General features: G+C 37.3%; 2 protein-coding genes across 2 annotated transcripts; both read left to right on the top strand.

Annotated features, from left to right (window-relative positions):
* The first annotated feature begins 25,711 nt into the window (after positions 1-25,711).
* On the top strand, positions 25,712-26,535 carry LOC141402576 (uncharacterized). Its single transcript, XM_073984132.1, has one exon. It carries the CDS (start codon positions 25,712-25,714, stop codon positions 26,462-26,464), a length of 753 nt encoding a protein of 250 aa, XP_073840233.1. The 3' UTR covers positions 26,465-26,535.
* A 17,727-nt stretch (positions 26,536-44,262) lies between these two features.
* LOC141401998 (waprin-like protein) lies at positions 44,263-49,252 on the top strand. The gene is made up of 4 exons (XM_073982601.1): positions 44,263-44,466; positions 44,553-44,633; positions 44,710-44,883; positions 48,922-49,252. The coding sequence occupies exons 1-4, from the start codon at positions 44,463-44,465 to the stop codon at positions 49,023-49,025; spliced, it is 363 nt and encodes a 120-aa protein (XP_073838702.1). The 5' UTR covers positions 44,263-44,462; the 3' UTR covers positions 49,026-49,252.
* The last annotated feature ends 22,837 nt before the right edge of the window (positions 49,253-72,089 follow it).

Below are 72,089 nucleotides of genomic sequence, written 5' to 3'. Positions count from 1 at the left end.
ATAAAATTAAAATCCAAGATGGCGGCCTCTACAAAAAGGCGGATAACTTAGGTTTTATCAATCCCATCAACATGGGTATCAAATGAAAGGTCTCTACAAGTAGAATACAATTTACTATGCAAAATTGAAATCTAAGATGGCGGCCGCTACAAAATGGCGGATAACGTAGGTTTTATCAATCCCATCAACATGGGTATCAAATGAAAGGTCTCTACAAGTAGAATACAATTTACTATGCAAAATTGAAATCTAAGATGGCGGCCGCTACAAAATGGCGGATAACGTAGGTTTTATCAATCCCACCAATATGTGTATCAAATGAAAGGGCTCAACAAGCAGAATACAATAACTATAAAAAATTGAAATCCAAGATGGCGGCCGCTACAAAATGGCGGATAACGTAGGTTTTATCAATACTATCAATATGGATATCAAATGAAAGTGCTTAACCAGTAGAATACAATGTACTATATAAAATTAAAATCCAAGATGGCGGCCTCTACAAAAAGGCGGATAACTTAGGTTTTATCAATCCCATCAACATGGGTATCAAATGAAAGGTCTCTACAAGTAGAATACAATTTACTATGCAAAATTGAAATCTAAGATGGCGGCCGCTACAAAATGGCGGATAACGTAGGTTTTATCAATCCCACCAATATGTGTATCAAATGAAAGGGCTCAACAAGCAGAATACAATATACTATAAAAAATTGAAATCCAAGATGGCGGCCGCTACAAAATGGCGGATAACGTAGGTTTTATCAATCCCATCAATATGGGTATCAAATGAAAGGGCTCAACAAGCAGAATACAATAACTATAAAAAATTGAAATCCAAGATGGCGGCCGCTACAAAATGGCGGATAACGTAGGTTTTATCAATACTATCAATATGGATATCAAATGAAAGTGCTTAACCAGTAGAATACAATGTACTATATAAAATTAAAATCCAAGATGGCGGCCTCTACAAAAAGGCGGATAACTTAGGTTTTATCAATCCCATCAACATGGGTATCAAATGAAAGGTCTCTACAAGTAGAATACAATTTACTATGCAAAATTGAAATCTAAGATGGCGGCCGCTACAAAATGGCGGATAACGTAGGTTTTATCAATCCCACCAATATGTGTATCAAATGAAAGGGCTCAACAAGCAGAATACAATAACTATAAAAAATTGAAATCCAAGATGGCGGCCGCTACAAAATGGCGGATAACGTAGGTTTTATCAATACTATCAATATGGATATCAAATGAAAGTGCTTAACCAGTAGAATACAATGTACTATATAAAATTAAAATCCAAGATGGCGGCCTCTACAAAAAGGCGGATAACTTAGGTTTTATCAATCCCATCAACATGGGTATCAAATGAAAGGTCTCTACAAGTAGAATACAATTTACTATGCAAAATTGAAATCTAAGATGGCGGCCGCTACAAAATGGCGGATAACGTAGGTTTTATCAATCCCACCAATATGGGTATCAAATAAAAGGGCTTGACAAGAAGAATACAGTGCACTATACAACCTCAGTATTTAAGATGGGCGCAGCCACTAAATGGCGTATAATTAAAATTTAAATTTAGAAATTGAATCTGTAATTTCGGTATCTGTTTAATCCAGCCTGAATCCACCACCCAAGTCAAGATTTTTTATCGTGTTGAGGACTGTGTGGCTGGGTTCTACAATACATAAAATGCAGGCCAGCACTGTGGATCACGCAGTTGTATTTTAGGTGCGAAACTGTTTGAAGAAGGTCAAGCCTACGTGACTCTTAGTAGAGTAAGATCTTTGCAGGGACTACGTATAGAGGAGTTGGACTGCAATAAACTAACGGGCAAGAAACCTTGCAATAATGAAGCACTAAATGAATTAAACAGAATGCGAAATAAAAACTAAAAACAAGAAAATAAAAATAGGTAAAAAAACTTTTTAAGTTAAACGGTTTTATGTTAAACATACATTGCAATGTTTAAGATAAGTGTACTAAAAACCAAAAAATAATAAAATAGATACAGTCGTGGGAATTATGAACATATGCATAGACTAGACTAAAATAAAACCGTGGGGCACGTCAATTGTCTACAATCGTTGATTAAAATGTTTGTTTTGTAATGTTACACTATAATTAGGCAGTTGTTCAACCGACAACGATGGACGTGTGATAAGTAGGGCTAGAATGTGGAAACAAGCTAGCAAGCTCGATTATAAGCGAGTTTTAGGGTTTCATAGTGGTGAGCGAGTAGTACTTTGTCGATTAAAGACAAACTACGAGCAGTGAAACGATTCCTCGCCAGCCAGCAGTGTGAATGTCCAACGATAAACTAGTTGAAACATCTCTTTTATTTACATGAAGTGTATAACTATTCGAATTTCCATGAGCAAGAAAATAGTAAGTAATTTTCTCATCGTCTACGGGCCAACTGCCTAACGACGAATTAAACGATTCTTCTATCGCACATTAAGTCGATAATTTGTAGACAATTGAAGTGCCCTATGGTTTTATTTTAGTCTAGTCTATGAATATGTTTCTAATTTCCACGACTGTATCTATTTTATTATTTTTTGGTTTTTAGTACATTTATCTTAAACATTGCAATGTATGTTTAACATAAAACCGTTTAACTTAAAAAGTTTTTTTACCTATTTTTTTAATTATATTGCTTGAAAAACAAAGACAAATAAAATTGTTGGAACAAAAATAGATATTGTTGTTCCAACAAAAAAGAAAAAATATTTTTTCTCTGCATGTGGACCAATCAATCCCTGTAAAAGTTATCTTGTGGATTTGTCTTTTTAGTTGCTGCAGTCAGGGCTTCTTGGAGCTTTAAGGCCATTATTGAAGGAAGTATTGACTTGCCCCCGAAACAAATTGTAACGTCGTAAAAGAGACCACAAGTACAACCTGCTGAAAAAACTCAAAAAGATCCGTGAGAAGGTATTATACTTAAATTTTTCCGATTTTTGTGTGGGAGGTACCCGAATGAGTGGGCCGATAATTATCGAGAGTTATACAATTTTAGAGAAAATTTTTAAACTTTTGTGGGGGAGATAACGTTTCCTTCCAATTTTAGATATTCTGAGAATGTTGACTACAGTTTTTACCGTTCGCAGTGCTAATAAAACTTTTGCATCAAAAATTGTCAACATAAGTCATAGTTAGGTATAGCCCCCATATTTTGGGCTACATTACCTGTTATTCGATTTTTGAAGTTCCCCGTGGTCACAAATTTTTCCACGAAAAATTGTCCACATAGGATATTTCGGTATTGCCCCCCTCCATTTAACCTCCCGAATTTAGGTATTTTGAGAATTTAACCTACATTTTTAAACCTGTAATTTACATAGACATACTTTTTTTGGTGGACATGTAGGGTTTGCTATTAAAATGTCATAAAATTCCCTAGAAGTTAATCGGGGTCGATGGTAAAGATCGTCTGCAGGTCATCGAAAAATGGTCAACGACAAAATATTGGAACACGTACTGCAAGGATTAAAATAGTCAGCATAAGAAGTACATCCTAAAGTCAATTCAAGGGATATGACTGCAAGCCCGAGACGGTGACGACGGTAAGGTTAAGTGTTATGCTTGCAATTCTCAAGGTCTTTGGTAGACAAAACGAGACTTTGGAACAAAAAATGTGGGCAGTCCTTTCAATTAGAAAGGGAATGACACTCTCCCTGTGGTGGAAGTTGACGATCTCTCATTAGAGGATCTTATCACCCGAAAGCAAAGCTATAGGTTCAAAATGGGGTTTTAATCCTAGGTTGATACACTTGATTATGCAGAAGCGCAATTACAACAATTCTAGCATACGCAGCTGTTGTATGGTGGACAGCTATGGACAAAAAATGCTGTGTGCAAATATTGCAAAGAATCCAACGAATGTGTTGCTTAAGCATTAGCGGGGCAATGAGGACAACACCAACTAGGGCTTTAAAGACAATTTTTGTTTGTCCCCACGATAGAAGTTCATTTAAGGTATGAAGCAACCATCGAATCTATAAAACTAAAGCCGATGAGTGAGTGGATCGAAAGAGACAAGACAAGTGAAGTCGCTTTATGTGAAGTCTTACCCCCTGTTTTTGTAAAAATTTTTATTGCTTTCACACGAATTGTCAAAATTTGTAGATCGATTTACTCGCTTTAGCGGAAATGTGGAGCACTGATTTTTAAATGAAGAATTTTTATCCATATATGGAACGCGTCTACGAAAAATTAGGTCTGCATGTCATCTGCGGGCTGAGCTATGGATGCCTAAATTATTACGAATATAGACGAACGAATAAAAATAAGTTACAAAAACAGGGGGTAAATATAGAACAGAGTGAGACATGTGGATCGGTGGAACCTAGCAGAGATGTCAACTGGAAAGTTCGATTTTACCGGAAATAAAAATCTCCATCCGACTGTCGGATCATAAAACGATCTTTCAACCTAAACTAACCCTAGCGATGTAATTATGACAAATTCATTGCACTCGAGACTTTCTTTGATATAGGGTATTAAAAAGTCGCAACTTAAAACAATCCAATTTTTTTGTTGACTTTCTTAGTTATGTACAATTTATTATTGCTTAAAAAAGGAGTAAAAAACCTACAGAAAAAAGTCCAAACATCCAAAAGGTATCCCAAAACACAGACACACACCACAACTGGACCATAAACTCTGAAGGTGTTGATGATGGTGACACATGCAAATGAAGATAAATTTAATACAACAATTGTCGTCCAGTTGTCCTATTACGTAGCAGTTTATGCCTTGACATCAGTAGAGGCGCTGGCTGCTTAGATGGCGGCTTTTGTTACTCCTTTGTGTTGCGTTTTTGTTTTTGTAGCCAAACTAATGGTGTAATTCCAGTGGCCACTGGTGCTAGCGACTGTTGTGGCGGCGGCTCCCATGATATTCACCCAAAAAAACACTTTTACTCATTGGGTGGCAAAATTTATGGCATAATTGTTATTGTTGTCAACTAATAGTGTGTCCGGCGTTATGATCCTCTGGCCGTTGAAGTGGCTATGTTGTGGTTGGATTAGGGTGAATAATTGCATGGTTAAAGTGATTTAAACGAATTGCATACTAATTTGTTGGGAGCTTGCATGCATTGCATGTGAATGGCTGGCTATGCCTATCTATGGTCTTGGGTACATAACCAATGACGGTATTCCAAGTCACAGCCATTCTTCGTGGCCATTCACTTGCCATAATTTCTCCCATTGTTCAAAAGAGCATTGACTAGCACGTGACATAGATCAAGTGTCAATATTGATGTCAATTAGAGATTTTGTTTAATTTATTGACATGACTTCATTTTTGGAGGGGGGAATTTTAGTTGAAATCTTTGATTTTTCTTTCAAACTTTTTTTAACGACGCGATCTGGGACTAAGCATTTAATAGTAATTTAATTAAAACAGATAAAAAACTATTTAATTAGGTGGTCTGATACGAAAAATTCGTCCCAAAAACCGAACTAGGAATAGATTTAAAACCCCTGCAGTTTTTACTTTGTGCGAATATAATGCAGTTGTGTGTAAAGTCGTGTCCTTTATATTAACTGTGGGATATTCAAAATGTTAAATATTGTCGCAAATCTCGTACTTACTTAGTTGTCCCGGTACAGGACATTTGTTCCATGAGTCGAATTAAGAAAAATCTTTCATTCCTCTCTATTTGTTGCTTTTTCCTCCAAGTGGAATACCGACTTTTCCATTTTCACCATTTTTGTTTGTTTGCAGGCCAAATTCGATAATGGGCTACATCGGTCCACGTTTTGGTATAGCCGATACCGTCCGACTTCAGGTATTTTGGCGTTTTAGTCACAGACCGAATTAGCTAAAATTTAACTCGTAGTGACATATAACGGTACCTCCCGATTTTGGGGATTTTAGCTACATATTTGTTACCAAACTACCTGTAATTTGACAGTTGAGTTTCCTAGTGATCACAAAATATATCCAGCAAAAACTGTCAACATAGGTCCATGTTTTGGTATAGCCCCCATATAACGGTACCTCCCGATTTTCTGTATTTTGAGGATTTCAGCTACATTTTTTTACAGAATTACCTGTAATTTAATATTTGATGTTCCCAATGGTCACAAAACCTCTTCACCGACAATTGTTAATATAGGTCCAAATTTTGTTATAGCCCCCATATAACGGTACCTACCGATTTTTGGTATTTTGAGGATTTTGGCTACATTTGTTATTTAACATTTGATGTTCCCAGTGGTCGCAAAACATCTCCACCAAAAATGGTTAACGTACGCACAAATTTTGGTATAGCCCCCATATAACGGTACCTCCCGATTTTCGGTATTTTGAGGATTTTAGCTAAATTTTTTGACCGAATTACCTGTAATTTAACATTTGATATTCCCAATGACCACAAAACATATCCACCAAAACTTTCCAACATATTTACAGGTTCACGTACATATATCGCCCATATAACGGTACCTTCCGATTTTCGATATATTGAATATTTTAGCTACATTTTGTAAACGAATGACCTGTAATTTAACATTTGATATTCCCAGTGGTCAAAAAACATCTGCAACAAAAAATATCAACATAGGTCCAAATTTTGCAATAGCCCCCATCTCCATCAAAACCCGTAAACGTAGGTCCATGTTTTAGTATAGCTCCCATATAACGGTACCACCCGATTTTGGAGGATTTTAGCTACAATTTTTGACCGAACTACCTGTAATTTGACAGTTGAGTTATCTAGTGACCACAAAATATATCCACATAGGTCCATGTTTTGGTATAGCCCCATATAACGGTAATTTGACATTTGACCAAAAATTGTCAACACAGATCCATTCGTTTGTATAGCTCTGTATAACGGCACCTTCCGATTTTAGGTATTTTGACTATTTGAACTATATGTTTTCACCGAACTATCTGTAATTTGACGTTGAAGTTTCCCAATGGTCACAGAACTTCTCCACCAAAAATTATCAGAATTGGTCCATGTTTTGATATAGACCCATATAAAGTTACTACCCGATTTTAGGGGTTTTGAGGAGTATAGCTACATACATTTGTTAACCGAACTATCTGTGATTCGACATTTGAGGTTTTCGGTGGCCACAAAACTTTTCCATCAAAAATGTTCGACATCTACACTTTGATAAGGTGCCGCCCGATTGAAAACATTTTTAGATGCATTTTTTACCTTAGATAGGTATCCGCGGTCACAAAATATTTCCGCCTAATATTGTGGGCAGGAAAGAATATTCCATATTTAGTATCAGAATATTTTACGGTGGAGAGTATAAAAAGTTCTGCCCGGCCGAACATTATGAGTTCTTACTTTTCTGCTTAATCTGGCTCTGGATCTATATACAGTTCTAGGAATGCGACTGTTTCGATGCGATGTAACCACATATCTATTGGAATTAATTGAGTAGACTTGGCAGGGCGGTTGAAAAGGTGCAGTGTGTGTTGCGGTTCTGAGATTAGATATAAGGAAACTTCGTCTTTTTCGCTATTATTATATACCAACATTTTGGAAAAAACTTTCTTTCTGTATTTGTAACCAGATTACTTTGTTTGTCTCTACAGGAGAATATACCTGTACCGAAGCCATCAGTGTGACGTTTCAATCTTTGGTAGAATTTTCGAACTTCATTGTGGCTCCTGTACATCTCATTTTCTTGCACTTCCGCTTTTCCATTTTTCACTTTTTCATGCGGAAAAAATGTTTCTTTTCTCCTCTTTTTCCGAAACCTCTCTCATGTGCTACGCGTTGTTATAGAGTAGCTTATGTAGATTATAGAGTAACCCTGTATGCCCTATATCTTCGAAAGCTGCAATACATTTCTGGAAGTCTCGGGTATCGATTATATGGATTTAGCGGCTTTTTACATGGAGTGGGCAATAGGCCGGGGCAATCGCGTTTCTGATTCCTGGGATTGTTCTAAGGGAAAAAGTCTACTATTCTGAATTGAAGTTTTTTATCCACGTTCCTTGGATATTTTGTCATATACGAGGGCTGAACGATAACTATCTGGCCTAACAGTGAAAACGCGAATATTTACCATCAAAAATAGTTTTAATGTTTCTTAAGTAGTCTCCAGCATGATTTATACGCTTTTTCATGCGCTCAAAACAATTGCTGAATCACTTTTTCCAGCCCGATTGAGACACTCCAAAACATGGTTGTTGAACGCTTTTACAGCAACTTCTGGCTATGAAAATCGTTGACCACGACTTTTTCTTGATATTATGGAATCAAATGAAGTCATTGGATCTCCAGTCAGCCTGTACGGCGGATGACCCATCAATTCCATGTTTTGTCCGGTCAAACAGGCGCTGGTTTGAATCGATGTGTGAGAGCCCACATTGTCATGATGCAGAATGATTTGTCTTCTTTTGTTCGTTTTTCGAATTTCTCAGGAGACTTCAGGCAAACAAATTATAGTGTACCACTCAGAATTAACCGTCCTATATTTCTCAAACATTATAGTCGCCACACGGTCAGTTTTTCTGAAGAAACAGACAACCTTTTGCTTCTTACATGAACAACTTTCGTTTGATTTGGCTTGCTTTCGAAGACCCAAACTGCCGATTCCTGCTTTGTTTCAGCCTCCAAAGCATAGATTCTAGATTCGTCGTCTGTGACGATCTTATAGACGTCTTTTGAAGCACCGCGATCGAGCACAATTTTTTTGAACCAATTCACAGGAGCTTTTTTTGAGCGATTGTCTTATTTTGCTAGATCTAACGAGAAAAAATCCATTTTTACGGCCATGTGTTTATGCAATATCAAATGTAAGTTGTTGGAAGAAATGCCCAAGGATGCCTCTATTTCTCGGTATTTAACATGGCGATCTCGCATTATCCGTTCATGCACGGCATTTGCTTTTTCTGGCACAACGATCGATTTTGAGCGGCCCTCATGACCTTTGTTTTGTTTTTGGCGAGTGCAGACCACGGTTGAATTCATTAAACCAGTTTTTCATAGTCCTATAGGATGATCCTTTATCGACACACAAAGATTTAATTTGATCGATACACTCTTGCGGTGATTATCTAAGTCAAAAGTTGTGAAAAAATTATGGACGAAAATTTTCACAAGTAAATTTAATTTTTTTTTGCAAGTCGATTTTTTCAAGTCACTGTCAACAACACATAACATGGTCGTACAATAAACTGTACTGAGTGAGTATAGGTTAAAAACTATCAAACTTTCCAAAAAAAAAAATGAAATGGCGCCTGGCAATTCGCGGTGTTGCCTAGGGCAGGTGGTTTTCGTGCAGCCCTCGTAACAGGCAAACCATTGAGATTTTCGATCCAACACTCAGACAAAAATTGTAGCCAAGGCAATGATTTAGAACTCTCTAGTTCATCGCAAAAGCATTGGAAGGCTTCTTCATGCAGCTTCGGCCTTTAGAAAGTGCAAGTTTTTCGGAAAATGTCGATAAATGACACTGTGCTACAAAAGTTGATCAGAAAAAATATTTAAGCGTTCTGATGCAAAAATTCTATATTGTTGGGTTTAATGGACATCGAAAATACCTTTCTTTTCTTTGGGTCACTTCGTTTTTTTTTTATTTTGTAACGGTAAATGTGGTGAAAAAATTTTCAAGTTTAAACGGACATAACTTCATTTTTCACAACGGATTTCTATTTTTTCTTTAAAATATGTCAATAACATCATTCGAACAAGCTATTATTTTATTTTTAAATCGGTTAAAAAATTAACTGGATTTCTCATAATTTTCAAAATAAATATTGAACTGAACAAAAAACATTATATTTTTGGATATACGTACATATTTGTGATATTTTGACATTTTTAGATACGTTTTCATACCGAATTAGCGAATTAGCTCCATGATCAAGAAAAGCCTCCACAAAAAATTATTGTCATAAGCCCACGTTTTGTTCTTCGAACTTTACAAGCCCTCGCACAAAATTTCAGCGTCCTATCTCAATTTTTGTTGATGTTAGAGTGATTACCACAGACGGACGGAGAGGCGGAGTTGCAGATAAGCCCAAAAAATAAAATCATAACAAATTGTATAACTCATCTAGTCTAGATCAATAAAAATTCGTTGTGAAAAAAAGAATTTAAACTTGAAAAACGTAGACACCCCGTTTTTCACCACATTTACCGTAAACAAAATAAAAAAACGAAGTGACCCAAAGGAACGAACAATATTTTCGTTGTCCCTGAACCTCAATTCTATAGAATTTTTGCATAAAAACGCTTGAATATTTTTTTGGTCAACTTTTGTAGCACAGTGTCATTTATCGATATTTTCCGAAAAATGTACACTGTCTCAAGGCCAAAACTGCCTGAAGTGGCGTTTCCAATGCTTTTGCGGTGTACTAGAGAGTTCTTAAATATTGTCTTGTCTACAATTTGTGTTTTTATCCACATTTTTAGACCAAATTAGATATAATTGGGCATTTTGGGTTCCTAGTGGTCACAAAACTTCTCCACTAAAAATTGTGGACATAGGTCCGTCTTTTGGAATAGCCCTCATATAACGGTACCCGATTTCGGGTATTTCGACGTTTATTGCTAAATTTCCATCTCGTATTTATGGTTCCTGGTGATCAAAAAACTTATCTCCCAAAAACAGTAAATATAGGCCCATATTTTGGAATAGCTTCGATATAACAGTACCACCCGAGTTGAGGTATTTCAACGTTTTTATGTATTTGGAAATTATTGTCTGCATTTGCGGCCTAAATTGGCTGTAATTCGGCATTTACTATTTCGAGTGGTGAATAAACTTTTTCGCCAAAAGTTGTGAACATAAACCCACGTCATGACGTATAGTTCCATGAATAATAAATAACGGTACCTTCCGATTTCAGGTACTTTTATTTTTTAGCTGATCACATTAGCGAATATTATGTATTTGGGGTTCCCAGTGGTAAAAACTTCTCCATCTAAAATTGTCGGCATTTTACTTTCGTAAAGAAAACTCATTATTAAATTTTTTACAGAACATTTCATGGTGGAGGGTATAAAAAGTGTTGTCCAGCTTTTTACTTGTTTTTTTCATAGTACGATGTTTTTGGAGGGGTGGTTTCTAGCTCTCCATGTGAAATCAGGTCAGTATACACTTGAGATGAAAGAGGGACCTGCCTCCTATTATAGGAGTCCTATATATCTACACGCAAAAAAATATATGTTAGAAATATGTTTGGATCCAAACAGATTTTTGTTTGGGACTGATTGCAAACAAATATATGTTTGTACCCAAACATAATTTGTTTGTGTCCAAACAAATATATGTTTGCAACATTTTGTAACATATCTCAATTTAATATGTTTGGATACCAACATATTTTTTATGTTATAACATATTTTTTTATGGGCGGAGAGGATTTTTGTCAAAGAGAGTAATAACAGGGCTCTCGCAGCTGCGGAATGCTGGTTTATAATAAAGAGCTGTGTGCATGGTGTAATGCGTAAAACCGTGCGTTTCGTGCTTTGTTGTTAACCAATGTAGCAAGCGAAGAGGAAATAAAAAATGACAATAATTATGTTGGTCTTATTCATCAGTGTTCTATAGGAAATCGCTGAATAAAGACGGTAAAAAATGTCCAATACATTTTATAATTGAATCAAAAAGGTGAATGGAAATATTTTATTGGACAAGGAAGAAGTCGCATTTAATATTGGTAATTACATCAATACATTTTTCATATACATACATACATATGTATATTTGAAATATGGATGTACCTATTTATTACATTATATAACCATTCGATTCCAGATGCCGATATCCCGCTGATGATTTCAACTTTGAGGAAAATGTGTTCTATTTCACACGTTCAACGAAGTTCCTATATATATTTTTTCTTTTTAAAAGTGCGACTTTTTATAAATTATTTATTTCAGTTTTTCTTTCATTATATGCTGTTTATATTATAGGCTTTTGCAGGGTTTACCTTCTTTATGAGGATTTATTTGACGTATAGGCAATGGAAGTGACATTCGAAACCCAGTGGGTTTGTTAAATCCGGTCATATATAAACGTACTATTAAAGACTGTTATATATTTCTTTGGAATTTTTATGTACCTATGTCTTTGTTGTTGTTTTTGCTTTCTTTCTATGCCTTTCAATAAACCACCACCATTTATAAATGTGTGTATATGTTTGAGTTAGCCAGTGAGCGCTTACTGAGAGCAAACCTGCAAACATTTTTCAAAAATATTAATCGCTTAATAATCATCTGAGATTCGCAGGGATGATCAATTCAATCGCGGAAGAGCGCACATAACAATCTTCTGCGAATCCCCAGCATAAAGTAACTGTGTCTGGGAAGCGAATCCCCAGGAAGAATCGCAGATTAATCATATGGAAGATATTCAGAAGATCAACAGATAAAGAAAAATTAAACAAAGAATATAACAATTGCTTTTTGTTTCTTTCATTTGTTGTTTAGTTTTCTCCTTTTGTTTTCTTTTCTGCTTTGTTATGGTTTTTAATTATTCCTTTATGTTGTGGTTATTTGTTATAGGCACTGTACTCAGTACAGTTTCCTCAGTCACTATGTTGTCTTTTGGTTAAACTTGGCAAAACCTAGACATGTGGGGTTTGTCAGTACTCATAATATTATACGTGTCATTTATATCAAAGTTCTGTAGAAAGTGTATATGAGAATTATATGCAACAAAATCAATAATGTTAGTAATAATCATCTGTTGCTCTTCCAGAAGAGTCTTCTGTGATTCTCTAGGGCGATCATTTGAAAAATCTAAGAAAAAATGTAAACAATCGTCCAATGATCGCCGTTGGGTATCATAGAAGATTAATCTGAGCGAACAATCTTCCACAATTTTGAGAAATGTTTGCACCCAAACATATAAATTGTTTGCACCCAAACATATATTTGTTTGCACTCAAATATATAACTTGTTTGCACCCAAACATATAATTTGTTTGCACCCAAACATATATTTGTTTGCAGGACCCAAACATATATTTGTTTGCAGGACCCAAACATATGTTATGTTTGGGATTGCTTGCAAACAAATATATGTTTGCTGCAAACTATGTTTGGGAAATATGTTAGAGAGGCCATTTTTTTCTTTGTGTATACATTATGACGTTAAAACCTCGGTATAATGTATATGTGATTTACTAAATCCATAGCAATAAGAAAATATATCGATAAATTCGTTAAATAAATATAATCTACCACAATTTTATTATTACATAATTAAATACATGTAAGTATGTACATACAAATGCATACACATTGATTCACGTCATCAAACCGGCACACAAAATGCTGTGCTACAGGTGTGTACGATTAAGTAATCTGGAACACCACAAAATTATTAACAACGAAATTAAAAACAATCAAAGTAAACATCACTTGTTGTTCGTTCTATTGTTTAAATACAACAAAAGCAATCTATTCCCCTTCCTTGCATCTGATCGAATGGTAAACTTTATCAATAGCGGCGGCTTCACTTGAAATCAATTCCCCCAATCCGACAATTCAATCGAATTGTCCGCAGCCTCAACTTTCTGATTGATACCTATATGGGGCAATAAGTCAATGAAAACGTAAAACAAGAAGAACATACAGCAACAACAACAAATCGGCCATAATAATAAGCAATTATAACATGACATGAACAAAAAAAAAAAACGTTGGACTACAATTCCATTCAATATTGAATGATAGATAAAAATTAACGCGTTCCGCATTTGCAGGCGGAACAAAAAATGACAAGTCATGGGGGCACACGCACGCATGCGGTGTAAGTATAAACATTACGCACAGTGTTCCGTAAGCAAAAAATGACAAGTGAGAAATGAATTATGTTCGGACGGGCCGAACTTTTTATACCCTCCGAGTTGATTTAAAGTAAAATGAAACAATCATTTGTTTTTCCTTAATGAAAGTCTTAAGATCTCCGCAAGGTCAAGGTTTTTTCCTAGAAGAAGTGGAATATTCTAACTGAAGAATATCACATTCTTGTAAATCAGTTTTAATACCATTGTGACATCGATGGTTTCTATCCATTCAGAATCCGAAATACCACGTTACAGTCATTCCATTTGGAAGATGCTTGAAATACATTTCCAATATACGTAAAATCTGGATATTGGGAATGTACCAAAATATGAACCTACATATATTGATAATTTTCTTCGTGGATTTTTCTACCCATTGAGAATCCGAAATACCGAGTTATAATCAATTTGAGAACCCGCAATACCGCTTCTATGGGGGACTATATTAAAATGTTCCTCTATACACACAGTTCTCTGATTTTTGGAACCCATAGTGAAGACTAAATACCAAATTTTAGTAATTTCGGTAGAATAATATGACTAAAACCTTAAAAATACATAAAATCGGGAGGTAACTTTCTATTAGAGTTTCTGGTCGGGAATTCCCGGCCCGAGATTTCCCGGGAATTCCCGAAATTTTTTGAACGGGATTTCCCGGGAAAATTTTTTGAAATTCCCGGGAATACGGGTATTTGTATTTTCATGTATAAGTCATATATTATTTGCCTTATAGTTATTTAATGTTGGAAATATTTCGTGCCCCGATGATTCGTAATTGCGGGCCCATTGGAAAAATCGCCATAATTCGTATAAAATATGTATGTATTGGCCCACTCGATAATTGGTGTTTTTTCTGGATTTCGAAGTCTGTATAACCTCACATAATTCTTAATTTTAGTTTATCCCGGTTGTTCTTGTCTAAATTTTTATTGGTGGCATTCTTGAAGAATATTAATTTGCTAAGATATGTATCACGAATTGTTGTTTTCTCCAAAATTATTGTTTGCAATATGAAACACTGTATATTGTGTAAGTGGCAAATATAGCATATTAGGGTTAGAAACCAGTAATAACAATGGTATGTAATGTTCATATAAGTACGACTCTATATCATTGATGCCACCGTGTTGCCATTGTGAAGCCGTGTACTCAAAAGGTCACCCGTGTAAAAATTCGTTATAAACGGATTTGTTATATGATCAACACACATTTCGAACCATAAGAAGAACATACGATATCGTTGACTTTTGATATCAAGGAAGCTTTGCTAGGATGGTAGTTGGAAAAAGATATTTTATATAACCTCCGCTAATTAGTCAGGAATAATTGGATTTTGACGGCATACATATAGATATTCTTGAATAGCTGCCATATGTCGTATATGATTTATTGGTTCTTTCAAGATTTTGGCACAACGTCGTTTAAGATGTTTGCTATTGCTTTTTGACCCTATTGCTATTTTACCCTTAATATTGTTCCAAAGAGATAACTAATGACACAACTACACATAAAGGGAGTAGGTATTTCATGTTTGCTTACTCTCTGTCACGTCTATGCCCCACGAATTCGATTTACCATAGTCCCGGGAATTCCCGGGTTCCCGGGAATGAGAAATTTTCATTCCCGATTTCCCGGGAATGAAAAAAAGTCGGTAATTCCCAAACTCTACTTTCTATTGTGCCTATACCAATACTAGGACCTGCAATTCTCTGCGGGAATGTTCTATATCCGTAACGAATACTATATCCCGAATTTCACCCATTTCTATAAGATAATGTGCCTAAAACTTTAAAAAATGGGGAATAGAACGTTACGTTCTGTGTGGTGCTATATCAAAACGTGGTCCTACGCCGACAATTTTATTCTGTATACCGAATTTCACCCATTTCTGTAAGAAAATGTGGCAAAAACCTTCAAAATAACGAATATCGGGCGGTATCGTGATTATGGGAGCTATATAAAATATACAGAGAATTTTTGGGGGAAAGTTTTGTAGCACCAAAGAAAACAAATTACCAAATTGCAGCCATTTTGGTAAGATAGTGTGAGATCATCACTTCAACAATTATGTGTTTGTGTTCGTGCATTTTTTCACCATGAGAGCAGCAATATATCACCGAATACCTTTTGCGAGCTCTTGGCCATGGATCTGTTCCGTTTGCCAAATGTGCATTCACCACATATCAACATCCGTGAGATGTAATAGATGTAGGGAAAGTATGCTTTTCCAAGGCTGCTCTGGTCTTAGTCGCCTCCAGGACTACTGCGACAGGAGTTATGTTGCTGCACCAGAACATCTCCCAGCGTATCTCCAACTTCTTCGTCGGAATACGAAACATCCCCCGAGCCCTACTGGACATCACAGTCGAAGGCAGTACAATACCAACGATCCAGAACCCGAAAATACTCGGCGTCATCTTTGACAACCCCTTACCTTACCTTCTCGAAACACGCAGTCGCTGTAAAAACTAAATTTAAAAAAATAGCATTTTAAGTTTTGGAAGTCTAGGGGAAGTTTGTGGGGTAGTTATCATAAACAATCCCGGTCGGCTCTATGCACGGGATGGACTTGGGATGCATTTTCGACCAAAGACTTGAACAATTATGTGTTTGTGTTCGTGCATTTTTTCACTATGGGAGCGGCAATGTATCCCCGAATGCCTTTTGCGAGCTCTTGGCCATGGATCTGTTCCGTTTGCCAGATCCGCATTCACCACATATCAAAATTCGTGAGATGTAATATATGCTCTGCTCTGCTGCTCTGGTCTCAGTCGCCTCCACGACTACTGACATAGGAGTTATGTTGCTGTGCGAAAATATCTCCCAGCGTGTCTCCAACTTCGTCGTCGGATTACGAAACATACCCCAAGACTTACTGGACATCAAAGTCGAAGATAGGATAATACCAATAGCCCAGAACCCGAAAATACTCGGCGTCATCTTCGACAACCTCTTTACCATTTCGAAACATACAATTGCGGTAAAAACTAAAATCCTGAAATAAATAATGTACTCAAAACCATCTCGGGTACCACTTGGAGTAAGGACAAGGAGGTTTTGCTAACTACATACAAATCAGTTAGCCGGTCCTGAACTACGCAGCACCCGTTTGGACTTAATTTTAAGCTACACCCAGTGGAAGGCTTTGCAAACCAACCAAAACAACGCCCCACAAATCGCTACCAGATGTGTCCAGCTGTCGAGTGTGAACCATCTGCATCTGGAGACAAGGATGCTATCAGTGCAGTAACATAATGTCTTGCTCACTCGACAGTTCCTGCTGACATGTTATGATATCTTGGATGTTGGGGCTGTACCGCTGGAAGTCCTTCCGGATGTGCCTAGGGTATAGATCCTGTCCCACTATGTGGTGGTTGGGATCCGACGGCTGATAACATGTCAGCAGGAACTATCGGGTGAGCAAGACATTATGTTACTGCACTGATAGCATCCTTGCCTCCTGATGCAGATGGTCCACACACCATAGGACATTGACCTTGTGTAACTGGCTGCACTGTCTGCTTATGTCACGCTTCACCCTCGCGCAGTCCAGCAAGTTGTCAACTCGTGTGAAGTAAATCGACTCCGGCAACAACATTCTCCAGTGGTTTCAGACGTCGAATGGTTTCTTTGGAATCCACGGAAATCACGGACGAATCAGTCGAACTGTTACAACAACAACGACAAACGCAGAATCTTACACCATATGTTGTTGTCCAGCGCCTAGGAAATTAATCGTTCATACAATTCAGTTGCAACGGTCTCCGCAATAAAATCAACGAAGTTGTAGATGTATTAAAATTGAACAAACATCATCCGGAAAAAACTTACCGTCACCTGTAGAATTCAACTGCGCTGGTTACGATGCTTTGTGGAAAGATTGCACAAAAATAAGAGCAGGGGGACTTGCCTTCCGTATACACCAGCCTTTCCAGTAGCAGACCTACATATATCGCTTGAGCTAGACTCTAGTGACCCATTCATGGAATATATGAGGGCAACAGTACAGTGTGCAACTGCCGAGGTAAGTTGGTGAATATCTTCATGCCGCCGATGAATAGCTGTGCCTTGCGTTATATGCCCGACATTTGTTCGCATTTGAAGGGCAATAACGGTCTGGTACTAGAGGACTTCAATGCTCACCATCAGATTGGTATTCCGTCCTAGGCAATGACCAGAGGGGTACAGCGCTGATCGAATAAATAGATAACTCCACATTTTGCATGGTGAATGAAGACGTCTTTCGAGGATAAGAGGAGATTGCTACAGCTCGCCAGACATAACCATTGTGGCACCGGTCCGATAAATCGTCCTTTCACTCAGATCATCTTCCGATCATTGTCTCCGTAAGCAGACCACCAGACTTTATAACCTTTGACCGCCGTATTTATTCTGAACCATGGGAAAGCTGATTGGCATGGGCTCAAAGAACTCCCCATATCTACGCTTCAGAAAGCTACCCAATCCCTCAGATCCCCAGGTAGCTGACAGAATTTTCGGGCATATCATCACTGCTGCAGCCTTTCACTACATACATGCTGGTCGAATACCCGCAATAGGACCAAGTGTCCCAGCAGAGGCGACAAGACAACCAAATAAGCGTGATGAGCTTCGTCGTACGAATCCTGAAAACCCAAGAGTTAAAGCCTCGATATTCTTGCTTACGTCATTTCTGATAAAATAATAAAGAAAAAATTGGGCCCACACGGAATTTCATAGCTAATGAATAATCAATTGGATGAACCCAGAGTTAAGTATTTGACAGGGGTCCTCAATTTATCGTCAGCTGTCCATATTGTAACAGAAGCATGGAAAGTTGGTAGAGTGGTGTCGCTACTGAATTCAGATAAGAATGACAGCAGAGGCAAAGATCCAGCAACCGTCGATTTCTGCCTTCTGTACCGAAGATTCTAGAGGTACTACTCCTCCTCATGATGGAAAGCTGTGTCCCATTTGCCAAAATGCTCATCATGACACCATCACTACACGCCATATCCACACATATCAGCCGAGGACTAAACCAGAACAGGCGACCGAACCTATCGAAGACTTTCGATACCGTCAACCATGCCAATCTGCTCGAGGATATAGAGAAGACTTCCCTCTAGGCGTTTTTGATACGTTGGATAATCAACTATATGTGTGAGAGCCAGTAGTAGCTTGAAAAAGGGAGGTTCTCAAGGCGGGGTAATATCTTCGGAACTGTTTCACTTTCGACTTTCTGAAATTACACACCCTCAGATCGTTATGAGTGCGGATTATTGTATAATCTTGGAGCCGGTTCATATCGTCGAAGACATATGTGATAGATTAAATGTCTACATAGCTTACTTAGTGCAGTTCTTCCATCTGAGTAATACGAAAATATCCGTCGCTAAAACTACTACCACAATGGGCGCCACCTGGACGGCTGCAATGAGGTTGCCGCTGAACATATTGGTCTATGATGCTCTAATTCTGACCGCCAACTATCCTAAAATGTGTAACCTTCGGCAGCATATTTAAATTGTTCGTTCAAGCCAAAGCTACTTGCGACAAAATCAGAAGTAGAAACAAGGTTCTCAAGTCGCTGACTAAAAAAACCTCTCTGACCCCTTATAAAGTAATGGCCTGTCTGTGGTAAGCTATGCGGCACTAGTGTGGTATGCAAATGTTAACGCTACCAAGTGAAAGAGTATTCAAACCTCTCAGAATGCCGGCCTGAGGACTGGAACCGGATTCCTCCTCATGGCATCAGTGGATATCTTCATGAGCAGATCAGGATTTTATCGGTATATCAACACAACAAGAAGTTGTCGATGCTGTACATGCTGGGGAGTGTCCGCCGCGAGCATCCCTGTCACGATCTGGTGGACAGGCTTCTCTTACCTAGGCACGTCAGGGGAGATCTTCATGACCTAGAGAGAGAGGTCCAAAGGTATAAACGAGAACCACTAGATCAACGATCCTATCGGGCAGGCTTGAATAGCATTCATACTGATGCAGTTGTGCAGGCAGAACAAAGACGCCGTGATAATGCCATACTCGGAGACCAACCCCCATCCATCGCAGCAGAAGAACGACAGCTGCTAGACAAACACGAGTGGTTTTAATCCAGCTAACGACACGCTGCATTTGTTTAGCTGTCTAGCTAACCCTACTTACTGTCTCTTGTGTCTTCTTTGTACACGTAGCCAGACCAGATTCTAGAATTTTGGAATCTGAATACAAACCAAATACGGATGGATATTTGATATTCTTTGCAGTCATGAAAATTCTTCACCAAATATTGTCAACATAAGTCCATATTTAGGTATAGCCCCCATATCACGGTATATCCCGATTTTTCGATATTTTGAGAATTTTAGCTACATTTTTGAACGAACTATCTGTTATTTGACATTTTAAGTTCCCAGTGGTCACGAAACTTCTCCACTAAAAATGTTCTACATAGGTCCATGTTTTGGTATAGCCCTCACATAACGATAAATCCCGATTTGCGGTGTTTTAAGGGGTTTATCTACATTTTTGATTGAACTACCCGTAATATGACATTTGAGATTCCCTGCAGTCAACAAACTTCTTCGCCAAAAATTGTCAATGTTTAGGAATAGTCGCCATATAACGGTACCTCCCGATTTTCAGTATTTTGTGGCTTTTGTCAACTTAAGTGCATGTTTAGGAATAGCCACCATATAACGGTACCTCCCGATTTTCTGTACTTTGAGGGTTTTAGCTACATTTATGGACTAAACTACCTGTATTTTGACATTTGAGGTTGCCTGCAGTACCAAAACTTCTCTATGAAAAAATGTCAACATGTTTTGGTTTTAGACCCCAAGTATGTTTGGACGAAATCCGTTTCAGACATTTTGGAGTAGATTTAGCAACGTCTATCTGGCTGCAGCGCATTATATAGTCTATACTTTGTACATCGTGAAATTTCTACCAGACTTAGATGACCTGCTTTCGAATTGCTTTGCACTTAGTATTCGCTGGCCCCATTACGACGGTACAAGTTTTTCAGGGACAAAACCATACTTCTTGAGAAAAAAGCCCGAAAGGTGTAAATACCCCGTATGGCACCATATGTACCCAGCAAAATTTGAAGGAAGGGGTTCCATGCGATGACGTGATTTCATGGCACCTTTTGCATTGGTTCAAACGAAGTCGTGAAAGATCCGATCTTTTCATCAGCATTTGAACCCATTCCATCGATCCAATGAGATGAATTTTGTGTTTTTATTTATAAAATTTTTTCTAAGAGAGATCTGCTGGTCGAAATGAGACCAAAGGAGGACATAAACTCAGTCACGTTTTGCGACGTTATCCGACTGATCCGAAGAGGTGCTCAAGTTATTTTAGTCGACAGTTTGTAGAGCAGGGCAAATTGAAGATTACTACGTAGTATTAGATCTCGTCGAGGAGGAACCACCACAATTTACAATAGATGATGTTGCGAATGTCATTAAGAATCGTAAATCATACAAAGCGCTGGGTGGACCCAGATGAAATCTCCATGCTAATGCCGAAACAGCTGTATGAGTATCTAACAAAAGTTCTAAACTTGTCGCTAACCGCCCGAAGTTTTGAAAATGGACATTATGGTCCCGCTACTGAATCCAGACACGGATGATTGGAAAGTTGAATCGTACACACCTATTTCGAGGCTTTACGTCTGCCCAGTAACAGAAAGAAATAGCAATATTGTTGCCTATCATCTGCTCGGAATTGTGCAGCCGTCTAAATTACTATAGGACAATGATTGATGACTTCGCGCAAAACATCTGCCCAGCATGCGACACAGGCCCGCGCTTTGCACCTTTTTAACTGCCCTGCCAAACATACTCAATAACTTCGTAGCAGCCTGCAACTGAAGATAGACCCAGATTAAGCAGAAAAATGAACATACAATCATATCTTTTACAGCAACAACATAGCTAGATCGGATCAGTTCCTTAAGATTAATCATATACAATAGGCTTGATGTTGTCGGAGACTCGAAATCACAACCAACGTTGTTAAAACTCTCGTCGTAATGATAATGTAATTGCAAAGGGTTGGTGAAAATGACATGCCAAAGCATTGGTGGAAATGACATGCCAAAGCATTGGTGAAAATGACATGTCAAAGCATTGGTATAAATTACATGCTTATATAAAATTCATCGATGAAGATGCTAAAAAGATGACATGCCAGCTCACTTCCACCCATGATTGAATGGCATCTTTGGCATCGAACATGTTGCTGGGTAGTGGCTGGAACACACGATAACTCTCGAACGGTTCGTCCGATTCGGTCAAAATTTGCCTTGGTTCAAGTTCAAGTTCGAAGATGAGGCAGTAACCAATTTCGTCCATCCTTTCCACATCATAATATTTCTACGAGACATATATCAGGTTCGAATATAGACTATATATGTCAACTTCTTCTGGTATTTCCCCCACAAAATTTCCGAAACGTGCAGTTTAAGAACTGCACTCGATTCCGCTGCCCCCATTTTTGAGCCGCCGTTCAAGATTTTTCAGCGTCAATTCCATACTTCCTTAGAAAACAGCCCGAAAGTTGTAAAAAACCCTATGACAGTAGTGGCTGGAGCGCACGATAAAAAATTAAAAAAAAAAAACAGTAAGGAAAGGATCAAAGTCGGGCGGGATCGACTATATGATACCCTACACCATATTTATATAGGAGCTACATCCAAATCTTATTTGGCACATTTAGTTCTAGATCAAATTCGGTCACACATTCTTCCTAGAAATCGGACAGATAAAATGTGTTTAATGCAGCAAATACCTGAAATCAGCCGAAAATATGTATAGGAGCTATATCCAAATCTGAACCGATTTTCACCAAAAGCAATAGCGTTCTTGCTATGGCTCAAAAATTATATTCCCAATTTTTCAGCTGAATCTGACAATAAATGCGACCTGTACGTTGCGAACGGACGGACATGCATAAATCGACTCAGAAAGTGATTCTATGTATATCCCCAAAAGGAAATATTGGTCTATCTAGTTTCCTTATGCATTTTACATACAAAAGCACAAAGGCATAATACCCCTTGACACAGTGTGGTGTAGGGTATAGAAATCACTAAAATGGTGTGCGCTATATCTGTTGAACGAAACAACCGATATGATCCGAACTTATGATCTCCTATTATTTTGTCCAAATGTAGTTTAACTTCAAAAATGGTTCATATCGGTCATCTCCTTAGGGCACCTTCCTCACAAACGGTCAACATTTTTTTTAATTAATTAATTGGATTAATCGAGCTAACATGGCCTAAGGAGTTTTGTATTGAAAAAATGAATTCTAGCGAAATACCACACACTCAACCATTACGCTACGATGTTCAACATTTTTGTTTAAGTGCAGTTGTTCGGAAAATTTGTGGGCACGATAACTCTTGAAGGGAGTAGCCGATTTGGTCCATACTTTGCACATCGTGAATTTTCTACCAGGCTTAGATGAGGTTCCAATATGGAGTCAATCGGCCCACTTCTTCTGGTACCTCCCACACAAAATTTCGGATAAGTTCAGATTAGGACCTGATCTCGCATCGCTTTGGTTTTTGTTGCAATAACTTGTATTCACTGTCCCCCATACTAGCCTGAACGATGCAAAAAGCCCCTATGACACCGTATGTAGTGGTTGGAGCACAAGATAACTCTCGAACTGTTGAACCGATTTGGTCCAACATTTGGTCTTCGTCATATTATATCCAAACTTAGTTTCATGGGCAATACCGGTCAACAACTTTCGGTACTTCTCCCCAATATTTAAAAATGTCACTAAAATGCTTGGACGATATCAACTGAATGGGGCAACCAATTTGGTCCAAACTTTGGATCTCCTAATATTTTATCAAAATTTAGTTTAACTTCTAAAATGGCCCATATCGGTCCTACCTAAGGGTGCCTGCCCTACAAAAGTTCAACATTTGTGTCTTAGTGCAGTTAATTCCTAATCCACATTTTTGTCGGCAAATTCAAATGTCCAAAAAGTGCCACAAAATTCTGAAGAGACCTTAAATACATTCGATCTGTCGGGTATATATCTGTCGGCAAAGCCGACTGGCACTTTTTTACTTGTTTTTGAACATTTTGCTTTCAAGACGTTATATATTGGTCTAGTGGCATTCTCTGTCCGAAATGAATTTCTGTGCACGTTGGTGATGGCGAATATTTTTGGTCCCTCTTTCCATACAAGTGCGACCACAGTGCAATGCAGAGATATTCATCATTACATGATCTACAATGGCCTAAAAATTTCCCCTCATAGTGGTGCAGGGTACTGAAATTTCATGCTTTAAAAAATCAAACTAGAAATGCAAGTGATTTGATTTTATATTCAGTAAGCAACAACATTGGCCCAAATACCACACAACAGAATAACTCGTTTGACAAACTTGACAAATAAAGTGATATAACCTATTTTAGAATCGAAAATCTCAAAAGGAATATGGTAACATGGGGCGCCTTCGCCACTGGGGCGGCTACGCCAGCGCCGATTTTCTCGCAAAATACAAGTGCTATAAAAAATCCGTTAAAAGCAAAATTGTGAGTTTAATAAAGATCTATCATCTCCCAAAAGTTGGCAATTGTGTCATAGGTATGATAGCGGACGAACGCGGTTTTGTGTTTTCAGGGTATTGGGAAAAATAATTATGGTAGGTATTTTTTGTGATATCCTCTTTACCTTTTGTGATATTAAAAACACATTTTATACCGTTAGAAGACAACTACTAAAGAATATAAATCCCAATAATTCGCATGAAAAAAGCAGTTGCAAATATCAATATATTCATATTATGAAATATGTAAGGGGTGGGGCGCCTACGCCATGATCGGGGCGTGGTGGGTTAATGTTAGAAATTTGTCATGTTTAACTTAAATTCTTTATACCGTAGATATACCACACTATAATATGAAGTTAAAATCAAATATTGTCCTAAACGTATCTTGTTTTAGTTATATTATAATTTTTGTACCTAAATTCAAGACACCTACTTCAATTAACCGCTAGAATCGGTTACTTTTTGTGAATTTTAAAATAGTTTTTGATTATTCAATAGAAAACATGTTCCTTTTTTGCATAATGTTGATATTTAAGGAAGAAGTATGATAAATTACAGTTTTAGAGTCCGTTGGAGAATGTTCAATATCGATGGCGAAGCTGCCCCATGGGTGGGGAGGCTTCGCCACTTTTTATACATTTTGTAAATTCTCAAAAATAATATTTTAAAAACAAAATTATAACCATTTATATATCAAAACTTATAGTCAAGATACGCTAATATTTGTACCAAAAATAATATTTGAAAAAACTTTAACGGTGTCGGCATGAGAACATTTTGAACAAAAACGTGGCGAAGGCGCCCCATGTTACCATAACTCGTAAGCTCCTTTACGAAAGGTAAAATGTTTAATGTTTCAGTCATATGTTTGTTTTTAATAAATGATTCCGAATACTGTGCCAAGTTGTCAATAGCAATCATAATAATAACAAAAATTATGTTTGGTAGTAAAAGACCGCTAAGTACACAACGCATTGTTAAGCAAAGAAATTGTGTGTTCAATTAGAGACGGACGGACGCTCGGGGTACCGGAACAAACACTCTTAGAAGAGCGACAAATCCAATGACTTGAATTGTGGTCAAGCAATTATTATTAATATTTTGCCGGGTAGGTGGAATGAAAAAACAAAAATATTGATCAGAAACCGTGATATTTGTAACATTGAAATGGATTTATTGTGGATTTAATGGAAGTCTCAATTATTATTATTTTGTTTTAGATACGCCAAGCCAATATTTTTTGGGAATTTGTATAAAAGTCAGCAATTGTAACCCTTCCAGCATCAGTTTCATAACAGCAATTCAAACAATAACAACATCAAAACATTTTCATTAAAATACAAAATATAAAGAATGGCTTTTAAATTTGTCCTAATTTCCGCTCTTTTGGCAGTTGCCAGTGCTGGTTTCATTGCTTCCAATCCCACCCACTATACAGTCACCAAAGTAAGCAATCCTTCGGAACATGCTGTTGCTCAAACTCATGAAAGTGTAGTTCGCTCGTATGACGGTACTGTGTCGCAACATTCCAAATCGGTGCACACTCCCTATTCCAGTGTTCACAAAGAGGATACACGCATCCATAATAATGTCTATACACCCAAGGTTGTGGCCTACACCGCTCCAGCAGTGGCCAAGACTATTACCTATGCAGCTCCCACGGTAACCAAGACAGTTTATCACGCTCCTGAAATTCATGAACACCATAACGAACATGTTTATGCTGCTCCTGCACCCACAGCTGCTGTTTACACCCATAGTGCACCCACTGCAGCCGTGTACACTCATGCCACACCAGCTGTTACCACTTATACCCATGAGGCTCCCTCTACCCAAACTGTTTATACTCACAGTGAACCTGCTCCAACTGCTGCTGTTTATCAACATCATGAAGTTCCATCGACCAGCACCACAACCACCACTTACAATCATGCTCCTGCTGCTGTTACCACTACCAGCTACAATCATGGACCTGCTGCCACAACTTATAGCCACAATGGTAATGGCGTCTCAGCTTATGGATCTAGCCAAACCGTCCATTACTCACCCGCCAATATGGTATCCCACATGAGTTTCGATGGCTTCGGTACCCATTGGGGTTATTAAGGAGCATCGAGTGTATTCAGAGAAAATCATTTTGTTGTTACTTCAATCGATATTGTTGCGTAGAAACTGCATCCGACCCATTTCTATTTCCATTTGTCTAATTATAATTGTTATATATGCTAAGTATTAGTTACAAATAAATTAAATCAGTATTGAGCAAAATTAAAAATTGTTTATTGTTCAGTTTTGAGGCTTGAGGAATTAAATTTGTTATTCTGTTTTTAACATATCAAAATATTCATCGGAGATCCCATAATCGTGATCAGGGTAAAATTCTAAGACTATATAACAATGTCAGTCTGTCTGTTCTTCTGTCCGTCCGTCTGTTGAAATCAAGATACAGCTTGCAATTTTTAAGGTACAGAAGATTCCATTACTCCTAGGAGGTTTGATATTGCACATGGGCTATATCGGTCCACGTTTTGATATAGTCCCCATAGAACGGAAACACCAAAATTTCGGTATTTTGAAGGTTGTGGTCTTAATATTCCTCAGAAATGGCTGAAATTTGGTATTTAGTCTTCGTTGGCGGTATGAAACTTCCCCTTACCTTAGTATAGAACTGTACCTACCTATTTCCGGTATTTTGAAGGATGTGGCCTCAATATTCCACCGATTTGGCTGAAATTTGGTATTTGGTCTTCATTTTGGGTATTTAACGTTCCATATGAAATTTGTCGGTATAAGTCCAGGCCTTATTATAGACCCCATAGAACGGTACCTCCCTATTTCCGGTATTTTGAATGTTGTGGCCTTAGCATTTCACCGAAAAAACCGATATTTGGTATTTGCTGTTCATTTGGGGTACTAAATGTTCTATATGAAATTTGTCGGTAGAGGTCCACGCCTTCATATAGCCACCATAGAACGATACCAACTGATTTTCGGTATTTTGAGGGTTTTAGCGTCATTATCACTGCGAATTGGCTGAAATTTTGTACTTAGTCTTCGTTGGGGGTATAAAGATTTTTCCCAGAAATTTGTTGCTATAGGTCCATGCCTTCATATAACCCCCCTGGAACGGTATCTCCCGATTTTCGGTATTTTTAAGGTTGTGGCCACAGCAACCCACCGCAATGACGGAAAGCCTTTCTGACTAAAATTCGTATTCGGTATAGGTCCACGTTTCGATATAGCCCCCTCCCGATTTTCGCAATTCTGAGGGTTGTGACGTCAATATCCCACCGAAAGACTGAAATTTCTTATTTAGTCTTCCATGGGGTTATAAAATACTCCAGAAGATAATTATCAGTATAGGGCCGCGGGTTCCTATATCCCCCATAGAAGCGTACCTCTTGATTTTCGGTATTTTGAAGGTTTTGCCGAAATATCGAAAATTTGATATTTAGTCTTCTTTGAGTCTAAAAAGTTCCGCAGGAATTTGTAGGTAAAGATCGACGTTTTGATAGCCCTCCCCCCCCCTGGAATCATACCTCCTGAATTTCGGTATTTTGAAGGTTAGTCAGATTGTTTTACCGAACTTCCTGAAATTTGGTATTTAGTCTTCTTCATAAACGAAAGGAAACTAATTGTTTCATTTTACTTCAATACAACTCGTGGTGCAGGCCTGGCCGAACTTTACGCCGTTCTTACTTGCTTTTTTTTAATATGGCATAGGTGAGATATTCCGCCCCCTTCGAAGTTCAACAAAATATGATTCCTATTGTCAACAGAGCCATCCCTGTACATTACCTGAAAATTTCAGGAAAATCGGTTCAGTAGTTTTGTAGATGTACGATATTTTTAACAGTGTGCGTGGTCAAGTCTATGGGTCCCAAATAAGTAGGTAAAGTCTGAGACATAAAAAAAATTGTCTCGCAAATTAATTTCCAAACGGATGCATCCGTAATTTTTGTTAATATAGAATTTTTAAAAAAAGTACCCCGCTCTCCCGCAATTCGACAAAATTTGTAGCCTATTTTCACCGGGCGTCATACCTGATAATTTCAGTTATGACGAAAATTTCAAAAATAGAATTATCCAAATCGGTCCAGCCGTTCTCAACTGAACGACATTTGATTTTTATTTATAAAGATATGAGAATTTCTGTGTGAAATCGGGCACTTTTTCACTGCACTGCTGCTTCTCAGCAAAAGATTTCAGTGTATTTTCAGATTTTTTTTTGACTAAGTCAAAAAAGTCGAATTCTGTAAAAACTATATGCCGTGCTCTGCAGCCACTGCACATGGTGCCATATGGGTTTTTACAGCTTTCGGGCTATTTCCTCAGGAAGTATGGACTTGCCCCGGAATATCTCACCTGTGCCGTCGTAATGGAGGCAGCAAATACAATTTGTTACAACAAATATCAAAGCGATTCGAGAGCAGGCGTTAAGCTGAACTTTTCCGAAATTTTGTGTGGAAGATACCCGAAGGAGTTGACATATATAGTCCATATTCGAACCTGATCTATGTCTCGTAGAAATATTACGATGTGCAAAGTGTGGATGAAATTGGTTACTGACTTCGATAGTTAATTTGTGAAGGAGATACCGTAAGGAGTAGACAGATATCTCATCTTCGATCGTAAACTATGTTTGTACAAGATATTACGAAAGCCAAATAGCAGGTCTTAAGTTGAAATTTTCCGAAAATTTGTGTGGGAGGTATCCGAAGGGGTGGACCATATTGGAATCTCAGCTATGCCTCGTTAAAATAATACAATGTGCAAAATATGAACGACATCGGTTATTCCCTTCAAGAGTTATCGTGCACAAAATTTTTCCGAAAAATGTTGATCTCTTGTGGGCGAGGTATCTGAAGAAGTGGGCCGATATGGCTAATCTTCGAACTTAAACTAAGTTTAAACAAAATATTACGAAGGCCAAATTTTGAAACAAATCGGTTCATCCGTTCGAGAGTGTGAAGAAATCGATATGTACAGGAGCTAGAATGAAGTCCGAAAATTCTACCAAAGAGTTAAACATCAAATTGATGGCTTTGGAGCTTGAAGAGACCAGCAGAGTAATAGTGTGCTCAGGATTTGGAAAGAACATTTTTCCAAACTGTTGGTATCCAATACTAGCAAAGGCGAAGAAGATACCACAGATCCATCCTATAAGATAGTTTTGAATGTATACTGTACTGACAAGAGGAGGTAAATACAGCAATAAACTGGCTAAAGAAAACTAAGGCAGCAGTAGCCGATGGCTTATCAGCCGAGCAATTGAAAATCGGAGGCGATACGCTGATAAAGTGTATGCATCAGCAAGTTAACATCATCTGGCAGGAAAAACGCATAACCGAAGATATTATTTTCTCTCTTATTGTTAAAAGTAAAAAAGTGAAAAAAATTCCCTTTTTAGCATATTTTAGTCTGCATAATAAATCTATTGATAATAGACCGGAATTTTTCACAATAAAAACCCGCCCAAGTGACATTCTTGGAATGTGAGAAAATTTTACTTTTTGACAATTCGATCATTTCAAGTTTTAATGGCACAAACCTGACATTAGCTGTGTCTTTTTACGTGATAATTAGTAATAATTGTTACTAATGCTGCAGATTTTGACAGTTGTATAAAGGAAAAGTTGCTAAAAAAATGTTCCAGCCACATTTAGTAAACAAAGACATAAATACAACAGGATAAGACATTTTTTTTGATGTCATTCTTCAGTGAATGGCTTTTGAATTTAACATATGGTGATATAACATTTTTTCTTTTATACATTTTTACGTATTTAACCGAATTTACCGATCCAATTGACATAGAATTATTTTTGAATAGATCCTTGAATGCATAAATTTCGTTTCTGATACCATTACATGAAATGTTCCTCCTTGGTTGCGATTTTGAATAAACTGCAATCTATTAAGGGTAATGTTTCTATACAAAGTTTCGTAAACATTTTTTGTTGCATGCATTTTGTCTAGTCTTAGTTGTATTTATGTCTTTGTAGTAAATGAAAAGACACCCCTATTATTACAATTTTGTGTAAATACTTAGTGAGTCATTTAAACGCGTTCATCAACGTTCTTTTATGAAAAATTTGCCGTATATTTGAGGGGAATTACCCACATTTTATTTTATGGAAAATGATTCACTTCTAAGCATTGCAGTAATGCAAATAAACATTATTCACAGTCGTTTGTGTTGTAAATAGTTTCTAGTAATGGGTGTCGCCATGAAGATAGAACACAAAAGCATAATACAGTCGAATTTCTCTATAACGAACTCCCCTATAGCGAATTTTTCTCTATAAGAAGAACAATTTAAAACACAGCTTTTTCCAGCCCTTTTCCATCTATTTTAATCTCTCTATAACGATTTTCTCTATACCGAATATTTCTCTATAACGAAGTGTTTTTTATTGCACAAGTGGGAATTCTCAGACAAAATAACCTCTCTATAACGTCAAATTTTTTCTCACTGATGTTTACACAATAAATGAGAAACAGAACACGTTCATAGCGTTCTTTTTATTGAAGTGTACATTAAAAAAAAAGAGAAGAAAAACTCATTTATCAGCACTTTTAGAACGAAAATTGTTTCAAAATAAGTGTCTAGTTGCTCGGAAATTCGACATCTATGCTGATATTGAAATACAGAAATAGGGTATCAAAACGTATTGAAGATGTTACGATGGAAGACCATGTTAATATCGATCGTGAGTCTTTAATTAAGAATTATCCCTTTTTTGGAGTCTCGAAACAATGTTTCCGATAATATTTTTTCTTCCATTGCAAATTGTGAAGACTTTGATAAATCAAAGTGGCAAAATCAATAACAACTGAAAATCACTTCTTATTTCAATTCTAAATAAAAATTCAATTTATGTTTATTCATATTCTCTCGTTTGTTCCTTTATTACTAGACATCGGATTTTGCATATTTTTTAATAATAAAGATACGAAGATTCTGATTGAACCAAAATTCGTTTCAAAGAAATCTAAATTCAATGGCAGGGTCATATTTTGTATTTATTTTGCATATTTGCATATGCACAAAATATGCAAAAAATATGCAAAATATGCAAAAATATGCAAAAAATATGCAAAATATGCAAAAAATATGTAAAATATGCAGAATATGCAAAAAATATACAAAATATGCAAACAGTTTTTGGCCGAAAATCGTCATAAAAGTCATAAATTGACAAAGTGTCCTAAATTAAAATTGTTGGCCGTTTGACGTCACTTTTTTAGCAGATTATTATGCTATTGAGACCCCTTACCACAGTGTGGATATAAAAATATGGTTATATGTATATTGTAATACCATTTTTTTATTATTAACCTATTAAAAAATATAAAATTTGTTAAATTGTCAAATATTTTATTTAAAATTCAACATTTTCTTTGTCTTAATTTGTTGCATTAATCTGGTTTTAACTCAAAGGGAAAACATCGATGTCGGATGTTTTTTATGCGGCACTCCCCTAAAGTGTTTAGTTTGGTTAGATTTTAAGATTGTTAAAGTTTGAGCACAATTGGAATATGTTAACACATGTCACTGGGGCCTCGTAGTTATGAAAATCTCGATTTTTTGGCTATTTGACGCCTTCAGCTACCCATATCTATGAAAAGGTTAAAACTATTTGCCCCTGTTATGCATTAAATTAAATGCCATACTATTTTTAATATTTCTTGCCGAACAACAAAATACGTAAGTAGTATTGAATTCAAGATAATAAAGCCAATGTCCCGAAACGCCTTAGGGTGAAAATGGAGTCTATTGTGAAAAAACCCTATTTACAGTATTTTATTTAACTTCCTTTGGTGTCTGTTTAGTTCAAATCTAGTAACTTATTTTCCACACAGTTGTAGTTGTCCAATCGAACTAAAACTTTGCACACTTTTCGGACTTGGATGACAATACATGAATATGAAACCAAAACCAATATGGGTCCATTTTTTTATTAGAGCCCCCATATAGCGGTACCACCCGATTTAAAGTATTTTAAGGATTCTGTTTAACATTTTTTGGCCGAATTGGCTATAAATTGGCATTTGGTGTTCCCAATGGTACAGAAACTTCCTCACTAAAAATGCTGGACTCAGGTCAAGGTTTTAGTATAGCCCCTATATAACGGTACAACACGATTTCAGGTATTTTAAAGTTTTTATCTACATTTTCGGCCTAAATTGGCAATAATTTTGTTTTGAGGTTCCCAGTTGTTAAAAAAAATTAAATGCTGAAAAGTTAAAAATAAAAAATAGTTAAAAAAATAAGTTACAGTGTATTATTTATAAATGCACTTAAAACTAGAAAATAATTTTTAATGATTAAATCTCTCAAATAAAACGTTTGCATTTGAATTAAAAATTGCGGCAATATTAAACGGCAAGCGTTTTATTTGAGAGAATCCATCATTAAAAATTATGTTCTAGTTTTAAGTGCTTCTATAAACAAAACATTGTAACTTAATTTTTTTAATTATTTTTTATTTCTTCCCATATTATCAATTTTTGGGAATGAAAACAAATATCTTTTACATTTTGTTCATATTTAAGGTTATTTAAGGGACTGACATAATGTGATTTTGGATACATCTAGGTGAAGATGACTACTTGGTGATGAACTCGACTCCTTGCTCTGCTATGTCGTTCACAACTTTCAAGTTGTTTAACATCCTTTACCCTTCCTGGTAATTGATGTTCTGCGGTCAAGTTGCAGGATCTTTTTCAAGAAATTCGGTAGACTTTTTCTGGAAATTTCGGCAGTTGTTCTTTTGTTAGTTTGGTTTTTTCCATCTTCTTCTGCTTGTTTTGTTAAGATTTTTGTCGCATTTGGCTCTTTACGGTGGTTTGAACTATCAGATCAGGACAACAAGTTCAGGATTAAGGTACCACAGATGATTTATCATTTTGTTATTTCCTTTATCTGATATTTGGTTCGTTTTTCAATAAATCTTCAATGTGGTTTAGGTCTTTTGTTGGACCTAAAAATATTTCTGAATTTCGTTTTCACTATTTGCTGTATTAAACTCAATCCATTGTCTCTAATCCTTTTTAACCTTTTGATTATGTTTACCCAATCCATCCAATATTATATCTACATAAACATTATCTTGTTCATTATACGTTTTGTAAAATCAATAACCCACACTCTCATTTATAACACTCAGTTGTTTTCGTTTGATAGAAAATAAATAAACAAAATAAAAAACGTTCTGGGCGCGTTAAACCAGGCTCGAAAGATGAAAGCACAAAGTGCTTCTACGACCTCTTGTTCTTGGGAAGTCAGCTGGGAAGTAGTTTTAAAACATTCTCGCCTACATCGAACTTGGATTTGTCAATCGCTATTCTTATAGAAATCGCGTGAATATGTTTGGTTGATGTCCGGTTGTGCTGCCAAACTTGCAGTCAAAAATCCCTCTCAACAATACTTCTTATAAGTCTGTACGCAGGTACAGAAGCTCTCGACTTAACATCTGCTCAAGCTGGTAAGGCCCCGTTATTCTAGGCATTCGTACACTGCTAAGTCTTGTTTCTCCCCTGAGCTAGGAACGCAGTTTCAGGAACGCACAGGAGTTGTTCTTTACCCCCATACCAGATGATACCAGAACAGCAACCCGTTCTTTCTGCACTGTTTTGGGAATACCTGGTAATAGTTTTCCATGCCAATGCACGCAAATAGCCTTGTTTTGGGGATAAAGCTTTTAAAGATCTACTGTAGATAAAATGATACGACTAACGTAATGACAATTTCATGGTTAGGAGTTTTTGTTGATGCCGCGCTTGATTATTTTCGCGACAGATGGTTCTTCAGATTCTACGAAGCGTTTAGCATCAAAAGAAGACCTAGGCCTCATTGAAAATATATTGAAATACGAAAACATAGAAAGAAAAAGGAAAATAAAAAAATGATAAATTATCTGTGGTATCTTAGTCCTGAACTTGTTGGCTTGGCATTGTTTGATCCGACAGTGCAAAACACCGTAAAGAGTCAAATTAAATTAAATTAAATTAAATTAAATTAAAAGAAACTTCTCCAGAAATATTCGACCCAAACTTACAAAAGAACAACTGTTCGAAATCCATAAAAAAGTCACATTAACTCCGAGTCGAGCTCACCACAGATTACAACCAATTAATTACAAAGGACGAACAACTAAAACAATGCGTTCTCCAAGTAGTCGGCTATACCCAGATAGGCTCCATTTTCGCGGCGGCACCCCCGCCTAAACAAATCCGACATCGATTTCTTCCCTTTTAACCAGCCTAAAGCTACAAATTAAGACGAGGAAAATATTGAATTTACATAAAATGATTGATATTTTATCAAATTTTATATTTTTGCATAGTTTAACAATAAAAAATAGTATTACAATACCATATACCCTACACCACACCGTCGTAGAGGCATCAATAACATAATAATCTGCTAAAAAATCGACGTTAAATGGCCAACAGTCTTAATTTAGGACACTTTAAAGTTTTGTTGATGATTTTTTCCAACTTTAATTTTTACGAGTTTTATGACGATTTTCGGCCAAAACCTGTTTGCATATTTTGCATATTTTTTGCATATTCTGCATATTTTTTGCATATTTTTTGCATCTTTTGCATATTTTTTTTTTTGCATATTTTTTGGCATATTTTTTGCATATATTTTGCATATTTTTGATATGACCCCAAATATCGAAAAATCGATCCTTAAAACGCCTAGATCCAAAATTTGAGTCCAATCGGATGAGAAAAAAAACATGAATGTAGGTCAAATTAACCATTTTGCCTTGGTTTCTCTATAACGTAGTAATTCTTTGGTCCCCAAATGCTACGTTATAGAGAAGTTCGACTGTAAATGATAAATTACCAAGAACTTCCATTTGTGTTATTTCACTTGGATAGAATACAATTTAACATTATAGCTTTTTGCAGGGCTAACCTGCTTTATAAGGATTTATTTGAAATATAGCAATGGAATTGACATTTGAAACCCAGTGGGTTTGTTAAATACGGTTGTATATAAACGTACTATAATATTAATTGATAAAAGTTATGTATACGAGTGTTATAAGTAATACTCGTATACGAAATATCTTTGCTGCTTTACGTTATTCAGCAAAGTTTTATACATTGTAAAAAGAAGCATCATCATAGAGTATAAAGAAAATCTACAAATAACTATTTAGGTATTATTCTAGTTCAAGTTTGGATCAATGACCGGACAAGTTTTCCAACATTCTTATTTTTACTTTTTATTGCTGTAACTTTTTCTTCAAAACGCCAACTGCGACATGAATGATTGTGTCAACAGGTTTCTTTACCTGCAACTGCTTAGAAGAAAACTAATAGAAGCATTTAGAAATAAACTTCCTCATAATTGTGCAATGATGGTTCATACTTTAGATTATTTCTGACATGGTTATGATGGCCTCTACAATGCTATGGATGTTATATTAGATTGGTTATCCCGTATGTTTCAAACGCAGATTTCAACTGAAGTTGGTGGTATTAGGTCAATAGAAAAAGTTATTTGAGTTCACAGATAGATGGATTGTGGATTGTACACTTCACGTCAGTAGAATAGAACACCTAAATTTTTGTAAATGTTAGATTATTTATCCCAAAACGAATGAATCTTCCTATATAATCTTGTACGAATTTAAAGTCTATGATGTTTCGTAACAAACACAGAAAAAAATAATGTTCTAGCTTTTCGCAAAGCATTGCCCACTCCATGCAAACAGACGCAAAATCCATACTTGGATACCAGAGACCTCCACCAAGGAATCCATGGTATGATCTGGAGTGTCGCGCTGCCACCGAAGAGAAAAATTCGGTAAGAGGGCTACTTTACAATCCATAGCAACGCGTAGCGCACGAGAGAGATACAGGGAGAAAAGGAGAGAGGAGAAACGTCTTTTCCGCAGAAAAATGAGAGAGATGGAAAAGCGGGAGTGTGAAAAAATCGAGATGTACAGGAGCCAGAATGAAGTCCGAAAATTTTACCAAAGAGTCAAGCATCAAACTGATGGCTTTGGCACATCCTCCTGTAGAGACCAGCAAGGTAATTTGGTAACTGATACAGATAGTGTACTCAGGATATGGAAAGAACATTTTTCAAATCTGTTGGTATCCAATAGTAGCGAAGACGAGAAACCGGAGGCGACACGCTGATAAGGTGTATTCATCACCTAGTTAGAACCTGAGTATCCTGTGCCCCGTCCACAAGAAGGGAGATAAGACTGTATGCTCTAACTATAGGGGCATAAGTCTACTCCCTATTGCCTACAAGATCGTGTCAGGGATATTGTGCGAACGACTAAAGCCTATGGTCAACGAGATAATTGGACCATACCAATGCGGCCTTAGACCTGGCAAGTCCACCATTGACCAGATATTTACCCTGCTGCAAATCCTGGAGAAGACCCAAGAGATGCAGATCGACACCTCCCACCTTTTTGTCGATTATAAAGCAGCCTTCGACAGCCCGCTGCGTTCAAAGGTATTCCAAGCCATGTCTGAATTTGGTATACCCGCAAAGCTCATCCGGCTTTGTAAAATGACTTTAACTGACATGAGGTACTCAGTTAAAATAGGAAAGAACCTCTCCGAAGAGTTTGGTACCAAAAGAGGTTTCAGACAAGGAGACAGCCTTTCGTGTGATCTCTTCAACATCCTGCTGGAAAAGGTTATACGAGAGGCAAACGCAAAAAGAAGTGGCACAATCTACACCAATAGTCACATGTTACTTGCTTATGCTGATGAAATAGACATTATGGGCCGATCAGTAAAATAAGTAACTGATACCTTTATAATGGTCGAAGGAGAATCTGCTAAAGTGGGTCTGGCGGTAAACGGCGAAAAGACCAAATTGATGGTGTCGACGCGCAAAGCGTCCATTGAGCTCGGACCGACTGTGGAAGTTGGTTCCTATAATATTGAGGTAGTTAAAGACTTCGTCTACCTCGGCACCTCCGTAAACACAACAAACGACATCAGTTGTGAAATAAAAAGAGGAATTGTATTGACCAACAGATGCTACTTTGGTTTAAGTAAGCAGTTTAAAAACAAAGCCACATCTCGTCAAACAAAAATAACGCTCTACAAAACACTGATACTACCCGTGCTGATGTATGGCTCCGAAGCCTGGGTACTTGCGCAAGCAGACATGGCAGTGATTGGTGTGTTTGAGAGAAAAATTCTTCGAAAGTTCTACGCACCAATCTGCGTTGACGGTGAATATCGACGTCGCATGAACCACGAGCTGTATCTGCTATACAACTACATCAATATTGTTAAACGTATCGAGATGCAGCGATTGCGTTGGCTAGGCCATATCATAAGAATGAGCGATGATGAACCCGCTAAAAAGGCGTATAAATACGGACCGCTTGGCGGTGCACGCAGAATTGGCAGGCCAAGAAATAGATGGCGCAAATAAGTGGATGATGAGATGACAAGGCGCGGTATTCCAGAGTGCGAAGCAACAAATAGAGAGGAATGGAGATCTTTTCTTAGTTCGGCCTATGGAATAAATGTTCTGTAATGGACCAGCTAAGTAAGTAAGTAAGTAAGTAAGTAAGCTTTTCGCGAAACGATTTTTTGATAATTTTTCCGATAGTACTATGAAAAATAGACATTTATTTTTGGTCATCAGGATACAACAATCATTTTATATTCGCGATTTGTGGAGATATTAATGCCGAATTTTATTTCAGGCGATCAAGCAAGGTTTTCTAATCATTCATTAATTAATCATTTTTACCTATTAGCCACATTTTACAATTTGGGCTATATCAAAACATGGACCGAGAGACCCCATTTTCAATACTGGAAGTTCAGTTGACATAAGAAAGATTTGAGCCAATTTTGTCAGCCTACGTCAAGTGGTTCGGTAGTTATAGAGTTTTTACCCAATACTTGGGTAAATACTCGGGTATTTACCTAAGTATTTACCCACTTGTTTAAAGTAATGAAAAACTATCCATTTTGAAACGATTTCACAATCTAAACCCAGGAATAGGGTGTGAGATGTTGTATTGGCGATTCAATATAGTAAATACCCAAATAAATACCCACAAATGGGTATTTACCCAATTTACCGGATATTTAACCACTGTTCATCTCTAGCAAAAACAACATAAAAGGGCTTAATTTGACAGATTATTGAAATATCTCGGAATATCAGTAGGAGTCGCGCAGTTATGTCATATTTCTTCACAATAAGATAAAATATGACACAGACAACTTTGACGGATACTATCGAGTGCTTCGGATGCTGTAAGATGGAAAATTTTCGAAAAAAATATGAAAAACGTCAAAGTTTCTTATAACAAGTAAGAAAGTATTAGTTAGCTTACTAAGGGAAGGTTTTTGAGCTTCATAGAAGTTTTTATACCAAATTTCAGGCATTTCGGTGCGATATTAAGTCACAATCTTCAAAATACCGAATATCGGGAGATACCATTCTATGGAGGCTATATGAAAACGTGGATCGATATAGCCCAATTTCAATACCAAACATATTAGAAGTAATATAAACTTCTGTACCAAATTATGGAGGTATATCTTAAACTAGGGATAGGTAATGGAAAGCAATAATCGAATTTCCGACTTTTCGATTTTGTTCTAAAAATAAAAATGCGATTTTTCGGACTCGCGGTTATTTCAGTCTTAAAACTCGACTTTCGACTTTTTCATAACCTAAGAAAATCGATTACAATCGACTATTCGACGATTTCCGATTTTCTTTTGAATCTGTAGCACCGCAAAAGTGTAAAACCGGGTTCATCATCGCTCACTCTTAAGATATGGCCTAGCCAATGCAATCGCTGCATCTCGATACGTTTAACTATATTGATGTCGTTGTATAGCAGATACAGCTCGTGGTTTATACGACGTCGATATTCACCGTCAACGCAGATTGGTCCATAGATCTTTCGAAGAATTTTTCTCTCAAACACACCAAGCACTGCCCTATCTGCTTGCGCAAGTACCCAGGCTTCTAAACCATACATCAGCACGGGTAGTATCAGTGTTTTGTAAAGCGTTGTTTTTGTTTAACGAGATGTGGTTTTATTCCTAAACTGTTTACTCAGCCCGAAGAAGTATCTGTTGCCCAACACTATTCTTCTTCGTGTTGCACAACTGATGTTGTTGGTAGTGTTTACGGCAGTGCCGAGGTAGACGAAGTCCCTTACTACCTTAAAATATTAGGAACCAACGTCAACACTTGGCCCGATCTCTATGGACGCATTGCGCGACGGCGCCAATTACTTTGTCTTTTCGCCGTTTACCGCCAGACCCTCTTTAGCAGATTCCCTTTCGACTTTTTCAAAGGTATCAGTTACTTCCTTTACCGATCGACCTATGATGTCAATGCCATCGGCATAAACAAGTAACATATGGCTGTTTCTATATATTGTGTCACTTCTTTTCACCTTCGCATCTCTTATTACCTTTTCCAGCAGAATGTTGAGAAGATCACACGAGAGGCCATCACCTTGTCTGAAACCTCTTTTGGTACCAAACTCGTCGGAGAGGTTCTTTCCTATTTTAACTGACGATCGAGTATCAGTTAATGTCATTCTACCAAATTCAGACATGGCTTGGAATACCTTTGAACTTAGTGGGCTGTCAAAGGCTGCTTTGTAATCGACAAAAAGGTGGTAGGTGTCGATCTGCATCTCTTGGGTCTTCCTCAGGATTTGCCGCAGGGTAAATATCTGGTCAATGGTGGTATGGCCAAGTTATTTCATTGACCATAGGCTTTAGTCGTTCGCGCATTATCCCTGACACTATTTTGTAGGCAATAGGGAGAAGACTTATGCTCCTATAGTTAGAGCATACAGTCTTATCTCCTTTCGTGTGGACAGGGCACAGGATGCTCAGGTTCCAATCGTCGGGTACTCGTTCTTCCTGCCAGATGGTGCTAACTAGCTGATGAATACACCTTATCAGCGTCTCGCCTCCTGTTTTCAACAGCTCGGCTGGTAAGCCATCGGCTCCTGCTGCCTTATTATTCTTCAGCCGTCTTATTGCTGCCTTTACCTCATCTTGGCTGGGCGGTATACATTCAATACCATCTTCTGGGATTAGATCTGTGGTATCTTCGCCGTCTTCGCTACTATCGGAGAACACTATCTGTATCAGTTACCAAATTAACTTGCTGGTCTCTACAGGAGGATGTGCCAGTTCCAAAGCCACCAGTTTGATGTTTTACTCTTTGGTAGAACTTTCGGACTTCAGTCGGCTCCTGTACATCTCGATTTTTTCACACTCCCGCCTTTCCATTTCTCTCTTTTTCCTGCGGAAAATACGTTTCTCCTCTCTCCTTTTCTCCCGATACCTCTCTCGTGCGCTACGCGTTGCTACATATTGTAGAGTAGCCTTATATGCGGCATTTTTCTATTCGGCATCACGATCCTGGTCATACCATGGATTCCTTGGTGGAGGTCTCTGGTATCCAAGTATGGATTTTGCGGCTGTTTGCATGGAGTGGGCAATATTTTTCCATTGTGCTGATATGTTATCGGGACGAGGAGTGCTTTCATTAATCAATTGGGCTTATTGAGGGGAATATGTTGTGGCTATCTGTTGTGTTTGCAGCTTACCGATGTCCAACTTCCGCGTTGTATCTGTTCGTGCTTTATTTGGAACCTGTTAGACGGGTACGTACCTTTGCTGCAACAAGCTACTGGTCCGAATCTATGTTTGCTCCTCGGAACGATCGTACATCCATCACGCTCGATGCATGTCTTTCATCTATCACAACATGTTCTTTGATCTGGAGACAGCCAGGTGCCTTTATGAATATCGAGATGCTAAAATCTGGTACTGCTAACTACCATGTTTTTTGCAGAAAAAGTCTGAAAAGTCTATCAGCCTCATACCATTGTCAGATGTTTCACTGTGGAGACTGAATTTCCAGACTGTTGGGCCAAAAATATTCTCCTTTCCAATTTTGGCATTAAAATCGCCTAGAATGATTTTAATGTCATGGGCAGGGCAACGGTCATATGTTTCTTCTAAGCGCTCGTAAAATATATCTTTGGTCTGTTCGTCCTTTTCTTCAGTGGGAGCATGAGCGCAAATAAAGCTTATGTTGAAGAATTTAGCTTTTATTCGAATTGCAGCAAGTCTTTCATTCACTGGGGTGAAGCTGGATACCAGATGTTTTAGTCTCCGACTAACTACGAATCCGCAACCAAACTCATGCTTTACGTCATGGCAGCTATAATACAGTGCGTCACCTTTAGGTGTTGTTGTGACGCCTTTCCCAATCCATCGTATTTCCTGTATGGCAGTAATATCGGCCTTGTACTTTTCAAGTACGTCTGCCAATGCGAAGACTGCACCTTCTCTATAAAGAGTGCGAACATTCCAGGTGCAGATTCGCAGATCATGGTCCTTAAAACGTTTGCGGGGTTCGTCAACTTCAGAGGGGGTTGTTTTTCTTTTCTTTCGTTTTTTCATAGTATGCTGTTTTTTCTAGGGGAGGGTTACTAACCCGACGCCCAAACCCAAGTTTTTAACGTTCTTATGGGAGAACGCGCGGCACATGTTAGCTCACTACCTTTAACGGGTGTTAAAGGCAGTTCCCCAGGTGACACCAAGGGAGGTCAGTGTCCACTTGAGATGAAAGAGGAACCAAGATAAATCCTGGGCTTTGCCATGTTAAAACCGGTCAGGACCGTTGCTCGGTATCTTCCATCCCCTACGTCACCCCTACATAGCCCGCTTTCAATACCAAAAGTCCTACATTTATATTATAGATTTTACCAAAACTTCATGCACCTACTTCAATCCGTTCGGAAGCTAAAGTGATTTCCACAGACGGACGGACATGGCTATATCGATGTAGAATTGCACGCTGATCAAGAATATATATAGTTTGTGTCTACAATGATTATTTCGAGTAGTTACAAACGGAGTGACAAACTTAATATACCCCCATCCTATGGTGGAAGGTATAAAAATATATGGACAGGCAGGCTGAAGCGGACATGAGTAAATCGATTCTGATAGTGATTAGGCGCCAAATAAGTACGTAAGGTTGGCGACATAACCACCATTGCACTATAGGTCAAACAGCCCATTTTACTGGCCAAAAGTCAGATTTCGCACTTTGTATTTTCACTTATTTTGTGTTACTTTCTTGTAAGAAACAATTCAAATATAATAAAGATAAATTTTGTTTTTGTATGAGAAATTATACCGTTACATGACAGGCTGCCAAATATGTAATATCCAAATATCTTTAAAAACTTGTTAACGAAATATGTTTACTTGAATACGTTCAGGGTGAAACAAAATCACAATATTAGCATAAGTAACGATTTGATTAGAAAGTATTCGATATCTATTTATCAAAAATGCCCTCCTATCATCATTTATGTGTATAAATAGTTATTAAATGGGTGTTAACTTTGAATTTTCGAAGACAGTAGAACATTTTGAGGTTATGTACGCTTTTAAAGTCTCGGCAACGTTCGGCAATGAAAGTGAAATTTGAAATTTGTTCATTAACTCGTGCCGAATGCAGAAATTTTTATATGGTTTTGCGTAAATTTGCTCGACAAGAATTATACAACTTTTTTTAGGTTACCATATTTTCCATAATATTGATTTTTTTGAAGTCAGGGTTAAACCTCTTACCAAATAATGTTAGCCAAATTGGAGTCTACAGCATTCTGCTGTGTTCTAAAGTCAAATTATTTACAAATCTTTTATAAATATATACAGTTATAGTCAAAATATGTCACATCATATTGTGGGATTTTCAAGGTAATAATTTTAAGTCATATTCACATTAAAACTAAAACGAAACACAACAAAAAGGCTTCTGAACTTATCGGACGTCGATGCCTTCAATTCTGTAGACAAATAACAGACCTTCCAGTTTTTGTCCCCAAAGGGTTAAGGTACCAGTTGTGTATTTGGTCCATAAAGGGTTAATTTTTTGGCCTACGTTGTTCCATTTTTCTCCCTGAATCTAAAAACGATATATTAACTTAAACCAAATACTTGTTTTAACTTTAAGACTTTTGGCAAATAAAATGGCCCGTTTGACCTATAGTGCATTGTCTTGTGAATTAATTTTCAAAACGGTACTATCGTAATTTTTGCAAATACAGAGTTTTTAAAAATAGGGTATAGGGGAGGTACCCCGCTCACTCCGGAATTCGACAAAATATGTAGCCTTTTTTCATCGTAAGCCTTCGCTATACATTCGCTGAAAATCGGTTCATTACTTTTGTAGATATAACGTATCTTAAAAAGTACTCCCACTTTCAATTTTTCATTCCTTAAAAACCCATGTTGGATTATGACGAACAAAAATTTATGCAAATCGGTTCAGCCGTTCTCGACTGATGCAATCACCAATAAGCGACATTTGATTTTTGTTTACAAAGATTTTTTGTGTGCAACAGTGAAATGATTATTTAATTTAAAATTTTTTGTAATAGTAAACACACTATTCGGTTCATATTCAGAATTCTCGTTAAATCTTCAAGTCTCTCTATTCAAAGTTGTAAATTTGTTTGACCACTGACCCCAGTTTTTGTTCACATTTCATGTAACAATCAGTATTGGCCATGTCAAGAGTTTAAAGGCAGGAAATCGTCGACACATGTTGCTACTGAATATTTAAAGAGTTTCAAAGAAAAATGTTTAGTTAAAAATTTAAAATTTTTCGTAAATTTATGTTGTGACCTTGATTTTTGTCTATAACTGTAAATATATTTATGTAGATGCTGACAGAAAATTGAATTGTTATCAAAACTATAACTGAAACAATAATAATAACCGACAATGTGTAGGGCATAGAATGAAAGAAAGAAAACAAAGCCATGATTATTTACAATGACTGAGGTTTGTATCTTCGCAAAACGTTTTTATTTCTTCAGTCTAGATAAAGTTCTCGTGCAAATAAAACGTCAGACCTGTTGAGAATTGAATAGCGGTTTTGGTGTGGTTGCCATTTAAAAATCTCAAAATAATAAAAAAATAACAATCATTCGATCAATTTAACAAAGTTTTGCAATACAATAGTAAAACAAACAAAATTTAAGATAATTACCTGTTATATTCAAATACTTCAACAATGGGTAAAACAAAATTATACGTTTCACTAGAATGAATACATTAATAATAGTGAATAAATTATAACAACATGCATTTTTTAATGTTTCAGCTTTCCAACGTCACACATTTATTTTGTTAATGTTGGTGTTCGTTTGTGTTTTGTTGCAAACAATAACTGCTCAATCGAATGGTAGGTTGATGTGGGTGGTGGTGAATGAACCCGTAAGAAAAGAGTTAATTTTAATTTGCCACCTTGAACTTTCCAGAATGTCCACCTTCTTCGAAAGTCTATACATGCTCGCCACGTTGCTATAAGGATGGTGATTGTGCTGTTATGGGTGGTAAATGTTGTCCAGACACCTGTAATCAAAAGTCGTGTGTTCCCCGTCATATGCTAAACAAATATGGTGATGCGGGTAATACTCGCCCAGATAAATATGGTAAGTTATAATATAGTTTATTGAGGGGTTATCTCTACTTATCACTTTCAAAAAATCGAAAAAAACATTGGCTTATTTTGAAGTACAGGTAGAGTATGCCGCAAAAAAATTCTAGTCGATCGGTGCAAAATTCAAAGTGAAGAACCCGTTGCAACGCGTTGTGTTTTGTGTGTAGAGGCGCAACTTAAAACTCGTTTTTCTCTAAATGGCCTTTTTGAATTCAGTGTCAACGATAGATCGAAAACGAAAGTATATTTTGGCGAGCTTGTTAAATACCTGCCTTTAAGCGAGAAAGATTCTTTAAATTTTTTGCCCGATTTTTTGATAAAATATGGTCTATTTTTTCGCTAAAATCAAAATGTTGGCATTGACAGTCAACAATTTTTTTAAATCGATTTTTTTTAAAATACTGTTGCGCTTAAAGACAAAATTATTAGGTTCTATGCCCATAAAAATATACGAATATCGGCCCATTCGTTTTCGAGCTATCGTTGGCACCGCAAAACGCTTTTACAAACAAGTAAGACCGGCGATAAGTTCGGCCGGGCCGAACTTCTTATACCCTCCACCGGTGAAGTAAAATGGGTCAATTAGTTTCGTTTTGTTTATGAAGAGACTAAATACCAAATTTCATCAATTTCGGTAAAACAATGTGGCTAAACTTCAAAATAGTGAAATTCGGGAGGTACAGTTCCATGGGGGCTATATCAAAACAGGTTACATCAAAATTTCTGACGGAAAGTTTGTAGACTCAAAGAAGACTAAATAGAAAATTTCCGATAATTCGGTAAGATAATGTGGCTAAAACCTTCAAAATACTGAAAATCAAGAGCTACGCTTCTATGGTGAATATAGGACGACGTATACCTATACTGATAATTCACTTCTGGAATATTTTATAACCCCATGGAAGACTAAATAACATATGTCAGTAATTTCGGTGGGCTATTGACGTCACAATCTTCAGAATTACGAAAATCGTGTTCGGTCTCACGGCTTATTCTGGTTCAGTCCTCGATTTAAGTGAATATGGCGTGTAATGCTGTTGTGGTACTATGTATTTCCTGGAATCCATGCTGATGTTGTGTAGCTGGGAACCTGCTTCTTATCATGAGAAGGAATATCACCTTTAGAAGCTTCGCTAAAGGAGACAAGGGGGAAATCGACCTGTAACATTCCCATCTGCTGGCATGCCATATTTTCTGGCTTCAGGTAAAATATGGGTGACTAACGATAGATTGGATCCGGATTCATCTAGTCCTTGATTAGTGTGCAATTCTACATCGATATAGCCATGTCCGTCCGTCTGTCCGTCTGTGGAAATCACTCTAGCGTCCGAACGGATTGTAGTAGGTGGATGAATTTTGGCAGAATCTATTATATGTACGTAGGACTTTTGGTATTGAAAGCGGGCTATGTAGGTCCACGTTTTCGTATAGCCCCCATACAAAGTGACGCGTCGTCGTTTTAAGGAATTTTAAAGATATTTGTCCCATTTTACCACCGAATTGGTTGTAATTTGGTATTTTGTGTCTCCAGAATTAAAAAAACATCGCTACCAAAGTTTGTTTATATAGGTCCACGTTTTGGTATAGCCCCCATATAACGCCCCATATATTTTGAATGTATTAGTTTCATTTGACCACAGAATTGGTTGTAACTTTGTATTTTGTGTTTCCAGAGGCTAAGAAACATTTCTACCATAAAATGTTTATATAGGTCCACGTTTTGATATAGCCCCCATAGGACGATATCTCCCGATTTTCGGTATTTTTAAGGTTTTAGGCTCATTATCACACCGAAATGGCTAAAATTTGGTATTTAGTCTTCGATGGGGGTATACAACTTTCCAGCGAAAATTTGTAGGTATATGTAGGTCCACGCCTTCATATAGCCCCTATAGAACGCTTCCTCCCGATTTTCGGTATTTTGAAGTTTGTGGCCACATTAATCCACCGAAATGCCTATATTTGGTATTTGGTCTTCATTTGGGGTACTAAACGTTCAATATGAAATTTGTTGGTATAGGTCCAGGCTTTAATATTTGGTATTTGGTCTTCATTTGGGGTACTAAACGTTCCATATGAAATTTCTTAGTATAGGTCCACGCTTTTGTATAGCCCCCAAAGAACTTACCTCCCGATTTTCGGTGTTTTGAATCAATATTCCTCAGAAATGGCTGATATTTGGTATCCGTTGGGGGTATAAAACTTTCCCCCCGAAACTTGTCGGTACAGGTCCACGCCTTAGTATAGCCCCCATAGAACGGTAATTCAGTATTTTCGGTATTTTGAAGGCTGTGGCCTCAATATTCCACCGAAATGGCTGAAAGTTGGTATTTAGTCTTTGTTGGGGGTATACAGCTTTCCAGCGGAAATTTGTCGGTATAGGTCCACGTCTTCATTTAGCCCCCATAGAACGGTACCTCCTGATTTTCGGTATTTCGAAGGTTGTGACCTCAATATCCCACCGAAAAGACTGAAACGTGGTAGTAAGTCTTCGTTAAGAGTATACAACTTTCCACCTGAAATTGGTCGGAATAGGTCAACGACTTCATGTAGCTCCCATAGAACGGTACCGCCCGATTTTGAAGGTTTTAGCCTCATTATTACACCGAAGTTGCTGAAATTTGGTATTTAGACTTTTTCTGGGCTACAAAAATTTCCCTCTAAAATTTGTCGGTATACGTTCACGTTTTGATGTACCCCCCATAGAACAATATATCCGAATTCTCGATATGTTGAAGGTTTTAGCCTCATTATAACACCGAAATGGCTGCAAGTTGGTACTTAGTCTTCGTTGAGGGTATAAAACTTTCCACCTGAAATTTTTCGGTATAGGTTCATGCATGACACAATTACCGAGGTAGTGGTTTCGTAAAATTTTGAATATGTTATGTCAAAACTTTCTTTATGTTGTTGGGGAAATTACAACAAAAATATTTTTTATATAGGGATTTGACTTTTCATATTCGAACAGCTGGTGTGATACCACTACCTGTGCAATTGTGCCATGGGTCCATGTCTTCATATAGCCCCCCCTAGAACGGTACCTCCCGATTTTCGGAATTTTGAAGGTTGCTGCTCAATATCCCATCGAAATGACTGACATTTTGTAGTTAGTCTGTTCCCCACCGAAATAGCTGATATTTGGTATTAAGTTTTTGATAGCCCCCATAGGACCGTACCTCCCGATTTAAGGTATTTTGACAGTTGTGGCTTTAATATACAACCGATATGACAGAAATTTAGTATTTAAACTGCCATGAGTATATTAAATATTGCAGAAGAGAATTATCATTATAATCCCTTCTCTTCAAGTAACCCCCGTAGAAGCGTACTTCCCGATTTTCGGTATTTTGAAGGTTGTGTCATCAATATCACATCAAAACGGATGATATTTAATAGTCCGTTGGTGAAATTTTGAATTTTAATAGTCCACCTGAGAATTTTCAGGGATTGTTCCATGTTTTATATAAAGCCCCCATAGAAAGTTACTTCCAATTATCGGTATTTTAAAAGTTTTAGCCACATTATTCAATGGAAATAACTGAAATTTGGTATTTAGTCTTTTCTGGAGTTACTAAACTTTCCTCCAGAAATTTATCGGTACACTTTAACGTTTTATACAGCCTACATAGAACGATGCTCCCGATGTTCCTAACTATCCAAATCCAGAATATCCAGGTTTAGGTCTATTCGGAAAATTGTAAATATTGGTCCATGTTTTGGAAAGAACAAAAATGTCGCCCATATGGGCTGCTTTGAAGGGAGTAATTTCAGTTGAGATATATGTACTACTCATGTAATAAAACGAAATTAAACTAATTGTTCCTATTCACTTCAATACAATTCGTGGTGGAGGGTATAAAAAGTTCGACCCGGCCGAACTTAACGCTTTTCTTTCTTGTTATAATCTATTAAAATGTCGCAATCATGAAAATGAAAACCAAGAGATAGTAGTGTAGGGTATCATATGGTCGGCCGCATCCGATTATAGCCTTTTCTTATTTGTTTTTAATTTCATTTTATTTTTCAGGTCCCAATAAAGGCACCGTCTATTGCGGAAATGTGAAATGTACCGCCTTTGAAAGATGTGAAGTTGATCGCATTACCAAGAAGGAGAGATGTGTTCGGGCTTAAAATATAGCAAAAAAATCTAGCATTTCTCAAACATTCCATTAGTAATGCTGATAAGAAACATTTGTAACCGCAAGAAAAAAAAACTATTTTTTATCTCGATAATTTTTATCACAAAAATGTTATTGGAAAATGCTAATATTGACTCACCGTTCTGAGTGATTCTGAAGAACACTTGAAGTTTTGCAAATAAACATAAAAGTAAATAAAGTGTATGAGTAAATAAAAAAGTGTAATTTCAATGATGGATTTTTCTGATTACTGTTTTTGTTTGGTAATATATACATACATATATATAAAACTACGTGTGTTTTTAATTGTGGAGTTTGTAATGTAAACATAAAACATGTGGTTTTGAACTAGGAAGTTTTATTTACTATTTATGTTTTTTTTATTTGTGCACAAATACAATACACATTGTCTATTCAAAATAGTTTTAGCAATGGCATTTCATTTTTATCCAAAATGTTACAATAAAACCTACTGAGATTGAAAATTTTGTTCTACAAGATTTTTATAGATTTGAAACTGAATTTTCTTTCTAATTTTTCTCAATTAAATCTCTTAAATATTTGTACTTATTTATCTTATTTAAAGACAAATTCTTTTTAATTTGCAATTCATTTCATTTTTTCAAAAGCTAAAAAATATTATTTCTCATTTGATGTCTGCCACTTTGTTAAGAGTTCTTTATTGGCCACAATTTTAAGAAGAAGTGAAATGCTACGTTGTAATAATAAACATTTTAAATAAGGCGGAACTGTAATTGTGTTCAGCTTCAACCACAGCGAGGAAGTGCTGTGGCAAATGGCATAGCACCTGAAACGTTCGAGTGTAGCTAAGAAAAATCACTTCTTTGCAATTATGGAGGTATTTGTTTTGGGAGGAGTTCTTTTGATAGTCGCAATTAATGAACCATTCATCACAACGGATTTAGTAGCAATCTCGTTTTTGTGGTTTTCCAACAATGCAGGTTGCCATAAAATGAATGTAGTGTGTTTTTAGTTATGTGCAAATTCGAGTAGAAAATTTTATGTGGACTGAGCGGAGTCTGAAATGTTAAGTTATTCTTAATTAGACGTAGACTAATTAGAAAAAATACGTTATTCTCGGTCTTCTATGACATCTACTTCTACTACTTCTTCTAGAACCAGTAGGGAAGTCGAGAGGGTCTACGAATGGGCATCCAAATCTAATTTTGTACAGATAGTTCTAGACTTCAAACATTTCCGAAGGGAGAAGAGAGACGTCTTTCATATCAATGGGAGCAGCTATTAATATTTGCCCACTTTTTATAGCCCAGTGCGAACAGCGTGTCTTACGACACTACTTGTAGCGTTTGACCTCTCTTTCTAGATCATGAATACACCATATGGTGATTAGGATGGTTCGCACTGTAACACCCGAGCAAGTACTGCAACGAAAGTACGCCATTGTGTTGATGTACTGGAAGAATCTTTGTCTCCTCATGTAGATGGTCCACTGAAGGCATGAGGAGGTACCCTGTTGCAATTCTCAGGACGGCATTCCCACAGGTTTGAATATCGATGCTACATAGCTTACCACAGACCGATCTATTGCGTTATATGTGGTCAACTGCACCCCAAGTGCTGTCGGCTATATCTCAGCTGGTAGTTAATAGCTGTGGGATGCGCGGACGACAGAAACTTGGTGTCGAATTTGACCCCTGAATTTTGGGGTAGTTTGTGGTCATAATTCTGCTCTGTTCTCACCTTTGTCGTCCATGTAGTGAACAGAGTGGCTGTAGATTTAGTGGCGGATATTTGTATATTACTCCTATGGAAGAAGGTGGTAAGATCAGTCAAATCGGAGTTCAGCCTTTCACAAATGTCATCAGGAAAGATACCTGACGCCAGGATCGTATCATCAACCGCATACGTCACGATCTCAATGCCGTCTGGAGGGGTGGAATACGGGAGAGGTCTAGGTTAAGCAGTTCCAGAAATATCACCACACTTTGGGGAACTCCTCGTTTCAGCCTACGGGGCTTAGACTTCTTGTTTCTTGTTTCCACGTACGACTGGCGTCCACACATACAAATGATTATCCAATTAAATTTGGCCGGAGGATTGTCTGTTCGATGTCCTCAAATAGCTTGGAGTGCTTGACAGTTTTATCACATGGCTTGCTCTGGTTGAGTCCTCGACTAATATATGTGGATATGACGTGCGGCGCTGTTGTCGTGCTGTGCTGCTTCCGAAACCTATGCTGTTGATCCGCAACTCAGTAGCTATTTCTGACGTTGGAGCGGACTAAAGCCTCAAGGGTCTTTGCCCTACCTATTTTTTAGACATCGGGAACGATGTGTGTGGCTAGCGACAGATTGAGAACTTTAGTGAGATACTCAACTCCCGGCACATTCACCTGTTACAGCATTACCATGAAGGTTCATTCTCTGCAGGAACAGATCTTATGCGAAGTAGTACTATGCTATTGGCCCTGTCACTCCCGTTGTGCTCGACAAACTGTCGATTCAAATAACTTGCGCACCTCTTCGGATCAGTCAGTCGCCAAACGTGACTGAGATCCTATCTTCCTTCTTTCCAGGGTTGGGGAGTGACTTAACCGTTGACCACAATTCACATGTTCCAGCTATGGAAGATATGTTCTCTTTATCAAGAATCAGAGATGCTACAATCTGCAGCGTACACGCAGAGAAAAAAATATGTTTGATCCAACAATATTCCAAGAGCAAAATATGTATTGTTAACATATTGTTGGATTCATCATGTAGTATTGTAAATCCAAAAATAGTTTGTGTCAACTGAACAATATTTCTCTCTTTTCTTCGAAAATTTGTTTCTCTTCTCTCGCTATTCGATGCCGTGTTGAAAAAACAATTTTGGTGAATTGTGGTGTGTTTGTATCACATGCTGCCTTTACCTTTGTTTTTGTGTGTATGTACTTGTGAGACTCTTGTTTTCATTTGTTTCTGTTTTGTTTCATTCTTCTTTCCTTTTCATGTTTGTTATGGTGTTTAATTATTCCTTATGTTGTGGTGGGTTCTTGTGGCTTTTTGTTTGTCTTTGTTGTCAGCCAATGCAGCAAACCATGTATTGTGTTCATCAATGATTGCAATATTATACGCGACATTTATATCCAAGTTATGCGAAAAGTGTATATGAGAAGTATATGCACTCAAATCAAAAATTTCTGGGCTGGTTTTCTGTATTGACAATACTTTTTGTAAACAAAATTAGATTATGATAGTTCCTACAATCGGTATTGTTAACGATTTTAACAATATTGCGGAAATTCGAAAGTTGTTTTTGTTTTATATGTTTGGAACAAAAGATGGTATTTTTGGATTTGGATTACAATGTTTGAACAAAACAAATACATTTTTGGAACCAAAACATATATTTTTGTTCCAACAAAAGCGAAAAATATTTTTTCTCTGCGTGTACGGTGTTGGGTATTGTGCCATCAATCTATTCCGGAACTAAACCAGTCTAAATAGATAGAGCAGTGAAAAAAGTTGGGAACATCCTCCGAGAAACTGCCCCACTGCCGCGAGGATGTTGACGAAGTCAAAGCCAGTTCAAATTCTTTTCAATAAGAACATCTTCTTCGAAACCTTATACGTTTGCGAAGGCGAGCAAGGATAAAGCAAAAATCAACCCTTTTAAAATCCATTCTAGTCTAACCCGAAGCATGTGGGCTATACTGCTCGACGAATTTTCCCGTATGACCACCGGCTAGCAATCATAGACACAACACTGATCCCAATTGGCGCATCAGCTGGTGGTAATGAACAGATGCTGGTTGCTGGTGGAAGGTCATTTTAAAGACATTTTTATATCGGAGGAAAGCACTACTTCTCCGAATACATTATCATAACTGAGGAACATCCACCGAAAAACTGCCCCTACCGCGAGGATGTTGACGAAGTCAAAGCCGGTTCATTCGCCTGCGTCGTTTGCTTCGGTGACGAGAGTCCAAAATCTCTTCAATAAGTACATCTTCTTCGTAGCCTTGTACGTTTGCGAGGGCGAGCAAGGATAAAACAAAAATCAACCCTTTTAAGATCCATGTTAGTCTAACCCGAAGCATGTGGGCAATACTGCTCGACCAATTTTCCCGTTTGTCCACCGGCTAGCAATCATAGACACAACGCTGATACCAATTGACGCATCAGCTGGTGGCAATGAACAGATGCTGGTTGCTGGTGGAAGGTCTTTTTAGAGACATTCTCATATCGGAGGAAAGCACTACTTCTCCGATCTTTGCTGCAGGTTTAAAATCGGCTTGTACGATTCTTCTTTGCTGGCATCCCTGCTTGGCTTCAGTAACGAGACCATCCAGCCAATTTTCCATGCTTCTGGTTCAATATGAGTGGCTAGCGATAGATTGAGGACAATTGTCAAATATTCAACTCCGGGTTCCGTGTGGGCCCATTTCGAGTTTAACATACGCAACATCGCTAATCGTAAATTGTGGTGGCACCTCCACGGCTGGAAACCTTGCCTTGCTTGCTTGCTTCTGATAAAAGAATAAAAACGAAAAGAGCAACATAGTTCGAAATTTGCTCGGCCTTCTTTATTATTTTATGTTTTACCCCCAGTTTTTGTAAAAATTTTTATTCTTCTCACACGAATTGTCAAATTTTGTATGTCGATTTACTCGCTTTAGCGCAAATGCAGAGCGCTGATTTTTAAATGAGAAATCCTTAACGATATATGGAACGGGTATACGAAAAATTGGATGTGTATGTCATCTGGGGGCTAAGCTATGAATGCCTAAATTATTACGAATATAGACGAACGAACAAAAATAAGTTACAAAAACTGGGTGTTAGTATGTCAGAAATGAAGCAGGAAAGCAAGGCAACAAGGTGAGGCAGCTTATGTACGCAGGCCTTTATACGGCGTAGCGTGCTCCTCTTCTCCCTATCACTCTCGGTGTGCTCAATAAATTTCCGGTTGAAATTACACGCGCGCTTCTTTGGATATGTCATTGTCACGCCGTTTAAAGTAACAGCCGTTCTATCATCCTTCCTTTCCGGATTCGAGAGTGATTTACTTATCCGCATACTGACATACTAGCTTGTTGATTTCATGCGTAAGCTCTCAAACTCTTGTTTCTTTAGGGTTCGTACGACGAAGTTCATCATGCTAATTTTGGAATATTCGACCAGCAGGTGTGTAATGAGAGGATGCAGAAGTCCCCGAAAATTCTCTCAGTTACCAGAGGATATGAGGGAATGGTTAACTCTCTGAAGCGGTGATAGGTAATTGTTTTGTTATCGGAGATGATGATATGAAGATGGTCTGAGCCAAGGGAAATAACGGTTTGCTAGGAATTGCCTTTTATCAATGTCGATGTCTGATGAATTGCGGCAATCTCTTCTTATCTTAGTAAGAGCTTTTTCGTTCACCCTGCAAAATGTCGTGCTATCAACTTACTTGGCCAGCGCTGTACGCATCTGGTTATTACCTAGGTCGGAATGAGCATTGAGGCCCCTAAGACCCAGACGATTTTTGCCCACCAAAAGCGACCTAATAGCAGGCATATAACACAGGGCACAACCATTCACCGGCGGTATGTACACATTAAGCAACTCTTTCTCGGCAGTCCCACACTTTACTGCCATACACCCATACATTCCATGTATGGGTCCCTAGAGGCAACCTCAAGTGAGGTAGGTATGTACTGGACATATTGGTGTATAAGGAAGGCATGTCCACATCTTATGCTTCATGAACGATCCTTTCGCAAAAACGTGAGTTTGGTTTTCTATGTCGCTTACTTTGCGGACACCGTTGCAATTGAATTGGAGGAATGATGCATTTACGGGGTGTTGAACAACAACATGTGATGTAAGATGATACATTTGTTGTTGTAGTTGAGGAGACTGCTGGGAGACGTTCTGGCGCCGTAAGCAACTCTTATCGAAGTAGCGCCATGACCAGAGCAGCCTGGGAAGTGCACTTATTCCACCGATGTTGCCATGTGGTGGATGCGGGTCTGCATGCGGAACAGATCCACGGCTCGCGGTTCTCCTCTATCCCGGCGGGGACCAAAAGAGCTCGAAGCAGGGATACCGGGACATATTGCCGGTTACTTGATGAAAAAAGTATACGAACACAAACACATAATTGTTGAGGTGACGTCCCCTGGTCGAAGATTCATCCGAGTCAAGCCAGTGCACTGTGGTTTAGCTTAAATGGGAAGGTGTGACAAAAAGCGACAGTTTACCCAAAATTATTTTTAAGTAGGTATATAGGTGCATTCCGATTTACAGTATTTTGAAGGTTTTAGATACATTTTCATTAGTTTTTTTGTTATTTTTTTGTACTCGACGATCCTGTGGAAAATTTTCGATATATCGATAATTTTTCACTTTATGCACAATTTATAGACAGCCGAAACTCTTACAACTGTCGCGGAAAATGTAATGTTGCGTAATCTGCGACTGAGAACTGAGACATTTAGTGTGCACGGTGGCACCCCTACCACGCATTCGAGGAAACCTTAATAAATTAATAAGTACTTCGGTAGATATTATTACAAAACTGACAAAAACGATGACAACATAAATAAAATATTCAATCACAGTCCGTTTGGCTAATAACATCAAATAACACTATATGCATCGAATAAAGCTTATCAAAATTTGTTGGTGTTCTATTATGTCGGTATAAGGAATTATCCATTCAGGTATCTGCAGCATATGAAAATACCTATGAACAAAAGAGAAACTCCCTTTTGATTTCTGCATATTGGAAACTGCAAAAAAAATAGAGAAACAAACAGCTAAAACAAAAAACAAAAACTGCTCCCAACCTAACTTCCAAATGGAATAATAAAACTAAAAATGAAGCAACAACAACAACAATAGTATTGAAATCTATTAAAGTGGGTTACTGGCGCCTGGTTTGGGCCAAAAGATCGTGTCACAAGATTTTTATCGCAAGTTGTTAAAATAGTAACAACAAGCGACAACAACAAACCAAAATAACGACAACATTGACTGCAACCAAACAATTCCAACAACCCGTCATCATCCATACAAAGAAAACGACCAGCCAACAAACCATCCACCTTAGATCTATTCGTCTCCCGTTTTATTGGAAATAAAAGTAAAACTGAATCAGATTCTGTTGCGGGAATTGAACAAACATCCAAATGAATTGTCTGCATGGTTGACTAACTGGTTGCCGAGCTGGCTGACTGGTTGTTTGTCTGGTTAGTTGCGGCAGTCATTCATTGGAAGTCGTTTGCCAAACTATTAAAAAAGGGCCTCCCTAACCTATGATGCTGTGTCGCATAAAAAAGAAAAAAAACATTTTTTGGTTTCATGACAAAATTCCCTTGTACTTGTATCCAGTCACAGTCCTATGCGGGATATCACTTGGATATTTTACATGAACATATGTCTGCATGGACGGTTTACAAATCCCAACATACATGAACTACATATTTGGTGCTAAATAGTAATGCTAATTTGGCGTTTTTTGGAATTTCAAAAGATATCAAGCGACGGCGTTGACCGGTTTTGACATGACAAAGCCCGGGCCGAACTTTTTACACCCTCCAACATGAGATGAATTGATTGATTCTTTCAATCTAAGAACCCGTACTACGAAATTTCAGACACTTCGTAAGATAATGAGGTTAAAACCTTCAAAATACTGAAAATCGGCAGGTTCTGTTCTACGAGAGCTACATGCAGTCAGGTCCAGGACTGGACTATGGACTATTTAATACCGACATGGAAGACTATATACCAAATTTCGGTGGTACCGTTGTCACGGTGCTCTTGAAGCAACTTTAAATGGAAGGTGCTTACACCTCGGAAGTTTTTGCGGATTCTGAAACTACAATGTTCATAGATGAGAAAAATCAAAAAAACAAAAAAAATCGACGAAGCGCTTTTTAAATAAATGGCGATTCAAGTTGACATTTTAGAGGTTTTTCAGGTTTTCACGATTTTGCTTGCAAACCGAAAGTCCTATCGTAATGGGACTAAAGGAAATGTTGTAGCTATGGAAATTCTCTACATGATTGACCTTTACGATAATTTCGTAGGTTTTACCGTTATTGAGATATAGAAGTTCAAATTGGAACAATGCATTGACTGTATCGCCTCCTTATAAAACAATGTCATGACAGCAATTTCACAACTTACACTTATATATCTCGAAAATGGTACAATCTAGGAAAAAATTGCGAAAGCCAATCTTGTAAAGAATTTTTACAGATAAAAGATTCTCTCTTATCCCATTTCGATAAGACGTACCCTTTTCAAGCAAATCGTGAAAACATAACAGAAAAGCAAAACATGTGACCTGAACATCTATATATCTCAAAAATGTTAAAACCTATGAACAAATCATAACGGTCCATCCTCTAGAGAATTTTCACAGCTACAACATTTTCTTTAGCCCCATTTCGATAGGACTTGTTGGTTTCCAAGCAAAATCGCGAAACCCTAAAATAAACCTAAAAATGCAAATTTTTACCGCGATTTATTTAAAAACCCCTGCAGCCAATTTTTCTTGTTTTTGGATTTTTCTCACCACTAAACATTGCTGTTTTAAAATCCGCAAAAACTTCAAGGTGTATGCGGGTTTCACTTAAAGTTAGTTAAGGCGCACCATGTATGAACTTGTTTTATAAGGAGGCGATACAGTCAATGCATTGTCCCAATTTGAACTTCTATATCTCAATAACGGTAAAACCTACGAAATTATCGTAAAGGTCAATCATGTAGAGAATTTCCATAGCTACAACATTTCCTTTAGTCTCATTACGATAGGACTTGCGGTTTCCAAGCAAAATCGTGAAAACCCAAAAACCCTAAAAATTTCAACTTGAATCGCGATTTATTTAAAAAGCGCTCCGCCGATTTTTTTTGTTTTTTGATTTTTCTCATCTATGAACATTGTAGTTTCAGAATCCGCAAAAACTTCCCAGGTGTAAGCCCCTTATATTTAAAGTTGCTTCAAGAGCACCATGTACGTGGGTTATATGAAGACCTAGACCTACACCGACAACTTTCTGGTGGAATGTTCTATACTCGAAGACTAAATACCATATTTAAGTCATTTTGGTGTGATATTGAGGCCATAACCTCTAAAATACCGAAAATCGGGATGTACCGTCCTTTGGGGGCTATATGAGGGCATGGACCGATTCAATACCAAATATCCTAGTAGTAATAAAAACTTTTGTACCCAATTATAAAGCTCTATCTTAAAAATTGCGAGCTGTATCTTGATTTCAACAGACAGACGGACATATCGACTAAGTATTTTATGGTGATCAATGATCATATATACTCTATGGGGTCTCCGACGAAAATTTCGATGTGCTACCAACGGAATGACAAATATAATTATACCCTACACATTATGGTGGAGGGTATACCAAGAAAAAGAACAAACCCCTTTAAAGTTCACGACGCCCGCAAGTATTTTAAGGACCATGATCTGCGAATCTGCACCTGGAATGTTCACACTCTTTATACAGTAGGTGTAGTTTACGCATTGGCAGATGTACTTGAAAAGTACAAGGCCGTTATTACAACTGTCATATAGGAAATACGATGGATTTGGAAAGGCGTCGCAAGAACACCTAAAGGTGACGAGCTTTATTATAGCTGCCATTATATAAATCATGAGTTTGATTGCGGGTTTGTAGTTGGTCGGAGGTTAAAACATCTGATCTTCAGCTTCACACCAATGAATGGAAGACTTGCTACATTACGGATAAAAGCAAAATTATTCAACATCAGTTTTATTTGATGAGAAGAACGATCAGGCCACAGACAGGCCGTTGCTCTGCCCATCAAATTTATCACGTTGTGATAGATGGAAAACACTCATCAAGTGTTTTGGATGTAAGATCGTTTCCGGGCGCAAAGGGTATATATTTTTGATAAGCATAAAAGTCGATATAACCGTGTCCGTCCGTTGAAATCAAGATATGCTCGCAATATATGGCAAAGAGCTTTATAATTTCGTTTAGAAGTTTATGTTACTCTTATGACATTTCCAATACCAAGGAACCGGTTCACGTTTTGATATAGCCTCCACAGAAAGGTATCTCCCGATTTCCGATATTTTTATGGTTTTAACCTCATTATTCCGAAATATCTGAAATTTATTAATAAGTATAAATATTAAACTTTTCTCCAGAATGTTGTCAGTGGAGGTCCATATTTTGATACAAATGGTACCTTAAGATATTTCCAATTTTAAAGTTTTTATACCCTCAGCCTTTAGGCTATGAAGGGTATATACACTTTCATACGGGCAAAATGTGCCTCATCGAAATAATGGTTTTAGACCCCAAGTATGTTTGGACGAAATGTGTTTCAGACAATTTGGAGTCGATTGAGCAATGTCCGTCCGTCTGTCTGTCTGTCTGTCTGTCTGCCTGTCTGGCTGGCTGGAGCGCACGATAACTCTCGAACGGATGAACCGATTCGGTTCAAATTTTGGCTTTCGTAATATTTTGCCCAAACTTAGTTTAAGTTCGAAGATGGGCTATATCGGTCCACTCCTTCCGGTACCTCCCACACAAAAGTTCGAAAATGTTCGGAAAATTTGTGCGCACGATAACTCTGGAAGGGAGTAACCGATTTGGTCCACACTTTGTACATCGTGAAAGTTCTACCAGACTTAGATGAAGTTTAAATATGGACTCAATCGGTATACTCCTTCGGGTACCTCCCACACAAAATTTCGGAAAAGTTCAGTTTTGGACCTGCTCTCGAATCGCTTTTATTTTTGTTGTAACAACTTGTATTCACTGTCCCCCATACGACGGTACAAGTTTCATAAGGGGCAAGTCCATACTTCCTGAGAAAAAAGCCTGAAAGGTGCAAAAACCCCCTACGACACCGTGTGTAGTGGTTGGAGCGCAAGGTAAATCTCGAACGGATCTGGCATTTCGGTCCAAAATTTGCCCTTCGTAATATTTTGTCCAAACATAGTTTAAGTTCGAAGATAAACCATGTCGGTCCACTCCTTCATGTACCTCCCTCACAACAATTCAAAAATCTTCGGAAAAATATGCGCACGATAACTCTTGAACGGAGTGACTGATGTAATCCATACTCTGCACATCCTAATATATCTACCAGATATAGATCAGGTTTGGGTACCTCCCAAACAAAATTTCGGATAAGTTCACTTTAAGACTTGCTCTCGAATCACTTTGATTTTTGTTGAAGCGATTTGCATTCGCTACCTCCATTACGACGGTAAAAGTTTTTTTAAGGGCAGGTCCATATTTCTTGGGAAAACATTCCGAAAGGTATAAAAAGCCCTATGTCACCATATGTGGCTCTCGATTTGGTGCAACATTTGTCTTCGTCATATTTTATCCAAACTTAGTTTTATGGGGCAATACCGGTCCCCAACTTCCGGTACTTCCCCCAATATTTAAAAAATGTCACTAAAATGTTAGAACGATATCACTTCAATGGGACAACCAGTTTGGTCCAAACTTTGGATCTCCTAATATTTTGTCAAAATTTAGTTTAACTTCTAAAAGGTTTTAGATACATTATTCAACATAATGGGCGAAATGTTGTATTTGATCTTCGCTAAGGGCGCAAAACATATCTTCAGAGAATTTTCGGTGTAGGTCACCGTTTTGATGTAGCCTCCATAGAACAATACCAATCGATTTTTGGTATTTTCAAGGTATCGAACCGATATTGCTTAAATTTGGTGTATAGCCTTCGCTAGGGAGAATTCGATACTGAGAATTGTCAGTGTAACAGTACCGTTCGCTTTCAGGTATTTCGTTGGGTGGGTAGGTAGAAAAGTTCAATTCGGAAAATTGTAAATATAGGGCTATATTTTGGTAGGGACACCTTATAACTACACCACCTTATGTGAGTTATAGTATTTATATACAAGGTGGCGCAAAAGTAATCCTCCTATGAGAAAATTCTATAAATTTTGCGATTGGCCCCTAATGTCAGTTCTGTTTTGACATTTGTGTAGTAAACACATGCGAAATACACGTTAATAAACAATGTTACGCTACACTGCTCCAGAACGCGGAATATCGGTAACTATTTATGATTTCATTTCATTATGATGATTTTTCATCAGTCTTCTGTTTGTGGGGCTTTTTGAAGTCGTGGGTTTATGTCAACAAGCCTAAGACTCTTTCATCTCTTAAAGACAATATCCGTCAAGAATGGTCCGCCGGAAGTTTTGGCCAAAGTGATGGAAAATGCCATAAAAAGGGCTCGAATGACAATAAACTGTGGCGGCGGCCATTTATCTGACATCATAATCTCGACTTGATGTAAAAAATTAAAAGACCAAATAAAAATAATCCACAAGAAGTATCAAAGTTTTTCATTTTTTTAAATTACAGCCAAAAAACATCGGAAGTTTACTTTTGCGCCACCTTGTATAACTGCCCAACAAAATAAATTGGAAGTAGTGCAATGTAGACCAGTTCTTTCACGGCATGTTTTAATGCAGTTCAAACGGATTCTTGAAAAAGGCACTTCATTCCCGCATTCGGATGCGATCCAACGATTGACATCCATTTCTCACATTTAAATTGCATCCGGATGCAGTTCAAGTTAGTCGTGAAAATGACACTCCGTTCGATACATTTTACAAGCAGTTGCATAGTGATCCCTACAAAACGAGCAAAGCAAATTTGTAGATGCCTACAAACAAGTGCATCAATTTCTAAAATTTTTATATAAAATAAAAAGTGCAACCAAAAGTTGGGAACATTTTTACGTAAACTCACGTGAAGAAAATTTCCTAATGAGGTGCTGTTGCAGTACTTGTCGAAATCTCAACTGGTGATGGGAAGACAATATAAGAACCCCTTTAGCAGATGAAGCAAAAACATTTCAGCTTGGATTAAATGGAGAACGGACGAAACAGACTCAGTTGCGATTGAATTTAATGAAGAAATTTCATAATTTCCTAGCTAGCATTTGGAAGATTGTTTTTTTTTTAAATCACATTGCAAAGTCTTTTTAGAGTCCTTTTGGTGATCAAAAACTGATTAAGTCGCTGTATGATCAGAAAGGGATACGAAAGTGACCCCCTGTAATGATTAAAAAGAGTTCAATATAAAATACAACAACAAATGTGTAGCAATCATAAATAAATCATTGAGGCATTTAAAATGTGACTATTTTTTAGTTATTTTGATCATCTGAAGATTGAAAAATGCTTAATCAAAAAGCGGTCATGCAGTTGTCTGAAAAGTGATTATAATTATGTATCTTCTTACTATTTGTAGGTAAGTCAAGCTTAATCTCATATTTGTTGTTTTCAAACTTAAATACAACAAGTTTAAAGTGGGATGTAGTTAAAATTGATTACTAAATTCACTTTCACTTCGGTCACTTCGACTGTAAACTCTGTGAAGTGTGTCCTTTATTAGTTTTCGTTATATATCTTCTCATATAAAAATGATATTATGTGGGTTATATATTTTGGATTGAAGTGTAGTCCTTACCGATGAAACTTAGAAATGTTAAGCATTTAAAATATCTTCTTTAAAATACAGTAGAATCTCGATAATTCGTAATCCCAAGGACCGGTAATTTTTTACGAATCATCGAGGTTTTCGATTTAGCGCGGTTAAAATGCAAAGGAAGTGACTTTAAAGGCTTATTCGAATTATCGAGATTTTCGGTTTATCGAGGTACCAATTATAGCGATTGTACTGTATTTTAAATTCAAAACATTTTTGGTAATGAAAATGGTTAAGTTTTAGTGTGAGTTATAGTATGTCGGAACCCGATCTCCATACAAAATTTCGTGACGATCGGTCTTTAATATTACCTGGAGTTTGATTAAAATATTAATGGACGGACTGAACGGACGGGCTGGCACACATAGCATGATCGTTTCATTTTGTCGATATATGAGAACTGGTATACCAAAAAGGGGGCCTAGACGACTATTTCGCAATGTTACATGAATTTTGGCCAAAACAAATTTTCAATACACTTGTTTATGTATGTCGACCGAAAGGTTTCTTGCGCTTCCGATGTAGAAAAAAATAATTTTCTGTTCAGTAAACACCTTCGAAACGAAAATCCATGCGACCTACAAGCCATACGAAATAACTCGTAAACGTACACTTTTCCATGTACATTTGGTTTATGTATTTCGAAAGGACTGTCTTTTGTAGAAAGAGAATGTCAGAATCACTCACTTGCTTTGTAGCTGTCGAGTAGAACGTAAATTCGCGAATAATACCGAAAATATTAAATCAAATTTATGCAACACATTCTTGAAACAAAATAAAAGGCACGTTTTAAAGGCGGATTCATTCAGTACTTTGAAGAAATCAATTAAATAAAATAATTCAAAATTCCGACACATTTTATTATACCCTCAGCCTTTAGGCTAAAGAGGGTATTTACACTTTGATACGACCAAAAATGTGCTTCATCGAAATAATGGTTTTAGACCCCAAGTATGTTTGTACGATATCCGTTTCAGACAATTTTGAGTAGATCTAGCAATGTCCGTCCGTCTGTCTGTCTGTCTGTCCGTCTGTCTGTCTGTCTGGCTGGTGCGCACGATAACTCTCGAACGGATCAATCGATTCGGTTCAAAATTTGGGTATCGAAATATTTTGTCCAGATTCGATTTAAGTTCGAAGATGGGCCATATAGGTCCACTCCTTCAGGTACCTCCCCCACAAATGTTCAAAAATTGTCGCAAAACTTGTGCGTACGATAACTCTTGTTGGGAATAACCGATTTGGTCCATACTTTGTACATCGTGTAATTTCTACCAAACTTAGATTAGGTTCCAATATGGACTCAATCGGTCCACTCCTGCGGGTACCTCCCACACAAAATTTCGGAAAAGTTCAGTTTAGGACCTGGTCTCGAATCGCTTTGATTTTTGCTTACGCAGGTTGTATTCGCTGTCCTCAATACGACGCTGTAAGTTTCATTAGGGGCAAGTCCATACTTCCTGAGAAAATAGCCTGAAAGTTACAAAAAACCCTATGACACCGTGTGTAGTGGTTGGGGCGAAAGATAACTCTCAAACGGATCTGCCGATTCGGTTCAAAATTTGGCTTTCGTAATATTTTGTCCAAACTTAGTTCAAGTTCAATGATGGATTATATCGGTCCACTCCTCCCGGTACCTCCCCCACAGAAGTTCGAAAATGTTCGGAAAATTTGTGCGTACGATAACTCTTGAAGGGAGTAACCGATTTGGTCCATACTTTGCACATTATGAAATTTCTACCAGACTTAGATGAGGTTCCAATATGGACTCAATCGGTAAACACCTTCGAGTACCTCCCACACAAAATATCGGAAAAGTACAGTTTAGGACCTGCTCTCGAATCGCCTTGGTTTTTGTTGTACCATCTTGTATTCACTGTCCCCTATACGAAGGTACATGTTTCCTCAGGGGCAAGTCCATACTTCCTGAAAAAATAGCCTGAAAGTTGAAAAACAAACCCTATGACACCATGTTTATGGGCGGAAGCGCAAGATAATTCTCGAACGGAAACGCCGGTTCCGGCCAAAATTTGGCCTTCGCAATATTGTTTCCAAACTTAGTTTATGTTCGTAGATAAGCTATATCGTTCCACTCCTTCAGGTACCTACCCCACAAAAGTTCAAAAATATTCGGAAAAATTGTGCTCACGATAACTCTTGATGGGAGTGACCGATTTGGTCCATACTTTACACATTCTCATAATATCTACCAGATATAGATCAAGTTCGAATATGGACTATATTTGTCCACTCCATCCCGTACCTCCCACACAAAATTTTGGATAAGTTCATTTTAAGACCTGCTATTGAATCACTTTGATTTTTGTTGAAGCAACTTACATTCGCTGCCTCAATTACGATGGTAAAAGTTGTTTCAGGGGCAAGTCCATACTTCATGAGAAAACAGCCCGAAGGGTGTAAAAACCCCCTATGGCACCCCAATGGTCTATGTCGGTCCATTCCTTTAAGTACCTTTTCAGCAAAATTTTTGAACTTTAATCCTAATCAACATTTTTGTCTGTTCATACGAGACCAACATTTTGAAACCCCCTAAATACATAAGTTTTTTGTAAAAAAATGTTTCAATTTGCACAGGCTGAGGGTATATCTCTGTCGGCAAAGCCGACTGATACTTTTTAACTTGTTTTCTCTAACATAGTGCTGTTCTGTCTGTGTCTGCTCACTCACACAATTAATAAAGAGAGCTTTTGTTTTTGAAATGACATACTAAAATTACTTGAGATAATATTACAAAAAAATTTTAAACTGCATGTGAAATAACGGTATCCCATGGAAAATATTTAATATGTACGCTTATTGTAGGCTTCTCCTGTAGAAGCAGAACATTTTTATACCCTCAGCCTTTAGGCTAAAGATGGTATTTACACTTCGATACGACCAAAAATGTGCCTCATCGAAATAATGGTTTTAGACCCCAAGTATGTTTGTACGATATCCGTTTCAGACAATTTTGAGTAGATCTAGCAATGTCCGTCCGTCTGTCTGTCTGGCTGGCTGGTGCGCACGATAACTCTCGAACGGATCAATTGATTCGGTTCAAATTTTGGGTATCGAAATATTTTGTCCAGATTCGATTTCAGTTCGAAGATGGGCCATATAGGTCCACTCCTTCAGGGACCTCCCCAACAAATGTTCAAAAATTGTCGCAAAACTTGTGCGCACGATAACTCTTGTAGGGAATAACCGATTTGGTCCATACTTTACACATCGTGTAATTTCTACCAAACTTGGATGAGGTTCCAATATGGAAAAGTTCAGTTTAGGACCTGGTCTCAAATCGCTTTGATTTTTGTTTACGCAAGTTGTATTCGCTGTCCTCTATACGACGCTGTATGTTTCATTAGGGGCAAGTCTATACTTCCTGAGAAAATAGCCTGAAAGTTACAAAAAACCCTATGACACCGTGGGTAGTGGTTGGAGCGCAAGATAACACTCGAACGGATCTGCCGATTCGGTCCAAAATTTGGCTTTCGTAATATTTTGTCCAAACTTAGTTCAAGTTCAAAGATGGGTTATATCGGTCCACTCCTTCCGGTACCTCCCCCACAAAAGTTCGAAAATGTTCGGAAAATTTGTGCGTACGATAACTCTTGAAGGGAGTAACCGATTTGGTCCATACTTTGCACGTTATGAAATTTCTACCAGACTTAGATGCGGTTCCAATATGGACTCAATCGGTCCACTCCTTCGGGTACCTCCCACACAAAATTTCGGAAAAGTTCAGTTTAGGACCTGTTAGCGAATCGCTTTGATTTTTGTTGTAACAACTTGTATTTACTGCCCCCCATACGACGGTACTAGTTTCATCAGGGGCAAGTCCATACTTCCTGTGCTAATAGCCTGAAAGGTGCAAAAAACCCCTATGACTCCGTGTGTAATGGTTTGAGCACAAGATAACCTTTAAACGGATCTGTGTATTCGTTCCAAAATTTGACCTTCGTAATATTTTGTCCAAACTTAGTTTAAGTTCGCAGATATGCCATATCGGTCCATTCCTTCAGATACCTCCCCCACAAAAGTTCACAAATTTTCGGAAAAATTGTGCGCACGATAACTCTTGAAGGGAGTGACTGATTTGGTCCATACTTTACACATCCTAATATATCTACCAGATATAAATCAGGTTTGAAGATGTACTATATTTGTCCACTCTTTCGGGTACCTCCCACACAAAATTTCGAATAAGTTCAAATTAAGACCTGCTTTCGAAACGCATTCATTCTTGCTGAAGCAGCTTGTATTCGCTGCCTCCATTACGACGGTAAAAGTGTTTTCAGGGGGCAAGTCCATACTTCTTGAAAACCAGTCCGAAGGGGTAAAAAAACCCTATGGCACCATATGTAGCGGTTGGAGAGCAGGATAACTCTCAAACTGATCAACCGATATGGCCCAAAATTTGGCCTTCGTAATATTTTGTCCAAACTTAGTTTCAGTTCGAAGATGGCAATACCGGTCCACAACTTCCGATACTTCCCCCCAATATTTAAAAATGTCAATAAGATGGTATACACGATATCTCTAGAACGAGCCAAACAATTTGGTCCAAACTTGGATCCAAATTTAGTTTAACTTCTAAAATGGCCCATATCGGTCCTCTCCTTATGTTAACTCCCCCACAAAAGTTCAACATTTGTGTCTAAGCTCAGTTTAGGGTCTGAACAAATCCAATCTTCCTGGCATCCTGTCCAAAAGTTATACGATGACCCACTTAAATGACTAGTGGGTGCGATATCTATCGAAAATATATGACTTCCAAAATAAAATTCACTTCCATAATGGACTATGTCGGTCCATTCCTTCAAGTATCTCCTCCGTTTTGAACTTTTATCCTAATCCACATTTTTGCCGGCAAGTTCAAATGTCCAAAAAGGGCCACAAAATTCTGAATGAGCCTAAATACATTCGATCTGTCCGTAGAAGAAAATTTCAATTCACATAGGCTGAGGGTATATCTCTGTCGGCAAAGCCGACTGATACTTTTTTACTTGTTTTATTTAGCAATGGCTTGCATTGCCGAAGAGTGCCTTTTAACTCCATCCAAAGCACTGCGTCAAAACACGTGCTTTGGATGCAGTGCTAATGAAGTACATCAGTCAGCAGTCACGCTCCTGTAAAAATCATGAGTGAAAATGCATAATTTGATGTACATCCAAATTGCATCTTTGGAGGCAAACATTTTGCTGGGTGGATTTAATAAATCCACTGGATTTCAAAAGTCAATTTCATTGTGTATACCTCAAATAAATCCTCATAAAGATGGAAAAAGATCTAATGTAAACATGGCATTATTTTAATAATAGAATTTGGGAATTTCCAACTGAAGAGGGTGTTTTTTTGGTATTTCGGGTTCTTAAAGGATAGCAAACTTCCACACAGACAACGATAATATAGGTTCATGTTGACGGTACCTCCCGGTTTAACGTATTTTGAATTTGGTATTCCGTATTCTCCTTGGGAAAAACAACAACGAAGTCTGTTATGAATTATTTAAACGAAAAAGTTTTGCAATTGTTAAAAACCAAGAATGCAAAATAAGATTGATAAATATCATACTAAGGTTTGCACGGAGATCCCAAACAACCGGCCAGCAACGCGGACCGGGTCAGCTAGTAAAACAATAAAATAATTTTCATTGTTTCGCCAGAAATTTATCGGTCAGAAAACATCATATTTATTTAATTTACTTCATAATATGTCATGGTTACGCCTGGCCGAACTTTACACTTTTTACATATTTTACATGTTCTATCTGATTGTCCTCACTGACACACATGGTGTGTGTGTATTTTCATTTCGAATTATTTAGATGTGTGTGTGTGTGCTTTATTTACTCCAAGTAAATTTTGCACTCCCAAATGATTCCAATGGATCGTCTGAAACAATCATGGTGACAAACATATTCAGTTAGACATACCTTTGTGGCATGGCAAGCAATTCAACATTTAACTCCAACTTCAACTGTGGCACTGAGTCATGTTTCGTCTCGATTGGCTCCATCCTTTGTAAAAAGAAGCGGTGGCATAGAAATGGGTCGGGTAGCCAGCCAGCCCCACAATGTGAGTAGCGTATTTTTGTCTCTTAGGTTCCTTAACATGTTTACCTGTAGCTATGTGGTGGCCTTTTCTATACTATAACGACAAAAACAACGACGGGTATTTCTTCTTGTTAAATGTGGCATTTGTAGTTGTTGCTGTTATTCTCGTAAATGTTTGAAGTAAGGAGAATAAAGAAAAAAAAACAAATATATAAATGATTTACTTTGACAATTTTTGCATGAAATGTGTTACTTTTGTTATTGTCGCTGGTGTTTGTTGTTGTGTTATGTTGAAAAAACGACGATCCCCATCAACAACAGCAGACACCGAAAAATAACCACTCCCGCAGACCATTGGGGCAACACAGAAGAAAGAAATCTACTCTAGTCTAGTTGCAACAGTTGTTGCAATGATTCTTGCAACAAAAATTGTCACGAACCCCATAATGTTTGTCGCTATAGTATCGCTGTTATTGCTGTAACACACACACACAATTGTTGTTGTCGTCCTTTGGATTTTCTTCATCATCTGTTTACATTTTCGTTGTTTCGATTTCAGTTTGCTGCTTGCTGCTGATTGTCATTTTCATGTTTATTGTTCAAAACAAAACAAAACAGAGTAGTAATCATAATAATGGCAAGGACCGTAGTCGGGAGCAGCGCGAGGCTGGCAATCAGGCTATTTGGTTAGCCAACTTCGTTTTCATTGTTGGTGACAACTCTGAGGAAAAAGTAAAAACCTATGGAATATGTATGTATGTAGGTATGTGCCCAATTTGGTCAAAACTTTTTCTATGAAAATATAAAAATTGATGTTGAAAATATCAGTATTTTTTACAGTCACGTCCTGCAGCATAAGTAAAATAAATAACATTTCTTCATGCTTTTCGCTAAGTTTAAGCATAATTTCCATGCATTCATTCATTCATTCATTGTAAGGAGTTGTTGCTTAAAAACATATCGCCACTCTTTCGCGTGAATTACATACAATGAAATTCGAGGTGATGAAAGCGAAATGATTAGCCGGCGATACATAAGTGTTAAGTTCTGATAGTTGATGAGGAATAGGATAGCAAATTGTACAAACATGTACATTGTCCCAGGGCATAGTAAATACCATAAATTCCTAGGGTGAAAATTCAATTCATTGAGTATTGGTTTGTCTTTGAATCAGGGGCGAAAACATCTATCAGTATTGACATGTTTCGTGGATATCAGAAAAAATCTCCAATATTGTTTCTTACAATTATTGCACGCAGTCTAATACAGGGTATAAAAATGTTGACAGGTTCGAACATGAAGAATTTTAGTTTCTTATCTTCACCAAAATATAAAAATACTACAATAGGTCTATGGTTGCTGTAATTTTTTTTTAAATCCACGTTTATTTTGGTCTTTGGTTGCTGTAAAAAAATCTTTAAAAAATCCACGTTTATTTTGGTCTTTGGTTGCTGTAAAAAAATCTTTAAAAAATCCACGTTTATTTTGGTCTTTGGTTGCTGTAAAAAAATCTTTAAAAAATCCACGTTTATTTTGGTCTTTGGTTGCTGTAAAAAAATCTTTAAAAAATCCACGTTTATTTTGGTCTTTGGTTGCTGTAAAAAATCTTTAAAAAATCCACGTTTATTGTGGTCTTTGGGTGCAGTAAAAATCTTTAAAAAAAATCCACGTTTATTGTGGTCTTTGGGTGCTGTAAAAAAATCTTTAAAAAATCCACGTTTATTGTGGTCTTTGGGTGCAGTAAAAATCTTTAAAAAAATCCACGTTTATTGTGGTCTTTGGTTGCTGTAAAAAATCTTTAAAAAATCCACGTTTATTGTGGTCTTTGGTTGCTGTAAAAAATCTTTAAAAAATCCACGTTTATTGTAGTCTTTGGTTGCTGTAAAAAATCTTTAAAAAATCCACATTTACTGTGGTCTTTGTTTGCTGTAAAAAATCTTTAAAAAATCCACGTTTATTGTGGTCTTTGGTTGCTGTAAAAAATCTTTAAAAAATCCACGTTTATTGTGGTCTTTGGTTGCTGTAAAAAATCTTTAAAAAATCCACGTTTATTGTGGTCTTTGGTTGCTGTAAAAAATCTTTAAAAAATCCACGTTTATTGTGGTCTTTGGTTGCTGTAAAAAATCTTTAAAAAATCCACGTTTATTGTGGTCTTTGGTTGCTGTAAAAAATCTTTAAAAAATCCACGTTTATTGTGGTCTTTGGTTGCTGTAAAAAATCTTTAAAAAATCCACGTTTATTGTGGTCTTTGGTTGCTGTAAAAAATCTTTAAAAAATCCACGTTTATTGTGGTCTTTGGTTGCTGTAAAAAATCTTTAAAAAATCCACGTTTATTGTGGTCTTTGGTTGCTGTAAAAAATCTTTAAAAAATCCACGTTTATTGTGGTCTTTGGTTGCTGTAAAAAATCTTTAAAAATCCACGTTTATTGTGGTCTTTGGTTGCTGTAAAAAATCTTTAAAAAATCCACGTTTATTGTGGTCTTTGGTTGCTGTAAAAAATCTTTAAAAAATCCACGTTTATTGTGGTCTTTGGTTGCTGTAAAAAATCTTTAAAAAATCCACGTTTATTGTGGTCTTTGGTTGCTGTAAAAATTTTTTAAAAAATCCACGTTTATTGTGGTCTTTGGTTGCTGTAAAAAATCTTTAAAAAATCCACGTTTATTGTGGTCTTTGGTTGCTGTAAAAAATCTTTAAAAAATCCACGTTTTTTGTGGTCTTTGGTTGCTGTAAAAATCTTTAAAAATCCACGTTTCTTGTGGTCTTTGGTTGCTGTAAAAAATCTTTAAAAAATCCACGTTTATTGTGGTCTTTGGTTGCTGTAAAAATCTTTAAAAAATCCACGTTTATTGTGGTCTTTGGTTGCTGTAAAAAATCTTTAAAAAATCAACGTTTATTGTGGTCTTTGGTTGCTGTAAAAAATCTTTAAAAAATCCACGTTTATGGTGGTCTTTGGTTGTTGTAAAAATCCTTAAAAAATCCACTTTTATTGTGGTTTTTGGTTGCTGTAAAAATCTTTAAAAAATCCACTTTTATTGTGGTCTTGGGTTACAGAAAAAAATCTTTAAAAAATCCACGTTCATTGTGGTTTTTGGTTGCTGTAAAAAATCTTTAAAAAATCCACGTTTATTGTGGTCTTTGGTTGCTGTAAAAAATCCACGTTTATTGTGGTCTTTGGTTGCTGTATAAAATCTTTAAAAATCCACGTTTATTGTGGTCTTTGGTTGCTGTAAAAAATCTTTAAAAAATCCACGTTTATTGTGGTCTTTGGTTGCTGTAAAAAATCTTTAAAAAATCCACGTTTATTGTGGTCTTTGGTCGCTGTAAAAAATCTTTAAAAAATCCACGTTTATTGTGGTCTTTGGTTGTTGTAAAAAATCTTTAAAAAATCCACGTTTATTGTGGTCTTTGGTTGTTGTAAAAAATCTTTAAAAAATCCACGTTTATTGTGGTCTTTGGTTGTTGTAACAAATCTTTAAAAAATCCACGTTTATGGTGGTCTTTGGTTGTTGTAAAAA

This window comes from Musca autumnalis, unplaced genomic scaffold (genome assembly GCF_047663935.1).
Source record: "Musca autumnalis isolate F117 unplaced genomic scaffold, ASM4766393v1 scaffold_4, whole genome shotgun sequence".
Lineage (NCBI taxonomy): Eukaryota > Metazoa > Arthropoda > Insecta > Diptera > Muscidae > Musca > Musca autumnalis.
Note: the sequence above shows the minus strand (reverse complement) of the source record. Positions and strands in the feature narration are given on the sequence as shown.

Excerpts from the sequence above, each read along its gene's own strand:
- LOC141402576 (XM_073984132.1), top strand. The coding sequence starts at position 25,712 with ATGGCTTTTAAATTTGTCCTAATTTCCGCTCTTTTGGCAGTTGCCAGT.
- LOC141401998 (XM_073982601.1), top strand. Across the intron at positions 44,634-44,709 it reads AATAACTGCTCAATCGAATG|AATGTCCACCTTCTTCGAAA; the intron begins GTAGGTTGATGT and ends TGAACTTTCCAG. Across the intron at positions 44,884-48,921 it reads TACTCGCCCAGATAAATATG|GTCCCAATAAAGGCACCGTC; the intron begins GTAAGTTATAAT and ends TTTATTTTTCAG.